This window comes from Arachis ipaensis, chromosome B4, assembly GCF_059453495.1.
Source record: "Arachis ipaensis isolate K30076 ecotype BB chromosome B4, ASM5945349v1, whole genome shotgun sequence".
Classification (NCBI taxonomy): domain Eukaryota; kingdom Viridiplantae; phylum Streptophyta; class Magnoliopsida; order Fabales; family Fabaceae; genus Arachis; species Arachis ipaensis.
Genome location: NC_142439.1, coordinates 131,339,888 through 131,400,835, shown reverse-complemented (window position 1 = coordinate 131,400,835; position 60,948 = coordinate 131,339,888). Strand labels below are relative to the sequence as shown.

General features: G+C 34.4%; 3 protein-coding genes across 4 annotated transcripts; 2 read left to right on the top strand and 1 right to left on the bottom strand.

Moving 5' to 3' along the window:
• The first annotated feature begins 17,716 nt into the window (after window positions 1-17,716).
• LOC148569250 (uncharacterized) lies at window positions 17,717-18,918 on the top strand. Its single transcript, XM_088484963.1, has 3 exons — window positions 17,717-18,098; window positions 18,229-18,354; window positions 18,494-18,918. Exons 1-3 carry the CDS (start codon window positions 17,717-17,719, stop codon window positions 18,916-18,918), a joined length of 933 nt encoding a protein of 310 aa, XP_088341089.1.
• Window positions 18,919-19,004: 86 nt separating this feature from the next.
• On the top strand, window positions 19,005-19,585 carry LOC148569249 (uncharacterized). Its single transcript, XM_088484962.1, has 2 exons — window positions 19,005-19,189; window positions 19,309-19,585. Exons 1-2 carry the CDS (start codon window positions 19,005-19,007, stop codon window positions 19,583-19,585), a joined length of 462 nt encoding a protein of 153 aa, XP_088341088.1.
• A 788-nt stretch (window positions 19,586-20,373) lies between these two features.
• Window positions 20,374-25,185, bottom strand: LOC107634957 (SPX domain-containing membrane protein At4g22990). 2 transcript variants are annotated; one of them, XM_088485592.1, is made up of 12 exons: window positions 24,980-25,184; window positions 24,637-24,739; window positions 24,447-24,523; window positions 24,162-24,282; window positions 23,402-23,713; window positions 23,181-23,294; window positions 22,633-23,093; window positions 22,075-22,382; window positions 21,637-21,812; window positions 21,358-21,548; window positions 21,121-21,254; window positions 20,374-20,776 (listed from the first exon to the last, which is right to left on the bottom strand). In XM_088485592.1, exons 3-12 carry the CDS (start codon window positions 24,497-24,499, stop codon window positions 20,538-20,540), a joined length of 2,109 nt encoding a protein of 702 aa, XP_088341718.1. In that variant the 5' UTR covers window positions 24,500-24,523; window positions 24,637-24,739; window positions 24,980-25,184; the 3' UTR covers window positions 20,374-20,537. The 2 variants fall into 2 exon arrangements, with proteins under 2 accessions (XP_088341718.1, XP_016193781.1); XM_016338295.3 differs by having other exon boundaries at window positions 21,637-21,806; window positions 24,637-25,185.
• Window positions 25,186-60,948: the final 35,763 nt, after the last annotated feature.

Genomic DNA, 60,948 nt, shown 5'->3' with positions numbered 1-60,948 from the left:
TGAATGCTTATCATCGGTTTGATAAACTGCTTGAGAAATGTTTGAATTATTTTGTAATCCAGAAATATTGATTTCAGAATGTACAGGTTTTGAGAATTTTGAAAACTGAGATTGAGAAGTTACTGAAAAAGACCTTCTTGCTGAAGCAAAATCATTAGATGTCCCTGCTTCAGACCTAGAGGAAAAAGAATTTCGTCTGTCGAAGAAAATTTCTACTTTCCCTGAATCATCCTGTTTTATTTCTCGCAAGAGAGGTACTTGTCTAGGTTGTGTAGGGATAGCTCTGTCAATAGACCATGACTGGGGGAGATCAATCTCATCCCACCTTATGAGCCTTGGAATCATGACATTTGCCTTTGTCATGTCAGTGACAAACAAAGTAGTTTCACGATCTTAGGATTTAAGAAGGACCCTAGAATTACAAGTATTCATAACCTTGTATTGAATCCTATAGATTAAAGCGGCCGGAATGGATCCTTCCTTCATGTTAAGACCATGAATTCGGATGTTCAGGAAGAGGGAGTCAAGGATGTTAGTGTCTAACAAGCTGACCGTTTTGTTAGGAAAACAGTTGAAATAAACTGGACCATGTCCAAGACTTGTTTCAACTGTTCCAATGAGGGAGTCTTGGAAATCATTGTGTCTAATATCTCGAAGACACATGAGGATGGAAGCATTCAAGCCTTCTCTGATGAGAGGTTTGACGGCAACTTGGACACACCCTATGTGAAGATATCTGTAGTGACGGGCATGTTCTCTGACAGATGTTTTGGTTAAGAGATGGAATTCCTCACCGGAATCTGGTCCCAGAGGAATATTATTTTCAGTGGTTTTGATGATATAGTCTGATTTTCTTTTGTTGTCGTCAGGGACATAAAGCTCATCTTGGGGGATTTTGGGTATCTCCCAGTTATCGATGGCTTGATTGATATCTTCGAAGCAAACTTCTTCTTCAAAGATATTGTGTTTGGGAGAAAGTTCATCAGGCCTAGCCACTTTCTCAGTAAGGGGATTGGAGGAAGAATGGATTGGAGAGGTGGAGGAGGAAGACGGAGAAGAAAAAGAAAGTCGTCTAGAAAGAGAACGGAAGAGTTTAGACATATTTTCATAAAATCTGATATCATTGCCCTCCTTTGGTTCAGAAAGAACATAAACATTATCACTAAACTATCACTCAAATTTTTGGATCTGGGGTCTTAACTCTTTTTTTTTTTTTTTTGCAATCTCTAAATCCATAGCCACCAGGAGTTCTTACATTTGGATCTTATCACTTTCGAGAACATCATCAAATTAGCCTTACTGCCCATCAACAAGGGTCTTACTGCTACAGTTCCTTTAAGTGATAAAATTAAACAGCCTGTACTTCCAGATTTAAAGAGTGGTTGTTTTGACATATACAAGAAATATAAGAACATGAACAGTAAGAATAAGAACAGCAAAAAATGGTTTCCAGATCCAAGAACCTCAGAGATAGTTTAATGATAATATTAATATTCCTACTTCCCCATCAGGCTCTGATACCAGATGTCCCGGAGTGGATCAAGGAGGGAAAAGGGGAAGAAGGAGTGAACAAGGTTAAAACACGCTCATCCAAAGTGGTTAATGCCCTTTGTCATGAGTCCAATGACTCCTCCTCCGATCACAGTGATGATTCCCACAAATCATCCCTCAAGATCAGCCCTATTCTGACAAACTCCCTAACCAAGTGGAAGGGTTTAACCAAACCCTCTGCGTATGGTTATAATCGTATTTCTGCTCCTGACCTGGCTCTCGAAGAAAGAGAACTAGGTTTTGTCAGCTTCAATGCCAATAATGTCTATGAATGGAACATAGATGGAAAAACTGAATATAACATCATGAGTATGCTTCAGCATATGACTATGGTAGGCACAGCCTATCAAGCTGCCCATGAGACTTCGGAGGAAGCAATAGCCAATGTTATTGTCTCCAGTTTCAGTGGCCAACTCAAAGGATGGTGGGATAACTACCTTTCGGATAACCAAAAACACTCAATCTTCTCTGCCATAAAAGTCAATGATCAGAACGAACCTATCATTGGTGATGACGGGGAACCCATCCCCGATGCAGTTAATACCCTGATCTTTACCATAGCAAGCCATTTCATTGGTGATCCATCTCTTTGGAAAGATCATTCAGCTGAACTACTTTCCAATCTCAGATGCAAAACTCTGTCTGATTTCCGGTGGTATAAAGACATCTTTCTTACCAGGGTTTACACCAGAGAAGACAGTCAACAACCTTTTTGGAAAGAAAAGTTCCTTGCTGGACTCCCAAAATCTCTAGGAGATAAAGTAAGGGACAAAATACGTAGCTTAACCCCGGACGGGATAATACCCTATGACGAGTTAAGTTATGGTCAACTGGTTTCTTTTATCCAGAAGGTTGCTCTAAAGATTTTTCAAGATGACAAAATCCAAAGGCAACTTGCTCGAGAAAAAACCCAAAATCGTATTGATCTGGGAACTTTCTGTGAACAATTCGGTCTTCCTGCATGTCATCCAAGCAAATCCAAACGACCATCCAATCGAAAAGTTTTTATTAAACCTAATCCTGAAAAGAATTTCAGAAGGTCTAGAAAAGGTTTTCAAAACCCTAAAAATGAAAAGAATTTCCAAAAAAATTTCCAAAATTACCCACAAAAGAACCCCATTATTTGCTATACATGTAAGAAACCTGGACATATTAGCAAATACTGCCGGTTAAAAAGAAAGATTAATAATATAAACCTTGATCCTCTGATTGAGGAACAGATTAATAATCTGATGTTAGAAAGTTCAGAAAATGATTCTGACCGAGAATCTTCGGATGATATCAATAACATCGAAATCGATGACATTGAATCATCCTCAGATTCAGATGTCAAGCAAATTGGTGTTTTATCTAAAGATCAAGATCTCTTATTCGATGCTATTGAGGCTATTGACAATCCTGAACAAAAGAAAGACTTCCTTTTGAAACTAAAGAAATCTTTACAAAAGGAGAAAAAACCCAAAAATTTGGTCCTCAGCAATAAATATGATGTTAAACCTATTTTCAAAAAATTAGAAAAACAAGTTATTCGTCCCATAACTATTCAAGACCTCCAGTCTGAAGTCAACAACCTCAAAAGAAAAATCAAGGAAATCAAGAGAAACCAAGATAATCACCAACTTATTCTCTCTCAATTAATGCAAGAGGGAGAATCTGGCGATGATTCAATTGATCTCCTTGATCAAACAGAGTGTTCTAAGGAACAAGAAAATAAAATTTCTGATGACAATGAGGGAAAAGAAATTTTGAGAATAATCAATGTATTTTCCTTTATGAAACATCGTGTCCATGTCCGAATTGTCGTCAAAGATTTTGTTTTCGACACCATTGCACTCTTTGACTCAGGAGCAGATTCAAACTGTATTAAGGAAGGTTTGGTCCCCACAAAATATTTCGAAAAATCTACTGAACGCCTTAGCTCAATAACAGGCGAAAGGCTAAGTGTCAATTTCAAACTAACAGATGTTTTTATTGAAAAGGGTAATATCAGAATTCCCATCGAATTTATTATTGCAAAAGATATCAAAAATGATGTAGTCTTGGGGACACCTTTCATAATCCTTTTGTTTCCTTATCTAGCAGACTTTCCGGGACTTACCTCTTTTGTGGGAGGACAAGTAACCTTCTTTGAGTTCCTGGATTCACCAAAACAAAAATCTTTAAATCTAATTGAATCCAAGACTAGACAGATTTGTTTCTTAAAAGAAGAGATCTCTTTTAAAACCCTTGAATCCCAACTCTCCCAACCAAAGATTCAGGACAAAATTAAAAATCTTTTGAATCAAATTGAGAAGTCTATTTGTTCAGATTTGCCTCATGCTTTCTGGAATAGGAAAGAACACGTTGTTGATCTTCCCTATGAAAAGAATTTTAAAGAATCAAAAATCCCTACAAAAGCCCGCCCCATTCAAATGAATGAGCAGCTTTTGCAGCATTGTCAAAAAGAAATACAAGATCTTTTGGATAAAGGCTTAATTCGCCCTAGCAAGAGTCCTTGGTCTTGCTCTGCTTTTTATGTTAATAAGCAAGCAGAGATAGAACGAGGAACGCCTAGGCTTGTCATTAACTACAAACCTTTGAATGAAGCCTTACAATGGATTCGTTATCCTATTCCAAACAAAAAAGATTTACTTAATAGATTAAACTCTGCAAACATTTTTTCAAAATTTGATATGAAATCGGGTTTTTGGCAGATCCAAATCACCGAATCAGACCGATACAAAACAACATTTACAGTTCTATTTGGACAATACGAATGGAATGTAATGCCCTTTGGCCTGAAAAATGCCCCATCCGAATTTCAAAAAATTATTAACGATATTTTCAATCCATATTCAAACTTTGCAATCGTTTACATTGATGATGTTTTAATCTTTTCCCAATCTTTACATGAACATTTCAAGCATGTTAAAACTTTTATGTACATCATCCAAAAAAACGGTCTTGCTGTCTCTAAGTCAAAAATTGTCCTCTTCCAAACAAAAATCTGTTTCCTTAGTCATATAATCTTCCAAGGTACTATAACTCCAATAGAAAGATCAATTTTGTTTGCAGAAAAGTTTCCAGATTATATCCTTGATAAACCTCAGCTGCAGAGGTTCTTTGGATGTCTCAATTATGTTTCGGAATTCATCCCAAATCTTAACAACCTCATTAAGCCTCTTCATGATAGGCTTAAGAAAAATCCTCCACCTTGGACAGAAAAACATTCTGATATTATCAGGTTCCTTAAAACCAAAGTCCACAATCTTCCTTGTCTTTACTTACCTGTTCCTCATGCATTCAAAGTAGTGGAAACAGATGCATCAGATTTAGGATATGGCGATATCCTAAAACAAAAATTGCATGATAAAGAATGTATCATTGCATTTACATCCAAACATTGGAATAGTACTCAACAAAAATATTCCACTATCAAAAAAGAAATTTTAGCCATTGTTTTATGCATCACAAAATTTCAATCTGACTTACTCAATCAAAAATTTTTAGTCCGAGTTGATTGTAAATCGGCTAAAGATGTTTTACAAAATGATGTTAAAAATCTTGCATCAAAACAAGTTTTTGCCAGGTGGCAAGCTATTTTAAGCGTCTTTGATTTTGATATTGAGCACATCAAGGGCAACTCAAACTCTCTCCCTGACTTTCTCACACGTGAATATTTGCAGGGAGATAAGCAGAAAGACGATGCCTAAAAAGGCAACCTTAGCCTCAGCAAGAGGCAGAGGCATTCGCCTAGCCCTACCAGGGCCAACCAGAAGATCTGGGTCTAGCACCCCAACAGAGTCATCTACCCAACAACCTACTCAACAATCTGGGTCATCTACCCAACAACTCACCCAACAAGCTGGGTCATCTACCCAACAACCCACCCAAAAATCTTTTGAACCAAAAAACAGTCAAGCCAAACAATCCAAAGCAGACTATACCATCCCCATCGAAACCCTCCTGGCCTTACAGGACCAGGGTCTCACTAAACTCAACAAAAAATCTTGGGCTGACCTTTGCAGTGAGTCCGATGAAGAAATTGACCTATCCCAATTGATATCTCAAGTAGCCAATCGTAAAACAGTCATCCATATAGGAAAACAAAAGTCTATCGTCTCGACACCCCAAACATCCTCAACCACTACCAAAACTCAAAAAACCCAAACCAATTACTTGTCTACAAACAAAACCGCAAATATTATCCACATAGAGCCTGAATTCTGGGATAGCTCTCCAAACAAAGTCATCCCAAAGATTTTCCCTACTGAATTCCACTTCAGGCCTTTAGCACATAACAAAACTCGCCAATTTTACGAATTCATCTTAATAGATACTGACTCAGTATCTATTAAACATTACAAGGATAAAACCAATCCTGAATTCATAACCCATTCAACATCCAAATTCTGAAAATTTTGTCCCCAAAGCAATTTGGGAACAACTTAAACAAAATTCAAAATTTTTTTCAAAATTATGACCCAATAGGTTTTAATTATTGGGACTACATGGAAGCCTGGACTAAAGTATTTTGGTTTCAAAATACTCAGTTCAGACATTCATGGTTAATTTATTTTAAAAGAAAAACAAATTATGTCTTTCCAAACTGGTTCTACCAATGGTGGGACTTCTTTGGACCAATCCAAGAAATTTTACCCTCACCAACAGATGAAGGGTATAAACTTTTTCAATTAAACTTTAACAGTTAGGAGACATGTGTTCCTGTAATGTTAAAATTTTTCTCAACATTTTCATTGGCATGGGTATTCTCATGGCAATACAAATATGCAAAACCAAACCACCCCAAATCATTTCCAATCCTACAAAGGCATGGCTATGTCAAATAGTGGTCTCAATTTGATGCCTCAATGGCCTACCCAGAGAAGGTCAGAGAATGGTTCAAATCCAATCCTGAAAGTCAAAAGATTTCAGATCCAGAAACTGCCCTGTTCCTCAATCAAAAAGCCCAAATTGCTGCAGCCCTCGCAGGAGCTCAATCGAAAGAAACTCTAGCAAAACATCTTCAGCAAATCATGCAGATGATTGAAAAAGACAAAGAACACAAAGATGATCACACCTCCTCAGCAGAATCCTCAAGCAGTTATAACCAGAATGAAGACGACTGCTTTGGAATCGACCTAGGAGAAGATTAGTCTTTAATCTTCAAAAATCCATGTAATCAAAAAATCCATAGTTAACTTGTACTGTAGAAATAGTATCGGTAATATGCACCTGTACTGTAGAAACAGTAGAATCTCCAATTATAAAAGGAAGCCTTGCATTCATTGAGAGGTACCCTTCAGTTTACATATGATAGAGAGAAGTTAGAGAGAGAGGCTCTGAGAGTTCCCTTGTAAGCTCTCCAGCTCTTCTTCTTCCCTCTTCTTTTATTTCAATCATTCAATAAAACTTTCAATCATTTCTTTATTTTCGAGTCTTCATATTTATTATTAGAATACTAATAAAATAAAAGAAGAAAAAGAATTGTAGTAGAAATATAAAGAGAAGAGTATTTGATTGCAACATAAAGAGAGAATTGATTTTATTATTACTTGCTTGTGTATTATATCCCTCAGATGGCTTCTCTATTTATAAGCCAACGAGGTTTGCTTTTTCAACTTAATTCTTATTAGAAAAGGAATTTAACCGCCTATATTAATGGGCATCTAATGTGATCTTATCACAACAAAAAGTGCGCGAGTGTAAATGACTTATTGAACGTGTTTAATTAATTTACTCGTATGTAGAAATTTATTCATAATAAAAATAGATAGATATCGGTTGGTTGGATTTTCCGTGCATTTAAAACAATATTACATAATTATTCGTTAATCTTGTTACCAAAAATTTTAAATTTTGTAAATCAGAATATTAGTCACCATCACACGTTTATTCTTTTCGGTTTTTTAGCTATTTTTCAATATTCAGCATATCATTCTTCATTTTGAAGAAATTAGATCCATACTTGCACTCAACGTATTTTAAATAAACTATGGATTCTAATTGGCTATTATATAGATAATTTACTTAAATAAATTATTTAAAAAATAATTTTATTAATGAATTACTGTGTACACGAAATAAAATTCAAAATTTTGATACTTATTTAAATAGACAAGTGAATTAACTATTCGACTAATCTAAATTGATTACAATATTTCATAATTTAGTATATATCTAATGCAATACCACGATTCAGTATTACTTTTGAATTTAAAAAGTTAAATAAAAATATTTTTAAGATAAAAATACACTACTAAATATTTTTAAGATTACCATATCGGGGGCAAAGTCCTAGTAAGGAAGCTCATCCGAGCTGGATATTACTGGCCGACAATGATGAATAACTCCAGAGAATTCGTGAAAAAATGCGCCAAGTGTCAGCAGAACGCCAAATTCCACAGGGCGCCAGCTTCCGAGCTGAGCCTACTGACGTCTTCCCGACCTTTTGCACAATGGGGAGTCGACCTCTTGGGGCCCTTCCCGGTTGGCCTGGGACAAGTCAAGTACCTCATAGTTGCCGTCGACTACTACACCAAATGGATAGAGGCTGAACTGCTGGCCAGCATATCCTCATCCAATTGTAGAAAGTTCATGTGGAGGCAGATGATAACCCGGTTCGGCATTCCGGAAGTCGTCATTTCGGATAATGGGACGCAATTCACCGACAAGAAGTTTGCAGAGTTTCTCACCGGCCTGGGGATAAAACAGAAGTTCTCCTCGGTTGAACACCCCCAGACAAATGGACAAGTGGAATCCACAAATAAAGTCATCCTGCTAGGCCTCAAGAAGCGCTTAGATAGCAAAAAAGGCGCATGGGCCGATGATCTCGCCTCGGTCTTATGGTCCTACCGAACAACCGAGCAAAGCTCCATAGGGGAAACCCCCTTTTGCCTAACATACGGGGTCGACGCGGTGATACCTGTGGAGATTGGCGAACCGAGCCCACGACTACTTCTGACGGGAGTAGAAGAAGCAGTGGAGAAAGACCTGGTGGACGAGGCCAGAGAGATGGCCCACTTGTCGGAGGTGGCACTGAAACAAAGAATAGCCCTACGTTACAATACCAAGGTCCTCAGAAGGGAGTTTGAGGAAAGAGACCTCGTCCTGCGACGAAACTTCGTCGGGCTACCAACCCCAGGAGAAGGAAAGCTGGCGGCAAACTGGGAAGGTCCCTACAGAGTCAGAGAAATGCTTGGCAAAGGCGCCTACAAACTGGAGAGACTCGACGGTAAAGAAATCCCGAGAACATGGAATGCAGGTAACCTGAGGAGATTCTACTCATAGCTTGGGGTACAGCGGTTCGACGGCCTGACGAGCTAGATAATCTTTTAATTTCTAGTGATTTACTTTTATTAAATGCCTACCATGTTCATAAACTTGTTTAGCTGACGATTAATGTTTACTTGTCCGTATTCCCCTATCTACTATTTCCCAATATGTATCCCACACCATCGCGACCTTCAACGGCAACCCGGGACTGATCACCCCGGGAGCCAATCGAATCATAGCCATAACAAATGGCCGCGATAATAAGACCAAGACGGTTTCAACCAAGTTACCAACACAAACGGCGAAACGGACACAAGCAATAAGTCCACACCGAAAAAACGGTAACAAAGCAAAAAATGCTACTAAACAGCAAGATAAAGGCGATAATTATAAGCCGACCAAGCGACCACTAAAGTATAACAAAAGTTAACGGTTTCAACAAGTGTTCTACAAATCCACATAAAAAGCGCAAGTTACATGAATTCACTTTCGAGGCATGTCAACAATCTTGCCGTCTTGAATTATTTTGAAGACTCCGATGGCCGACGTGTCGAAGTCTGGGATCACGATCTTCACCTGGGCCTTGAGAGCCTCCTCGGTCATAAAGATCGCGTTCTTTCCCTGCTCCCTGACCGCCCTAAGTTTCCTTTTCAGCTCTTCGACCTCTGCTCGCGCAGCCTCAGCCGACGAGACGGCCGCGTCACGTTCATTTTCCATAGCGACCACCCGACCTTGCTCGGCGTTAAGCTGGCTCTCTAGAGTCATCTCCCGCTCAATTAAACGGGAGACGGTGGCATCGGAGACCTTCATTTTTTCCTCAAAGGACGCAGCTTTCTCCTCGGCATCCTTGCGCCCCTTCTCTGCCGCGGCCTGTTGTTCCTGAAGCTTTTCGACCTGGACCTTGAATTCGTTGTTGGCCTGGGTAGCAATATCAAGCTTTCTTCGCAGAGCCTGCATGCCCGACAACTTGAACTCGGCCTTCCAAGCTATCACCGCTCCGCGGAGAAGGGTGCGGTACATCCACCTCGCCTGCCCCGCGAGTTCGGTACTAAGAAAGTGATCCTCCATACCGGGAATCAGCTGATTATCAATAAAGGTCCTAGCGTCGAAGTTCCTCTCCATCACGGTGAGAGTACCTTCCGGGCTGGAGGATGCCCTCTGCCTCTTGGGAGTAAGGACAAGCTTCAGATCATCATACTCCCGATGGGTAGAAGACGACTGCCCAACACCGGCCGTCTCCTCGGGAATAGGGGAAGCTTGCATCCCGGCAGAGTTCTTGTCGGACATCTCGGTGTCCCGAGGTGAAGGTACAGCTTGATCCTCCTTCTCCTCGGTAGGGCCTTCCAGCTTCCCGGCAACCTTCTCGTCAGCCTTCTCCTCGTCGCTATCCTCCAAGAAGGTCTTAACTAAACTTTCGAGCCCGGTTACCGAAGCAGACATCTCCACTGCAACAGACAAACAAATACGTCAGTCGTGAAGTCGACGATAACAAATTAAAAGATAAACAACACAAAAGTAAGACAAAACATCTCACAAATATAATTCCTGGCGACCTCTCGTTCACTCATAAGGAGGTGGGGGTTCACGGGGTTCTTTCCAAAGACCGCCCACAACACGTCGGCAGTTCTCTTATTTACGGCGGACATCCCCTTATAAGTTACCTTAATGAAGGTATTGGACCCCGCTCCGAAGCTCCAATACGTCGGGATGAGGCGTTCCCCCTCCAACGACAACCAAAAGGGATGGCGACCTTTGACGGGATGAACCTTGAAATACTTGTCCTTGAACCCATGATAAGAGTCCTCGAACAAGCCAAATATCCTCCGACCCTGAGCAGATCGGAAAGATAAGAACCCTTTCCTCGCTTTCCCCTCCTTGGAAGGGTTGGTAAGGTTGAAGAAAAAGAGAAAGACGTCCACAGACACCGGCAGCTCGAGATATTCACACACCATCTCGAAACAGTGAATAGAAGCCAAACTGTTCGGATGAAGCTGCGACAGCGACACGGATATCCGACTAAGAAGCGCCATCTGGAAGTCGGAGAACGGTATGTGAACGCCCACCTGGGTGAACATGGCTTTTTAAAACCAAATCCAGTCGGCAACCCGGGGGGAGTGGAAATTAATCTCATACAGCCGTTCGTTGGGGGGCAGGAACGAAGACGTCATAATTGGCCTCCTCGTCTGTCCCCCTACATAGATACTCGGCTTGCCGAAACTCCGTCAACTCCTCCTCGTCCATCTGATTTGGCGAGTCCTTCACATCCTTAGTCACCCAGGCGTAGGGATCGTAATTCGCAGCAGAAGGAGAAGCCCAGGAAACGATGCGAGGCATACCTACAGTGGGGGTACCACTCCGTTAGTCTATGAGGTCGGGAGTCCAGAAAAAGTCCAGAAACTATGTTCGTCCTATCCAACAGTTAAGATCAAGCATGGCTAAAAGTCATCTAACACGCAAGCTACCTAAAAACCTACCCTGGAATGGTACCCCTCCCCTAATGCATCTACTTTACACTAATGGGCCATCTACCAACAAGAATCAAGCAAAACAGCAAGAATACGGACCAAATACAAGAAACAAACATACAACAATGAAGCAGAAAAGAGAAAAGATCAAAGATTACCTGAATTAGTTGCGAAAACTAAGAAGGAAGAAGGAAAGATGCATGAGGATGCTAGAACGACGCTCTGAGATTTGTTGAGTAAAAAAGAGGGAGATAGCAGGGAGATAGTAGGAGCAAGAGTGAAAAGGGAAAAATCAAAGCAAAAAGGGAAAAATCAAAGCAAAACTGTTTAAAACTGCCACCCAGGAAGCGCGAAAGACCTGGGGGCAAAATAGTCTTTGCACACAGGATTTTCCAGCCCATTATGAGCATTAAATACCCCGTGCAAAGAACGAGGCGACAAACGGTCGTTCCAACAACAAACAGACACGCGCGCAAGAGGCACGTCCCCCCACGGACGGCCGACCTGGCGACAACGCACGAAAAGAGAGATGACACGCCATCAACGACCCTCACGGTCGTTACCGGCGCGTCGGGGGCACTGTTACGGCCTGACCCAAACTACTAGCGAGCCGGACCGACCCGAGCACCATCCGATCCGGACGGTCGGGTAGGAGACGCTCTGTCGCTGACCCGGACACGCGTCCCTCACTGTTACGGCCTGGCCCAAACTGCTAGCAGGCCGGACCGACCCGAGCACCATCCGACCTGGACGGTCGGGTAGGAGACGCTCTGTCGCCGACCCGGACACGCGTCCCTGACAGCTACGCTACAACTGTGAGGAGAAAGCATCAGGGAAGGTGGGCCTGTCCTTGATGGGCCCACCTCTGACATGGTATATATGGGGAAGGTCCTGCCCTTCCCCCAAGGTACGTCACATACCACTCAATTTCTACTCGCCTGCACACTTCACTGACTTGAGCGTCGGAGTGTTTTTGCAGGTGACACCCCCCACTACATTCGAAGAACTCGGGACCTCGCCTACCCTCGGCCCGAAAATGTGCGACCAGACAACTTTCCCTTCTTCGATCAGGATATCAACCCAACCCGTCTGGTGTCCGACCTATATATATTTAGTATTACTTTTTAATTTGAAAAGTTAAATAAGAAAATTAAAAAAATATATTATTAAAATTTCAGTTTTCGTTTTTAAAAATTTCAATCTCTTATATTCTTACTTTTGGAAAGTGAAATTAAAATTTTATATTCCAAAATTAAAATTTTAGTTCTAACCTCTAATAACTAAACATAATAAATCTCAATAATACTCGGTCTCAGTTCTCTAACCTCAGTCCCAATCTTAAAAAATAAACGCGGCCTCAAACTCTGCTAAAAGTCTAAAATCCATGATTTACTAATTAAATGGAAGCTCAAAACTTAGTTCCAACCCGCGATTTAGCAGTGTAGGCACTAGGCACTAAAGTGAAGCAACGATTTATTCGAAGAGACAGATTTCTATAGTGGCAATTTAGTAGGTTTTATAAATAAAAATAAATATAAAAAACAAATAAAACTTGGCTAATATCAACTCAAATGCAAAATAAATATAAAGAAAAATATTGCTTATTTCATAGTATTTTTATAATAATACAAATGAGGAGCTCATATGCTGACGTAATATTCATACGTTGAGTCTGAGAGTTTATTTGTTTAGGTGTCGTCACTAGAAATTTTTAGATTTATATTTATAAATTATAAATTATTATTTGCTTAGGTTGTTATTTTCAAATTTTAAATTATTTGTTTGAGTTGTTATACTTAGGTTGTTATTTTTTAAATTTTAAATTATTTTACTTAGGTTGTTATTTTTTAAATTTTAACACTATTTTTTAAAAATTGATTCTTTTTAACACTATTTTTTAAATTTTTTTTCAAAAATTGCAGCTACATATGTAAATTTAAATATATTTACGTTAATTTAGAATTTTAAAAATTGTTAATATATTTATTTCTTTATCTACAAATTTAATTCAAATTTAAATTAAAGTCAATCAAATTTAAAAAATTTTAGTTATGAGTCAACTATAAAAGTATAAGTTATGAGATATGTGTAACACCACAATTCAAAGTACATCAAACCTTTTCTTTACATACATCCAAAATCTAAAATTTCTCTACTTATTCCAATGGCTGGTATTCACAAAATCGCAGAAATCAATCCTACAATCGACAATTTGTATATACGTATACGAGTGATACGGTTATGGACACTACCAAATTACAGAAATTCTTCATTGTCATACTCAATTGAGATAGTTTGGCTCGATGAAGACGTTTCTACTAATATTTATTTTATTTTATTTTAAATTTATATTATTTATATTTTAAATTTGTTTGTTTATCCCCATCTAATTGTTCTTTGATTTTTGTTTATCAATTTTAGGGAGGAAAAATACACGCCTCGGTTAAGAGGGCTTTTGTGTCTCGATTCGTAAATTTGCTAAAGAAAAGAATATCTTACCAAATAAGATAAGTTGGTATTGGACTCAATGAGGGTAACTTCAAGACTACACATCATGAGTATGTTGTTAATTTAAACCAACATACTGATGTGCACAAACTTTCAGAATCATCAAGTATCCCACGATATGGATTTAATTTTGTGAGTTTTGACACTCTCAGTACTCCTGGATATGATTACACCTACTTAATTGAAAAGTTTATTATTTTAGAAAAAGTATAATTTATTTATAAATTTATTTATTTTATTGATAATTTCGGCTGTGTTTTTTTTAACAAACTTATTGACAATATTTTTTTTTATTTTAAAATATTTCAGATGTTGTTGGATATCTTGCTAGAATTGAGAGTGAGAGGATTCTTGAAAAGGATGGTAAATCTACCAAATACACTGTTATTGAATTAGAAATTGATGACGGATAATTATATATTTATTTTTATAAATAAAAGTTTTTTGATATTTTCATTTTTTTAAATTGTTATTTTAATTTATTTTGTTATGAATATTTTTATTAATATTATTAATAGGAAACAAACGTTTTTATTCAAAGGCAACGTTTTTTGAAAAAAGGCAACGTTTTTTGATTAATAATATTTAAATTTTTTGAAATAGGTAACAAACGTTTTTATTTAAAGGCAACGTTTTTGAAAAAAAAGGCAATTTTCGGATTGATTTTGAAAAAAAGCATTTAAATCTTTTTTTAAATAGAATTTTAATAGAAAGTATTCTTTCCGTAGTTAATTTTTTTATGAGTTTAAAATAATTAATAAACTAATTATTAAATTTTTTAAATTGTGTTTGACGTTTTAATTTTATTGTTAATTTTTAAATTTTAAAATATAAAATATATATATAATTTGATATTATTTTATTGGTAGTTACTTTTTTAGTTGTAATTATTTTTTGTTTATTTTGTTATAAAAAATATATTTAACATTAAATATTCTATTTAGCATAGAAAAATAATGAGGTGTGCACTTTTTGGCAACCATGCACATGAATTAAATACTTTTTTGAAATCTGACAATAAAGATGGAGCTGTTGTCGTCTTACAATTTGTTAGAGTAAAGTTATATAACGGTAATATTTATCCATAATTATGTGAATTTTTATATGTGAGCTTTTACGCATTTTTTATGTGAGTTTTTACTCATTTTTGTATTAAATTAAATTTTTTAGAAAAAATTATTTTACAAAATTTCATGTATGACACAAAGATGTTCTTCAATCTTGAAGAAGCAAATGTCATCCAATTTAAAAATAGGTGGGTATATATTTTTTTCAATTCTTTTGTTTAATATTATGTGTGTTATCTAACGTCGTTTTTTTCGCTTTATTTATCTAGCTTTGTAAAATTTGAAGAACCTAGGGGTAATATCGGCGGAATTTCAAATGAGACTGCATTCTTAAAAATTTATCAAGGCAAAACCATTGAGCAGTTAAAAGAATTAGATACGGTAATTTTTTTTTCTGTAAAAAAGTTGAGGAAAAAAGTAATTTAAATCTGTTGTACATTGATTATTTTTTTTAATTTGAAGTCTAATTACAATGGATTAGATATTGAATAAGTCTATGTTTAACCTTTTTTTATGATTTTTTTTTATTATTAAGCAGGTACCGAATAAAGCTTGGTGTCATTGACAACTCTGACTGTGCATGTTTTGTAGTCTTTGACAAGGAGGCAAAATAAATTTTGGGAAAGAGCTGTGTAGAGATACTTGATCCACTTCTATTGGTAAGATCTAACCAATATTTATTTCTAAAAACATTAGTAAAGATATTTTTTATGGTAATTTTTATGTTATTTATTATTAATATATTATGTAATACCCTGTAGAAAGGAGATCAATCGGATACACCTACATTTTTTCTCAACCTAATTGAAAAGACCTTCCTCTTCATCGTTGAAGTTCAAATATCTGATAATCCACATTTTTCACCTTTTTATAAAGTTAAGAATATCAATGATAATGTAGACCTCATAAATAAATTCAAAAAGGCTCACTCTATTCAAATTATGAGTACAATTATAACTGTACCTTTTATTAAAAATCAGTTTATTTTTCTCTTTCTTGGTCATTAGTAGTATCTAATTTATAAATAATAATTAATAACTAATTATAATTTTAGGATGTTGACTACATTGGTGGTTTGCTTCCAACTTCAAAGGCATCTTCAATCATTAAAGGGGAGAAAATCGAAGGTGCTAAGGTATTTGTTCAAAAAATGAATTTTTTGTTTGTTTGTTTTCTCAAAGTTAGATCTTTATTTTATTCAAAAAATATTATTGAGATGAAATCAAAGGTGAGAAGGAAGTCTTTAATTTAACATAGTATTTTGTACAGAATTTGTTGCTTGAATTCTCTAATGAAGTTGCGGACAATGATAAATTCGAGTGTTAAAAAATGCTATTACACCAACCAAACGACTATCTTCGGAGTCGAAAGATTCAAAAGTGAAAGGAGATACCTCAACTTGCAAGAAGATCAAGATTGAGAATGAAACTTGAGAGTTTAGATGCACATATTTTGGAATCCCTTTTAGAGTCTATCTAATAGAATAACCAAGCATATGTTTGTTTTGGTAGAAATATTGTCTTTTCTTGAGTTGTTATTTTTCTTTTGGTTCTTTTTTATTTTTATGTTTGGAATTTAGAATTTTTTTAAAATATAAATTGAAGTTATTTGGTTATTACTTGTGGTTTTATTTTTAATTCGATTCAAACCGTTGATATTCTGTTAATTTCTAATTTAGTATTTAATGTCATAAAGTTATAAATTTCTCATATGAATTATCGTTAATACAATTAAGTTAGTTATTAATTTTTAATGTGTACTTATTTTAAAAAAAATCTAATTATAATTTTTAATTAAAGTATTATGTTTAAAATTTTAAATTTAATTTCAAATAAACTTTTTTTTTTTGAATTTTTAAATAAGCAATTGGGTTTGAGAATATTTTTTTAAACTTTATATAATTTATAAGCTACTATGCTAATTACAAAAGATTATATTAAAGTAAATAGAATTATCAGTCTTATTAAAATGTGAGGTTATTTATACTATTTAAAAGAAAATTTTAATTTGACATTCTTCTATACTTAATTCTGTTTCTAATGTTATTTCGACAAAATTGAGTTAATTTAAAAAATTTTATTTATAAGTTTAAATTTTGTACTAGCTAATTAGAAACTCTATTTAAAAATTTAAAATTTGAAATTCTAATACTAATTCCTAATTAAGTGATTTCTTAACCATTTTAATTTTTAAATTTAAATTTTTTTACTTGTCACATTTATAAATTTTCTCTTTACTCAATTTACATTATTATCTTTTAGATTGTTTCTGCACAATAGAAGTACTTTCATTTTTTCTCTTTTTAAATATTTTTTCTAAATTTATGTAATTTATAAGGTTATTAATTTTTAGATTGTATTTAATTTTATTTATTTTTATCGATAAATAATAGGATTGATACTATTTATGACAAAACTAATAAAAATAATTTTTATGCTTATCAAGCGCATGTTAATGTAGTGTACTACAACAAATCAAATGCTATCAAATATTTGTTCAAGTACGTGAATAAAGGTCCAGACAGGGTAGCAGTTGGAGTTACAAAGGAAGCTTCTAGTGGAGAGTATGCTATGAGATCAAACAATTTTATGATTGTAGATATTTGTCTGCATGTGAGGCTGTGTGGAGAACTTTAGCTTATGATATTCATCAGAGGTGGCTTTCATTGATGAGATTAACCTTCATTTGTCTGGAGAGTAAAATATAATCTTTAAAGATGATGACGATCTTGAGGAAATCGTGGAAGAAGAGTAAGAAAAATGTACGATATTCTTAGCATGGATTGAGGCTAATAAAAAAATTGAATCAGGTCAAATTTTGACATATGCTGAGTTTCCAAATCAATTTGTTTTATGATAAAGAAGTAAGGGAATGACATCTACGCAAAGAGGGTATTCTATCGGGAAGTTAAACTATGTTCCACCAGGTACAAGTGATATTTATTATATGAGAATTTTGTTAGCTGTTCAGAGAGGTTGCACAACATATGAGTCTATTAGAACAGTTAATGAAATTACATATTATAGCTTCCAAGATGCTTGCTATTCTATAGGACTACTGTGCGATGATAGGGAATTCATTACAGCTATTAATGAGGTAGCTGAACTTGCATCTGGTCATCAATTGAGAAAATTATTTGCGATGCTATTGATATCTAATAGCATTAGCAACCCAGAGCATGTTTGGAATGCAACTTGGACATTATTAGCTGATGGAATACTATATGAGAGGAGAAAAACTTTGAAAAACCAAGGTATTTTACTATATTTTTTTACATCAAGATTGTATTCTCTTATTATTTTTATTTTTATTAATAATATTAATAGTTTTATTTTGGAATTACTTACTAAATATTTCATAAAACCACCATGTGCTTTTGCTAGGACTAAACATGACTCATGACGAATTGAAAAACCTCTGCCTTATTGAGATTGAGAAGATACTTAACAGCAATGCGAGATCTTTAAGAGACTATCAATCAATGCCATATCCTGAGATGTCTGATGCTTGTCTTTTTCAGAATAAGCTAATAGAGGAGGAGTTAGCATATGACACAAATGAGTTGACTCATACAAACTTATATACGAAACAAAAGATGACTCATGAGTAAAGGTTAGTATTCGATGAGATACTCATGCTGTATTACAGACTTTGGTGGTTTTTACTTCGCTTATGAGCATGGTGGGTGTGATAAGATATTTATTTGGAATGGACTTTCTTCTGCTATTCGGTCTAGAGGAAAGATTGTTTTAAATGTCGCATCCAGTGAAATTGCGTCTTTACTCCTACCTGGTGGCAGAACGGCTCATTCTAGATTTTTATTACCCATTACAATTACGGATGAATCTATTTGCAACATCAAGCATGGCAGTTTGAAGGCTAAGCTGCTCATCCAAAGTAGTTTAATAATTTGGGATGAAACTTCAATACTCAATAAAATGTACTTTGAAGCACTTGATCGGGCGCTCAGGGATCTTATGTCAGTTACTGATCAACATAAAATACATCAACCATTTGGTGGTAAGGTTGTTGTTCTAGGAGGAGATTTTAGACAGATACTTCCGGTGTTCTGAAAGGGAGTAGACACGATATATTGACATCAGCTATTAACTCATCCCATCTGTGGTCGTTTTGTAAGGTTCTGAAACTGCACACGAACATGAGGCTTCTAATGTCTTCTTTAGATCAAGATGAAGGTGAAATGAAGAGATTTGCTAATTGGATACTTGATGTTGGAAATGGAAATATTGGTTCTGTTGTTGGTGATGAATCAGAAATTGAAATTCCAGATGATCTATTGATTACAACTACTGATGATCCTCTCTCTCATTTGGTAGATTTTGCGTATCCAAATTTGTTGCAAAACATATCAGATTACAGATACTTTTAGAGTAGGACAATTCTTGCACCCATGCTTGAGAGTGTCGAGAAGGTAAACTATTTTGTCTTGACAATCTTTCCAGAGATGAAAAGGAGTATTTGAGTTTTGACACAACATATCAAGTTGATGAGAATGAAGATGTACAACAAGAGTGGTTCACACCAGAGTTCCTAAATGACATCAAATGTTCGGGACTACCCAATCACAAGTTGACTTTGAAGTCAGGAGTCGCTGTAATGCTACTGCGAAACATAGACCAGACTTCAGGTTTATACAACGGGACAAGATTAATAGTTAACGAACTTGGCAGCAATGTAATTGGAGCGACGGTAGTGACCGGTAGAAATATTAGAGATTAAGTGTACATTCCAAGAATGAACTTGATCCCTTCAGATTCAGAATGGCCATTTAAGTTCCAACGGAGACAATTCCATTAACAGTATGCTTTGCAATGACCATTAACAAAAGTCAGGGTCAATCATTATCACATGTAAGACTTTACTTGCCAAAATCAGTGTTCATCCATAGACAACTTTATGTTGCTTTGTCAAGAGTTAAGAGTCGCAGTGGCCTCAAGGTTTTAATTATAGATGAAGACGGCAATCCAAAGTCATCAACGACAAATGTCGTGTTCAAAGAAGTTTTTAATAATATTTAGGTAAGAATAATATTATTTTTATTTTAATAGCATGTTATGATTTACACTTTTGTATAAATATTTACTGTAGATATAACTAATTTATCTATAACTCTATTTTCATATTTGAGATGAAATGTGTAACAAGGAGCACAACATCATATGCCAATTACTTTTCTAATGAAGTTAGTAAGATACTAGGTTGTCGATAAATTTTTATTAGCCTTTTGATATAAAATTTAGTGTAAAATTGACATGTTATTATTACGGTTATATATGTTCTTATTTTGTTCATGTCTCCCTCCTTATGATTCAAGAATATTATAGACTTCAAACTCTTCTATTTGCTTTTTTACTTTGAATAAAGATAAAACAGCATATTTAATACGTTTATTATATAATGACGATAATCGTGTTATACTAAACTCAAAAAATTTATGATTATAAAATATTATTTTTAATTTAACATGTCCAATTTAAATATAAACCAATGCACGGGTTTAACACTAGTTTGTCTACAAACCAAAAGTTGTTTAATTTATTGGTGAAAGTTTAAACAACAAGCATGAGATTTTATGAGGTTAAAATCTCATGGCGTTAATATGCTAAAAAAGAAGGTGAATATATACAAATTGAAGTTCTAATTAAAAAGAGGAGGATAATTAATTAACTAACTAATAAAGAGAGTTGTAAGTGTAGCAAGTAGCAAGAATGGAAGAGATGCAGAAGAAGAGTGCAGGGAGTAAAGTGGTATTGAGGAGTTGACTTTGACCAAAATAGCCAGCGATAGTTATGGTTCCATCTGCAATTACTCTTGCTAGTGTTCCAGCTTCTGTTGACAACAATCCTCCATTGAAGGTTCCACGTGAAAGCCTTGATGACATCACTCTTGATAGTAGTGAAAGGTTTACTCCTGAGTGATTTTCATGCATCAGACTCCATGTTAGATGATCCACTACTATATTACTTTGTTTAATTAGAATGTTCCAAAAAAAAATGCAGAATGAACAAGTTTTTTTGTACTTAAGTTTTAATTGAGTCTCTAAAATGTTGAAAATGTTGAAACTTACATGCAATTGTTTTCATGTGAAGTTGATAGTTAAAAACTGTTAGATGACAATTTAGTCAAATAAGTCAGATTATCTGATAGTCTTCAATTATCAACTTTACATGAAGACAACTGCATGTGAGTCTCTTACAAGTGGCCGAACCATAATTTGAAAGTTAGGGCTCATAGAAGGGACAAATCTGAACTACCTTCAAGAACCTCAGCAGATACAAATGTGATAAGGGCTGATCCAACATATTGAGGCACTGAATAAGGGATCACTGCTTGGAAGCTTAGGACTAGTCCTATGCATACCATGATTTCTGAACCCAACAGAACTTGTCTGCAAACAAAACCCATTTAAATAGCAGAATGAAACTACATTATTTTTCTAAAATATTAATATTATTGATAATAATATTTATTAAGAAAAACAGAAGATTTACCTTTCCTCAAAAATGTTGCTGATGTAGTTTCCAACAACTATATTAACAGGAAGCACAGTTAGGCCAAGGCATGCAAGAAAAATTGCTACATTGCTTGTTGACCATATAAAATAGTACTCAGTCACAAGGCTTGATTCAGCAAGCACAATTTCCATTGCATACTTGAGCATGAAATATACATACAATTGAACCTGACAATATACAATTGAATCAGAATTAATGCATATATACAAGTTGTTTGAACTTTTTTTCTATTTTGTTGTTAATTAGGCTTGTCACCTTTACTGATGGGGTAAGTAACTTGTATGCTGCTACAATGGAAGTTATAGGCTTTTGAGTTTCTTTATCAGGGTTTTCTTCTTCATCATCTTCATTCTCTTGTTGCTTTGATTCTGCTGTATTCATCAGCAATGGTTGTGTTTGTTCATCTTCTACTGCAACATGTATTTCTGGTCCTAACCATTAAAGGAACAAATATGAATACTATAATAAATAAATGAGTTTAATTTCGATGCCCTCACAGTGTGAAACATTTTACACAATTGTGTAATCATATCTATTTTTTTGGATGACTATTCACATGGTCAAGCAGTTATATCATTAGATACACGTGTAAAACTACTTTACAGTGCACCAAAATTAAATTCTAAATGAATAATACTGATAAGTTTCATATATGTTAAAAAATAAATGTATCTAAAGATAATTTTGCATTACCGGCATTATTCGATTGATATGATACGAGAATTCCTTCATTCTTGTTGTTTGTAGGGTCCTTGAAACAAATCCACAACCATAAAAGATATATAAGCCATGCAAGAGCCATAACCCAACCAGGTAAAGTGTCCTGGTTCATGGTGAGATTGAAAATCCTAAAATCTTTCTGCAACAACCAAGCAAGTGCAGGACCGCATGCCATTCCTAGAGCGCTCGCGCTAACAAAGCCTGCCGAAGCCTGCATCCGAAGTTTCGACGGTACACAGTCGCTGATGTAACGCCTATTAACTGCTCTTGCAGAGCCTAACCTGAAATTTCAATGTAAGAATGATATGAAACATAAACATTCATTTGCTTGTGACGCAAGCAACATAGATTAAACATTAAGAATTATACTCTCTCCATTCCATATCAATAAATCGCTATGCCTCGTCTTCATACATTCATAAATCAATGCAAGAATGGTGTGTAAGGTGTAACATCATAAACACTCATTTGCTTGTGTTGCAAGCAACATAACGAAACAGAGTTTAAAACAGAGTTTGAACCAGAGCTCACCCACAAAAAAGGCGTCCAATCAAAAGAACTGGTAATGAATTCAGGTCATAAGCCAATGCATACAAGGTGTTACCAATTAGAAGAACAATGCTACTGAATATCAGTGGTCTCAGATACGATCTATTAGACCACGCGCTGAAATAAACTGACGAAAACACTTGCGCGACGGCCATAGATCCAATGACCACGCCACATACAGAGGCTGCAGCTCCAAGGTTCAAGGAGTAGTTATCTGCTGTAGGCACAATGATGTATGTATTGACCATGTACAAGAATGTGTTTGCCAAGTTCAATAGAAGTGACATGAAATGAAATTGATCATCCATGATGATTTGATCTTTAGGTGAAGATGGTAGCTGCTCGTTTTGCACGATAAAAGCGCGCCTTCCCAAGAACTGAAGGAAGCTTGTTGAGTTTGATAATCTGTCCACTGCCAATTTGATGGACTCAAGAATTGGATCCTGTAATCATAGAATAATTTTTCATGAAGAATTTTCAAATCTGAGTCAAGATTATTGCATATAATTTTGCTGAATTTGAGGACTAACTTGATGAGTATAGGAAGGTTGATCATATATAGAAATGTAGCTTCCTTGACATAGTTTTAAATCATGAAGATCTGCAAAGCTATGAGATAAGACTCCGACAACAGCCCCAATACCCTGCGAAACAAGCAATTATTTTCTTGAAACTGCTTCAATTTTACAAACACATGACAATGACAACAAAGGTTTAAAAGGGGTTGGAAGTTGGAACTTAGAAATATTACCACATGCCTGAAAACCTGCCTTAACTGCGAATAAGGATGATTTGCGCGCGTCTTCACGTAATAGTCTGTGAATTTATAGCCAAGCCGTTTGTCAAACTTCTTCAAGATCTTTCTCAGACCAATTGCATTCATTTCTAGAAAATGAAGAAGTCGCAGAAGATCTCGGCCGACTTCTCTGTATGCTTCTTGGAGTTCAGAGATGTTTGAATTATTCGGCTGCTGTAAGAGACTGTGGTGCTCTTGTGCAAGATCACACAGCCTGTGTGCTAAAACTCCTTGTTGTTCAAGCAGAAATAGAACAATCTTTTCTATCTGAAATTCAAAATTTTAGGCTGAAAATTGTTTCTATAGTATGATCATGCTTGCAACACAAGTAACCCTAAAGTAAAAGTTCTATACATGACAAATTGAAGGGGAAAAGAAAGGGTTACAATATTTTTTAAAATGATAAAAAAAAAAAAATACAAAAAGCATCTTAAGTACTATTCCTTCTGTTTGTAAGGCGAAGGACGAAAAAAAAGAACAAAAGAAGTATTAGATACGAGTTGGATAACGACACAAAGAAGTCAAAGAGAAATGATATTTGTACTCATTTTATCAGGTCAATTTACACTCGTACTATTAGATTTGGTGTGGTTGCACCTTAAATAGTGCCATGATGAAGATGTGAATACTAGCATGTGAATTGAGTCCCTTAAATATGTTTCAAGGAAATGGCATATTTAAAAAATTAAAAGTATATATGTGCATGCATAGGAACCTGAGTGTCTAGCAGCACTGAGAAGTCTCTGAGAACATTGTGGCGGTTTTGTGCTCCAACCTCCATTTGTTCTAAGTATCTCTTTACTTTCTTCTTCATCAATTTGTAGTTGAAGTAATACCTGTAAAATTCATGATAAGCATTTATTTCCTGAATTATTCCAACAATCACTAAAAGGGTACCAATAAAAAAGGGGAAAAAAAAAAGCCTGATGCAGAACAGAACAAAGTATATGAAATTTCAGAAGTGAATGAATCAAGATAAATAATCCTTCAAGAATTTTACCCTTTCCATTCTTGAATTTGTGATTCTCTCAACTTCTTGCCAAAGCCAACCATTTTCCAGAAAGAAAGATCAGTGCACTATATCAAATAATTAAAAAGATAAAGATATTGTCAAAAACTCATAACAAAAGCTTCAAGCTATTATTATTGAAAGCTTTTATGAAAGGTTCTTGAAGAGTAGAAGTAGAAACCTGATAATGAAAACTTCAATTGTTGGAAGATCAAAAGAGAAGAAGCAGAAGAAGAAGAAAACAAGAATTTAAGGCAAAAAGATCATCATCATGGCTTTGCTATCTGAAATATATAGTTTAGCTCAATTAGGAAACATAGCCTTTACATATTTTCTATATTATAAGAAATGGAAAGAACAAAATCTAATTAAAACTTCTGATTTTCTCCATGACAATTGTTTCTTTAATAAATTTGATAACGGATTTTTTTTTTCTCCATTTAATCTTCCACATTATTTACTTTCATGGATAACATTATCGGTGTAAGGAAGAAAAATGAACACATAACAACCACAAAAGTTACATATATATTAAGATGCTTCACACAAGAAGAAGAGTGGAATTAAAGAGGAACAAGAACATCAACACACTACATAAATACTTCAGAAACTAAAGTTTCCATGACAAACTGATGAGAAAACACGGTAAAAAGACTAAATTTGCATGTTATTCATAAAAAAAAAAGGAAGAAGAAGAAAGAAGAAAAACATATAAAAGAGAGAAGTCTTTTTTTATTGATATGCCACTCTTTTATAAATTTATTACTACTTGCTATTATTTCAACTTATTTATTTATATGTTATTATTCTTGACATGAAAACATTTTTTACCTTTACGTAAAGTTTTAACTCAAGAAAATATGGGACGAGAATGTGGATTTTCAAAATTTTCATCATATATTAAATTTAAACATAAATATAATATCATGCCATATATTAAATCACTGAATGACTACTTAACGCAAATGAGATTAGAAAATTGTTTCCAAGAAGATAGTGGTGATGAAATTGAAGAAATTAAAGAAATTTTGAAAGTAATTGAGAAGAGAGAAGAGATAATATAAGCACACGTGATTTTGTGAACTTTAAGTTTGAAGGGTTGACGTTGCATAGGGACTGTCTCACAAACTGACACGTGTACACCACCACATTTTAGACAAATCTTACCGTTAATTTACGTCATACATCAATTTCCAATGCCACACATACAGAATCTACATTATTCATAACAAATTATATATCCGTAGAATTATTCAGATTTTATTATCAAGAATTTAATAAATTGGACTTTGGGCTGAAAACATTTATTGGACAAGTATTTCTACTTATATAAATTAATATTTTGTATTTAATATGGAAAGTACAAGCATTTTGCAATATGTAAGATTCGAATAAGAAAAGGTTACACTTAAAAGAAAATGATACAAATGGGTTTACCTTCATAAATATAGTAATGCTTGATTTTATAAGTTATTTTGTATTTAATAAATAAAAAATTATGTATTTATATTTTTTGTTTTAAAAATTGAAGATGTTTTTAAAGTACATATGAAGACGTTTTAAGACTAGTTTTTTTAATTAAGAAAATTAATATAAGCTTATTACATGTTAATGAATTGGAAAGATAAAAAAATTCTCTTACTATATCTATTACTGAAAATAACTTTTATTTTTTGTTTTGTAAAAAAATAACTGTTATATTTTTAAATATAATATTTATTAAATATAACTAACTTCCTTAAAGCAACAATACTAAACTGCGAAAACAATTTTTTTTAATTTTTTCTTTTTAATTATTGTTATAAAATATAATTTTTCACTATACACTCCTTTACTCATCCAAAAGATAGTAAGATCCATTTATTAATTACATCAATAATCATATCTCATTGCATACAATGTGGGTCCAATTACAGAATTACTCTAGCAGTAATGATAAATTAAAGTAAATTAGAAATGATAATCTAGATGAAGGAAATTACTCGTGCATCGGATATAATATTATGTGTTTGGAAATCAACTTTCTGTCTATTAAAGTCATGTCACTTAATGTACCCCAAAAAAGGTCATGATATCTTATAGATAAGAACGAATTAAAGGAATATTAGAAAACCACATAAGGTGACAATTCACCATTATAAAATTAATAGTTAAAAATTATTATATAATTTAATTTACATAAAGATAATTATATAAATTTTTATTGAATTATGCTTTATATACACTAAAATTAATTATTAAAGTCAGTTATATTAGTATAAAATATATGTTGAAATATAAATATATAAATAAATTAAATTACATATATTTATATATAAATATATTGATAGCTAATTTTAGTGTATAAATAATATTTTTTATTTTTATTATTATATATTAATAAGGAGTGTTAGAGGACCAACAATTTTTATGATTTATAGATATTACTTAATAATTATTAATATTTTTAATGATGTAAGATTATATCTAATAATATAAAATTATTATTTTTTTTAATAATTAATTATTCACTAAATTTTAATAAAAATGCTAGGCTCCTAAACTTTCTCTATATTAGATATGGGAGAGACTAAATATACGTAGATACATATACATGTGTTTCACACTACAACAGTCATGCTGAGTTAAAGGGTAAATGAAATTACATTAAAATTATTCATATGATCAGGTGATATTATACACCTCTTATATATAATAACTTGGTGTAAGTTTAATTTTAGCTCATATATATAGAGAAGGATAGCAGGACTATTCTTAAAAAAAAAAAAATCACTCAAATATGTATGTATGTAATGTAATGCAATTAATAATATGATTCGGTACTTGGAGTTGGACTTACAAGGATAGATGAACATTGAAGTAGTTAGCATAATTCCATAATCCATGAAAGTGTACATACACTACAAAATGCATGCATTTATAATGCTGGCAAACATGGTAGAAGCTCCTCGAATATAGCAAGTTAGAGAGAGAGAGAGAGAGAGAGAGAGAGAGAGAGAGAGAGAGAGAGAGAGAGAGGGTCACATCTACATGCTATACAAAACCTCCATCGCTTTTATAGAGAATGGTTAGAAGTTAGAACAATTAAATAACAATTATGATATGTTTGATGATTTTTGATTTTTGTATAGAATAGATTACTAAACTAACCTTCCTTTTTCTTTTTCCTGCTTTTTTTTTCTTTTTGTTTTTTCGATTTCAAAATCAGTAGTGGCCAAGTTTTGTCCCAAGTTCAAAAGTAACTTTAAAAAGATTAGGACATGCAGTTTATTAGTTGCTTTAATTATAAAATTGTTGAAAATTAACAACGGTGTCCTTTCCCTCTATGAGTTTCATTATGATTGTATTATTAGCTAGCATAGTATACTATAGCCTATAGGAATTTAATTTATATGTATTTTGCATGGATATAATTAAATAGTTTAATCGAAACATTAGGGTAATTAATTTACTCAAATAAAATAATTGGGAAAAGATGCTACGATTTAGTGTGATTAGAAGACATTAAAATAAATATTTTATATTTATTATAGTATTTTATGGTGTAGAAAAGTAAACCCTAAAATGTACACTTTTTATTGTATGAAAAAATAAACTCATAATATAGTTATATTATTTTAATTTGAATAATATAAGCACAATGTATATGAAAAATGTTTATAAAAAGCTGGAAAGAAAAAGAAATAATAATTAAAAAAAATCCCCAAATTAACTTGTAGACAACCTAAAGCTAAAGAAAGTGTCAGGTGTCAACATCTACAATATATATTGTAATGGAATATAATGCCCTAAAATTGAATAAAATCTAGGTGAATGCTATAGTGGTACTTAATAATATTGTGCTTAATTTATTAAAAAAATAAATAAACAATATTTAATAAATTTTAAATATTTTTTATTTTTATTTTATATATTTTATTTTTTATTTATAAAAATAAATTAGACAACGTAAATATCTCAATAAAAACACTAGAATTCACCTAAACTCTAATATAAGGACACAACAAAATCTAAGCATTGTAGGTCAATTAGTGACAGAACACCAATGTGTCCTATCTACTGTACCTATTTCACATGCTAGTGCTGTTTTTCTATCTATAATTTGTATGGTCCACAAATAGAATATTCAACTTTATTCATATCACGGTATTGAATAATATACATGGTCTCCCTTTTTCGCCACAATTTCTTTGTTTTAGCATTCTTTAACTATAAATGTGGGTCACTAAGGGATATGTGAAGGGTGATGTGTTGCATTGATTTGATTCCTCAATGAAAATAATGTTGCCACATGGAAGTGCCCAACTCCAAGTGTGGTAGTAAAGAAAGTATTATTATAAGCCATGCAAATTAAATTGTCTCATTTCACATAGTGTTCACATTTTTTTTTATGAGCACATAATGATGGTTTTTTTCTTTTCTTCGAAGTAACTGTGGCCTAACGGGAGGATCAACATTTTTAAGGGTTTTTATCTATTATTTAATATTATTAAAATTTGAATTTGAATACATCATATTAAAAGGTATGTTAATATATCATTTCAATAAAGCCACCACTCACATAAACATCACAAAAACAACTTTTTCTAAAGACACCTACGTGGCAAAATCTAAGCCATACATTCTAAAAACCACACTTTTCACTACAACACACTTAAAACCGTAGCCTTTTAATAAGAAAAAACGTTACCTAATGGAAAAAAGTAAATTAAAAGATTTAAGAGAAGAAATTATTAAACTATCAAAATTAATAGATCAAAAGTTAATGATTTTAACTAATGTTAATTGTAATGACACCGAATTCCTAAAATCAATACAAAATGATTTTTCTCAAAATCTTTATTTTACTATAAATTTTATTGAAGGACTTCAAAAACCTGAAAAAACCTATATTTCACATGAAATTTCTAAAAAATGCTACCATGGAAATAATTCCCCACATCTTTATCATACTTTTAACCCACAATTAAATTCTATAGTAGATATGCTTGAAGAAATTTTAGTATCCATAAAATTTCAAAGAAATAAGGAAAAAGAGGAACCTAATATAAACGAAATCAAACAGATATTAAATAAATACTTTCAGAAAGAGAATCCCAAAGAAGAAAATTTTCAAAATATAATCAACATAGCAGAATTAAAAGTAAAACCACCATTGAAATTATGAATATTGAAGAAAAATTAGAAGAAGTTACAATGCTTTTTAAACAATTAAAAATGGCTCAAAAAAATAATATTATGGAACAGGGATTTCAAATAGAAGAAAAATTAGTAAATTCTGAAAATATAGAAAATGAAGAACACATCCTAGATTATTCAAGTGACGAAGAACCAGCAATTCCAATACAAGTAAAAAACGAAGTTGGAACATCTAAGGATAGTCAATCTCAATTTAAATGGGAAACAGGTTTTGATAATTATGCTTTTAAAAAAGGGTTTATAAATAAAGATTCAAAATATACAAAAATACCATCAAAATACGTTCCTAAAATCCAGAAAATGGAAGGAGAAAGAATGCTCGATTTAGACTGTAAAAAGAATGAAAAAGAAATTTTCGAAAATTGGTTGAATTCCTTCTTATTAGAAGCCTTTACTAATCCAAAACTTAGTGAATTATCTGGAAGAGATATTTGGAATTACATAGGGTTTCATACTAAACGAACTATAAGAGATTATATGACATCAATAGAAAACCAAATAATAGAAGAATTAGCAACAAAAATAACAGCTTATGATAAGATATTACATATAATGATGATTCTATATAAAGAATTTTTTGGAAAAAATATTATAGATCATAGACAAGAAGTCTATAATAAAGAATATCAAGAAGCAAAAAACCATTTAGCTAATATTCAGATATATGATTTATGTAATGTGGAGTCTTATATATGTGAATATAGAATACATTATTACAAGTTAAAAGAAGAAGATAAAAATCATTATCTTAGTATGTATATAACAAAACTTCCATATCCTGCTAATGAATTTATAATGGGAAGGTTTATAAGAGAGATAAATAGAGGGACAATTGAAAATAATTTTGGTGGAGCAACCTCTGCAATAAGAGAGGAAATAAAAGAGCGTTGTATGCAAGAAGCGACTCAAAAGAGATTTGCAAATATAATTAGAATTTGCTGTCAGGATAATGAAGAGATACCCTAAAAATATGGTCTTAATAAAAATTTTCAAAGAAAAAGAAAATATCAATTTAGAAAAAGAAATAACAATAAAAACAAAAGACAAAAAAGTGACTATTGCCCAAATAAAAAAGAAAATTGTAAGTGTTGGTACTGCCAAGAAGAAGGACACTATGCAAGTGAATGTCCAAAAAAGAAGGATAAAAAGGATCTTACCAAACAAATAGAAATTGCTAAGTCTTGTTTCATGGAACCATTAGAAGAATCTGATGATAACTTAGACTATATTTTTGAATATGTCTCAGAAACAGATTCAGAGACTGAGTAATAATACCACATTTATTACTATAAAAATAACAGAAAAATTTATAAATGCTTTCATAGATTTTGGAGCAACACAATGTTTTGCTAGTACAAATATAAAACTTGATTGGAAAAAATTAAAGAAACCATTAAGAGTTAGAATAGCTGACAAATCAATACATAAAATTGATCAAAAAGCAGAGATGGCCGAAATTTTTGTTCAAAATTATAGGTTCATTGTTCCATCTATATATATGTTAGATTCTGGAATGGATTTTATCATAGGAAATAACTTTTTAAAGCTATATCATCCATTCATTCAAGAATTAACATATATAGTTTTAAAAGCTCCACACGATTCTTCAATAAATCAAAAATCAAAACATATAAAAATACCAACTACTACTATAGATAAGATCTTAAAATTTAAAATATTTTCTATATTAGAGACATGTTATTTAAATTTATACTTTCAGATAAATATTCCAAAAAATAATCTTGAAATAAAGATAGAAGAACTTTTGGATAAAATTTGTTCTGAAAATCCTTTGGATATTAAAAATACAAATAACAAATTAGTAAGCATTAAATTAAAAGATCCTACAAAAGAGATAAATATTCCAAATAAAATTCCTTATTCCGCAAGAGATAGAGAAGAGTTCTCATTAGAATGTAGAGATCTTTTGGAAAAAGGAATTATAAGATTAAGTAAAAGTCCTCATGCGGCTCCAGCCTTTTATGTTGAAAACAATAATGAAATTAAAAGGGGAAAACGAAGAATGGTTATTAACTATAAGAAGATGAATGAAGCAACTATTGGTGATGCTCATAAACTTCCAAGAAAAGATTCTATTTTAGAAAAAATCAAAGGAGCAACTTGGTTTTCATCTCTTGATGCAAAATCAGGATATTGGCAACTTCGTTTAGACGAAGAAACAAAGAAATTAACTGCTTTTACTTGCCCAACAAAAGAATCAACAAGTATGTTGCTCTATGAATGGAATGTATTACCATTCGGATTAAAACAAGCCCCAGGTATTTATCAAAGATTCATGGAAGAAAATCTAAAAGACTTAAATGAATTTGTTTTAGTGTACATTGATGATATACTAATTTTTACAAAACAGGATAAAGAAGATCATCTTCAAAAATTATTAATAGTTTTAGAAAGATGTAAAGAAAAATGATTAGTTCTTAGCAAAAAGAAAGCAAGAATAGCAAAACAAGAAATAGAGTTTCTTGGATTAATTCTATCCACTCAAGGAAAGCTAAAACTTCAACCAAATGTTCTAGAAAAGGTAAATTTATTTCCTAATAAAATAGAAGATAGAAAACAATTACAAAGATTTTTAGGGTGTATAAATTATATTTCTAATCAAGGATTTTTAAAGAATATAACAGAATACACTAAAAACTTATTTCCAAAAATAAGTACTAAAAAGGAATGGAAATGGGATGAAAAAGATAGTATGCAAATTCAAAGAATTAAAGAATTATGTGAAAAACTTCCAGAACTTTATATTCCAGAAGAAAACGACTACTTAATAGTAGAAACAGATGCTTCAGACATAACCTGGTCAGGAAGTCTAAAAGCTAAGAAAGCTATAAAAAGTTTGGAACAAGAAAAAGAATCACTAGATTCTAAATATTCTCCAAAGGAATTACTTTGCAGGTATATTTCAGGGACTTTTACTCCAACAGAACAGAGATATACCACTCATGAAAAGGAAACTCTAGCTGCAATTAAATCTCTTAAGAAATGGAAAATTGATTTACTACCCAGAGAATTTACATTAAGGACAGATTCAAGTTACCTAACAGGTTTCATACGATATAATTTAAAAGTTGATTATAATCATGGACGATTGGTAAGATGGCAATTATTTTTGTTACAATATCCAATAAAAATTGAATATATTAAGGGTGACAAAAATGTTATTGCAGATACATTAACAAGAGAATGGAGTTCGTCTACAACGCATTAGATCAAGAAATTCAAAAATATGAGCAAGAACTCGAAAAATGCAAGCATTGTCAGCAAATAAGGACACAGATCCAATCCCTCAAGAAGGCCATTAAAGCAATAAAATCAACACAACAAGCAAAATCATCAGAGTTCAGCCAGCTAAGCATAGTGGACAAATCAGGTGAAGAAAAAATTTCAGAAAATAAAACAATTGCTGAAATTATTAAAAAATCCACCCAAGATAAAAAAATATTATGTAATTTATAATGGCTCTATGAAAGGAGTATATGATGCCTGGGAAAAAGCGGCACCATTCACACATCAATCAAGGATAATTCATAAAGGAGGGTTTTTGACACTGGAAGAGGCAAATGAATCCTTCAGGGAATATGAAGCTCTCCATCCAGAGCAAATCCTAAAAAGAGCAGATAAAGCTCCAATTCAAACCCAGAGAACAGGAATAATTAGAAACATTCCTACAAGGGCTGAAATGAAGGAAAAGAAAAGGGTCTGTAGATCAAATCTCAGAGAAACCCTTAACATAGTCCTGAATTGGACTGAAGAAAAAAGGGCAGTTTTGGGATATTATCCTAGGCCAAAGAACAGCTAACAAAGCTGGTTATATTTCCAGATGCTTCCCCATCTGACACCTATCAGTTTTTCCAGTATGGATTAATTGATACAATTTTAATTTTTAATGATCTAAAAATTATTAGTGAGTTTCCTACAGGATTCATTGATGCAGTAAAGAGATTTAAAAATATGATTGACAATGTAAATCCAAGGGATATATCCCTAAAATTTACAAACAATCAACCTATTTTTAATGAAGAAGGAGAATGCTTGGTTCCAGCACACCAAGTAATATTCATGTCCGTCTTCCCAGGAAATTTTCAACCAATTGATCAGATTCAAGATTTAACAATTTACAGTCATGAAGGAAGGCTAGCCAGCACATTAGCAAGGGTCTTTGAGAAACTCAAAAAATAACGAAGGAATCTCACACAAGGATTAATTATAAAAGTAGAAATACTCTGCTTGTGTCCAGTAAAAGAAATGAAATTGAAGAAAGAGAGATGAGACTCTTGGTGGAATTTGAATCAGCATTCTACAACTTATCTGGACTTTTAGAAAAGCTCCCTGAAGGGATAAAGAGGAATCTCTGCTATTTGATAAAAGACAGAGAAGACCACAAGTGCCAGCTATGTGCCTCAGAGATATCTGAAGAAAGCAATAATAAAACGGAATCAACCCACATGATAAAGGAAGAAGACAATGCATCTGAAGGTCACATGATAAAAGAGGAGGACAGTGCATCTGAAGCATCTCTCAACATTATTGCATAGTGACGTAAGCACTTAGGTCATAAAGCACCAACAATGTAGCTGGTGCAAGATAACAAACAATGACGTAAGCAATGACGTCATAAGAAGGGTAAGGATGGGAATTGTCCATCAAACCCAACTATTATAAATAGGTTGCTTAGGCAATTGTAGAAGGCATCAGACAATAGAAAGCAGAAGGCTAAGAGTACTCATATGCTAGGAGAGCAAGGAGGAAGCTGCCGAGGCGATTCTATAGTCTGGGGAAGAATTCCCTTAGGGAAAAATAATTCTAAACTCCCCTCTGGAGTTAGTATCTACAATCTCCCCTCTGGAGATAAAAACACCCTATGTAAAATATACTAAATAAAGGAAGTTTTTTTCTAGAAAGGTACATCTTCATCCTAGTCTTTAAATTATGAATTATTTAGAGAAGTTTAGAATTAACAGAAGAATCTGATTATTATAGATTAACTGCTTTATTAGATAATGAAAAACAGGCTGTTTTAAAAACAGAATTAAATCTCAAATCTAATGAAAACTTTAATAAACAAAATCTTTTAAAAAAAGTTTTTAATAGAAAAAATATAATATACTATGGAAAAATTCAACTTGAAGCCCCTATAAAGATAAAATCCGCCAATGGAGAACTTGAAATAGCCTTGATAAATGATGAAGAATTGAGTAAACAGATTGAGAAAATTAAGGATCAACAAAAAAGATCTAAAATTGGATGGATTCATATTAGTACTATATAAGTCTTAATCAAATCTACATATATGAAAGGAATTAATTCACCAATAAGCTTAGCAATCTGTGACAAAAGAATTACTGATGACCCAATAGATCAAATAATCGGAATTGTTCATGGAAACTTGGCAAACGTAAATATTAAATTCAATGCCCATTTTGGATATGCTATACCTTTATCAACTGAAAATCTTGGAAGATCTATAAGTTTGGCTTATAAATTTCACAGAAAGAATCTAATGGAACAAGATGATGAACCATTTTCAATTACATATGCAATAAATTATGCTTTAACAAATAGCCATCATAGTATAATATTTAAAAACAGAGAAAGAATTTATGTCGATGAATTATTTCAGAAAATTGTAAAAACAGAAATACCAAAATATAAAGCTATTGAAAACCCCGGTTCTATTATTAAGAGAACCATCAGGAAAATTAGTTTCATCAAATTTTCAAATAAGAGAATCTAAAATTAATAGCCCTTTAAATTTATCTAAGTTAAAGATTAAAGAAGAAAATTCTGAAATAAAAGAATTAACAAAAAAGGTTGAAAAATTAAATGAAACCCTAAACACTAAATTATGACAATAAATAAAGAAGAAATATATGTAACTTATCAAGACAAGAAACAAGAGCTCTTTGAAAGAGAAAATCGTTTGAATTATTTACAGTTCTCCGAAATAAATCAAAGAGCATTTGAAGCTCTAAAGATAATCTATGACAAGTTGAAAAGGGAAGTTGAAGAGTTAGAAAAATTAATAGAATCTCTAGAAAATAGTGATGAATCGATGATAGAGTTCGCGGAAATTCTAAAATAAATAATGAAGTATAAAAAGATTGAAAAACCAGAAAATAAAATAAAAAGAAAAAGGGCGGAAAAATTAAAAAGTAAAATAAAGGAGTATAAAAGGGAATTAAATAATCTTCAGATCGAAATTGATGACCTTTTAATAAAAAGGATAGAAATAAGAATAAATATAAATAAGTTAGAATTAAACTTAAAAAATTTATAAATGCCTGGAAAACCATATTATGACTTAAAAGAATTAAAGCTGTTGAAAGAAAAAATGGAGAATGAAGTCGAAAAATTAAAAAGATATTTAGAAACAACAGAAAGTGTAGAAATAAAAGAAGGTTTTGAGGATTTGAGAAATTATATTAAAGAAAAAGACAAACAGATAAAAGATTTTATATACAATAATCCATGCAAAAAAGAATATTATAAACTAAAACAAGATTGAAAAATTATAAAAATGAAATCAGAATTATAAATATACATCAAGGACTAGTAATAAATGATCATATAACAAATACAAAAAAAATAGAAGAAATGGTCAATACTTTAGATTATGAATTTGCAAATTATTGTCAAAATCCTTTAAATAAAGCACCACCAATTAAATCTATACAAATTATAAATTTATTTGAAGTAAAATATGAAAAGTCAATAGAAATTTTGAAAAAGAAATTAAAAAAAAAGTCGACTATAAAAAATTGGTATCAGAGCCAAGTTAACGATTGAGGGTAACACTTTCTCTTTAAGCAACACTTTTAGTGACACGCTTTTAAATCAATATCAACCACAAAATGAAAAACATCTTTAGAAAAAGTTAAAATTGGCAACTTTATCAGAGTGGCCCCTTTCAATAATTAGGCATCTGCAAATAAAGCCGAACTACTTGTGTGGAAATTGGACCTAAATTGATGGAGGTCCACATTCTTAAAATGCTCTTCTATGCGTGTTCGAACGATAGTTAAAAATATTTTTTAAGAAATTCCAATATCAAAGTGAGTATGTATTTTTATAATGCGTCATTATCGACTTAAAATTATCTGAAGTGAGTATATATTTATAAAAGTATGAATATAGCATATTAATGTAGAGCAAAAAATTTACAACAGTTACACCCCTCATCGTCAAGATGGTTTTGTTGTGTGGGAAGTTACTTCCTACATGCGTGGATACGAGAGAATGGAGAGCTCATAACTTCCTCTCCAAGTCAGGTCGAATGTCAGTCTAGGACAACCTACTTTGCCCTTTGATCCAGATGGATTAGTGAGGTACAAATCATGTTATTGGACTAAGCGAGTGTATTGGATCTTGCTATACAAGTCGATTTAATTCTCCAAATAAGTACATATATCATCCGATCTACAGATTGATTGAATTGCAAATATTTGATCTACACCCGCGTACTAAATCCGCAGATCTGTGAATCCGCACATTAGTAATTGAAAAAAAAAATAATAAGTATATATATGTGTGCCGCTGTTCATCCTCTTTCGCTTCTTTCTCGTTGCTGCTTTTTCAGTGACAGTGGTCTGTAGTTTGAGGTTCAGAGTTTAGACATTCTTGCTGCCTCGCGTTCTTGTCGCCTCGCCGTCAGTGGTACTCAGGAAGCCACATCGCCATCCTCCTTTCAGTTCCACCGTCAGTCTGTGGTCCTCTTTTCTCGCCACCTTAAAGTCCTCCGTGCTCGCCGTCTTGTCGTACTCAATTCCTACCACATCGCCGCCCTCCGTTCCCGCCAGTTCTCCATCCTCCTTTTAGCGATTCACCATCCTTTCCTATCAGAGAATTTTTTATGAACATCATTTGAATTTTGTGAATAATCTTCTGTTATTGTTACTTTTTTTTAAGAATTATGTTATTGTTATTATTTATATGAAATGTTGTTCTGACTTCTGAGGTTTTGAGGTGTTGGTATGGCTTGTTTGCTTGTAGGAATAAATAGATCTAAAAGTGTGAACGGAGCATTTTTATTGAATTTTTTATATAGAAATATGTTTTAAAAGAAAGTTTCGGTTATGCAGATATACCTGATATCCGATCCGATCCAATAGAAATTTTACAAATCGAATCAAGATTTTGGACATATTCGATCTGATCTGCGTACACTCCTACAAAATAAGAAGAAGAAAATACCAATATGGGCCTTTCTGTTATTGGGTCGGATAGGAATAATTAATTTTAGCCGTACGTTGAATCCTTAATTCCAATTTTTTAGATATTTAATTTTAAAAAACAATTGTTTTCATTTAATTGTAAGCTTTAGATTATTTATATAATGTTTTTTTGTATCTCTAATATAGGCACCCATAGTTTCTAATGAGAGAGAATTTATCATATTAGATTTTTTACAATTAATTAAGAGAGAAAAATAGATAAAAGTTTAGTTATTGTAAGATCCAAGTTTATAAAAGATAATATTCTTACAATATTATAAATGTGAAATATTTTTCATATCTTGAATTGAATTTTAGGTGACCTCATGGCTAACTGTGGCCAAGTATTGACCATTTAATTCGAGTTGATACTTGGCATAAATGTTTGAAAGAGAATATTTTAATTAGTCAACAAAGACAATTTCCTCCTTCTCTACGCCAAAAACTAACTACTTCCATCTTTCTTCCTACTCTTCAACTAGAACTCTTGCAATCCTACCCCATGCAATTTAACAGAACCCTAGAAGGTTTACTATGCGAGTTAGAAAGCAGAAAAAATTTAAGAGAGACTTTAAGAAATGAATGGTAAAACAGAATTGTATATTATTACTATAAGCTTTTTGGTAACTATACAAGCTAAGGTACAACTGATATATATAATTAAAGTTCACTCAGCATAGCTAGCAAGAAACATTCTTGAATGCCAACTAACAGATTCTAAATAATCCTAACAGCCTAACTGATTCTGTCCCTTAACACCCCCTTAAACTGAGGTATGGGTTATCACATACCCTCAGTTTGACTTTGTATTTATCAAAGAGGGTAGGAGATAAATGTTTAGTTAAGGTATCTGCAATTTGATCAATAGAGGGGATGTGAACAACATAGAGAGCCTTTTGATTGACAAGATCTTGAAGAAAATAAAGGTCCAATTCGAGATGCTTGCAGCGTGTGTGAAGAACGGGATTGGTTGCCATTAAACACGCACTCTGCTTATCACAGTAGATTGTTGGGGCTACACATTCTGAGATCTGTAATTTGCCAAGTAATTGTTGAAGTGCCATGATTTCTAATTGCGCAACTACCATAACTCTATGTTCTACCTCAGTCGAGCTCCTACTCACCTTAGTTTGTTTATTGCTTTTCCATAAAACAAGATTGTTGCCTAAGTAAATACAAAACCTAGAAATGGACTTGCGATCATCAAGATCACCACCCTAATCTGCATCTGCAAAGGCAATAAAAAATTAGCACACTTAGTAAATAAAGGACCTTGAGTAATTGTACCTTTCAGATATCGAAGAATTCTCTTCACACACTTCCAATGGTATAAGGTTGATTGATGCATAAACTGAGATGCACGATTTACAACAAAAGATAAGTTAGGATGAGTTAGAGTGAGGTATTGGAGGGTTCTCACAATAGACCTATATTGCTTCGTGTCGAAAATTTCAGAATCTACTGCAGAGAGCTTAGCACTAGACATCATGGGAGTTGACATTGGATGAGAATTTTCCATTCTTGCACACTTTAACAAATCATTAGCATATGTTAATTGAAAAACTAGAAGTTCTCCTTGTGATAAGTATGTGGCTTCAAGGCCAAGGAAGTAACTAAAGTTACCAAAGTCCTTTAAAGAAAAAATAGTATTTAATTGTTGAATTAAGTTATTAATTTCTGTGGCATCATTACCAGTGACAATAATGTCATCCACATAAACTAAGAGATATATAACAGATTTAGGCATTGTTTTTACAAAAAGAGAAATATCAGATTTGGTATTATGAAAGCCAAAGTTAAATAATGTTGTTGTCAAGGTCTTAGACCATGCTCTAGGAGCTTATTTAAGACCATAGATAGCTTTGTTCAACTTATATACGTGTTACTGTGAGTATATCCTTGTGGTTAAACCATGTAGACATCTTCTTCAGGCTTACTATTTAGGAAAACATTATCGAAATCAAACTACCTTAGAGGCCAATTTAAAGATACTGCTATATGGTAAGAATGATACAAACTGTTGTTGGTCGAACCACAGGACTATAAATTTGTTCATAGTCTACACCTTCAACTTGATGAAAACCTTTTTCAACCAATCGAGCTTTGTAGAGAAGAAACTCTCCTTGAGGATTTTTCTTAATGGCAAAGACCCATCTACTTCCAATAATTCTTGCATTTTGTGGTGGTTCAACTAACTTCCATGTATTACACTTCAGTAATGCCTTGTATTCATTTTCCATGGCCTCTTTCCAGTGAGAGCATGTCAATGCTTGATCAACATTCTTAGGTATATTGCTAAGTACTGAGTTCAAGGGATGATGGAATTTTATAAGAGGGAGCCCTTCCACAGGAGATGATGTAGACTTCAAATAAAGTCAATACAGTCTTTCAGGCGGGCGCTCTCTATGAATTCCTATGGTCATGTATTTATCCTCCTAAGGGTCTTACAACGAGTCCGACCCGATCCAACAAGGTCTAGAGTTTGTGATACAAGAGCTTTAGGCCTTGAATTTTCAGATTTGGCTCGTGTGATCATTGGATGTTGATTCTGAGTTGATAATGTGGGTAAAAATTTCAGTTTAGTAATAGGAATTATTGGGGAAGGTGGAGAATTGCTTGGAGAAGTTTGAGGCATATATCTCAAGTCAGTAGAAAATGAAGGGTAAGAAGTAGTAGAGAGATGTTTGATGTGTCTTGTGTAGGGAGAAAAACTGGACAAGTGTATGATTCGGGATTTGAAATTGGTGATTATGGAGGTGGTAATGAAATAGTTGGAATCTAAAAAATTGAAGATCCACAAGGTGAAATAGTAGCAGAAGAATGAATATCAGTAACTGATAAAAGGTTGCGTTTAGGAGCTTGCAAAGAGAGAAATCATGCATAGAGAATAAGCAGAGAGCTATGAACGCAGAGAGAAATTGCTCTCTTGTATTCACATTTCTATAATGATGAATCTCACTCCTCTAACTAGTTACATGTAGGTTTATATATATAGTGTCTTGTGACTACAAATATCCAAAAGGCTTAAATTAATCTCTAACTAACTAGTGCCATGCTGGCATTCTCCTAACGAACTCCAAAACTATCTAACTAACATGTACATCATGCCGTTCCTAACTAACTGTGTATCAGAAACCATCATGAGCTCGACTCCCTTCTATCAGCCTCCATCAAGCATGGAACATGAATGTCATGCTTTCCAAGCTTGCAATGAATCTTTGCAAATGGCCCTGGTGCCAAGCTCTTGGTGAGAATATCGGCAACCTGTTCAGAGGAAGGGACCGGTAACAGCTTCAAAGAACCATCCTGCACTCGATCTCGAACAGTGTGACAGTCGATTTCGATATGCTTGGTACGCTCGTGAAAAACTGGGTTCGAAGCAATATGAATCACTGATTGATTATCACAGAACAGGGTAATCGGCCTACGTAAAGGGACTTGCAAATCTCTGAGAATGTACGTGAGCCATCTCCCTTTGCATGTCGCCAACGCCAATGCGCGATATTCTGCCTCTGCAGAAGAACGTGCCATCGTAAGATGTTTTCGACTCTTCCATGAGACAATAGAGGAACCCAAGAAAAAACAGAACCCGGACACCGAACGCCTTGTATCTGGGAATGTTGCCCAATCAGAATCAGAATAGCCAATGAGGCATAAGTCGGAGGCGGTGGAAAACAAAATTCCTCTTGCTGGAGCGCCTTTGATATACTTCAAAATGTGCAGCCCAGCCTTGAAATGTACGTCCGTGGCACAGTCCAGATATTGGCTGAGCTTGTTGACAGCGAAGCTAATATCTGGACGAGTATTCGTCGAGTAAAGCAGCCTCCCTATGAGCCTACGATAGGGAGTCAAGTCAGACAAAGGTGAACCGGCATCCTTTGACAGGGGAGCAGTGTAATTCATCGGGGTGGAGGAGGGCTTGGCATTCAGAAGGCCAAACTCATCTAAGAGATCAATTGCATACTTACGTTGGTAGAGAAGGATGCCTTGGCTACTCCTTGCAACTTCAAACCCAAGGAAGTATTTGAGAACCCCCAGGTCCTTGATTTTAAACTTGGCATCCAAGAGGGCTTTCACTCTTTCAATTTCTTTCATGCCATTTCCAGCTAGAACAAGATTGTCAACATACACTAAAAGGGCAGTGAAGGCAGTTGAGCTGCCTTTGGTAAATAGAGAATGATCAGCTCGTAATTGGATGTAGCCTGACGCCTTCAAAACAGAGCACAATTTATGATTCCACTGCCGACTTGCCTGCTTAAGACCATAGAGAGAACGTTCAAGTTTGCACACACTGTTGGGAGGTGCGGAGAGACCAGGGGGAAGCTTCATGTACACAGTCTCAGGAAGATCCCGTGGAGGAATGCCGTGTTCACGTCGAGTTGGTGAAGGAACCAACCTTTCTGAGCTGCGAGAGCCAGCAGAACCTGAAATGTGGACATTTTCACCACAGGAGAAAATGTATCAAAGTAGTCAAATCCAGCTAATTGAGTGTAGCCCTTTCCCACCAACCTGGCATTGTGGCGTTCTACCAATCCGTCTGGCTTGAGTTTGGTCTTGAAGACCCACTTGCACCCAACGACGCGCTTTCCCTTTGGAAGAGTGGTGATTACCTAGGTTTTGTTGGTTTCGAGGGCCAGAAGTTCATCCCTAATTGCCTTGCGCCAACAATCATGCTGAATAGCTTGCTCAAAACTTTGAGGTTCGGTGAGATTGTCGATGGCGACGGAAAGGGCTTTGTGAGACGGGGAGAGATGTTCATATGAAATGAATTGAGAGATAGGATGCCGTGAAAATGAGGATGAGGCACCAGAGGAAGAATCTGATTCACATAGAACCTGTATACATTGAAAATCTGCTAAACGTGCAAGTGGCTTTCTAATCCTATTTGAGCGCCTAAGACGCTGGTCTACATGAGGTTGTTCTAAAGCTGCATGATCATGTGATGGTGAGTTAGATGGGGAGGGGCTTGAAGCAAATGTTGGCATGTTGTGATCAGCATGCAAGTGTGGAGAATGCAAGGGTGACACCTGCTGATCTAAGGATGCATGAGTAGGGTGATGTGTTTGTGTGCTTGAAGGTATGTGTGAATGAACAGGCAACATTTGAGGCACAATAGAGGAGGATTATGCAGAAGCATGATGTGCTAAATCATTATGATAGAATGGAAAGGTATCCAAAATAGATGCACCATGTGAATCATTAAAGGCATTGTATTGGTGAAAGGGAAAAATGTCCTCATAGAAGATGACATCTCTTGAGAGAAAAACCTCTTTTGAGTATAGATCCATTAATAAAAAACCTTTAGTATTCGTTTTGCACCCCAAGAAAATAGCCTTTCTTGCTCTCTTTTCCAATTTCTTTCTGTGAGCACTTAGGGTGGAAGCAAAATCCAAACACCCAAAAGTTCGAAAATAAGAGATGTCAGGTAAAGAGTGGAACAATTCTTGAAAGGGGCTTGATGCATTTATAGAGCTAGAGGGAACTCGGTTCAAGATATGTATGGCATGAGCTATAGCAAAAGTCCAAAGATGATGAGGCAAATGACTTTGGAAAATAAGCGCTCTAGCCATATTTAACATATCTTGATGCTTGCGCTCCACGACTCCATTTTGTTGTGGAGTTTCGACACAAGTAGTTTGATGAATAATTCCTTTTGATTCATAAAAAGAGTGCAGTAGGAACTCTTTGCCATTATCACTTCTTATGCATTTTATTCGTTTTTGAAATTGTGTATCAATTAATTGTACAAAAATGGGAACTAAATGTGCTACTTCAGCTTTGCTCTTCATGAAATATGCCCAGGTGAACCTGCTCTTGTCATCTACAATGGACAAGAAATATTTATGGCCTTGACTAGAAGCAACAGCTAATGGCCCCCAAATGTCCATGTGGATGATATCAAAACAAGAAGTAGATTTTGTTTTGCTAAGAGGGAAAGGAAGGCGCTTTTGCTTAGCAAATGGCAGGGTTCACAAGGGACATGTTTCATTTGGCTTTGAAGAAAATTATAGTGCTTTTGCATAGCCTTTATTTTATTATTAGCAATATGTCCTAGTCTACTATGCCATAGGGCTGCCAAATTGGACTTATTTACAACATTATTGACACAACCTTCCTTATTGAATAATTGAGAGTGTTGTGAGAGTGAGTGCATTGTATGCATGTGGGCAGAGTCCAAGATATACAGGCCTGCAGTTAGTTCACCAGTGCCAATCATCGTCAAGCTCATATTGTCTTGGATCTCACAATTCAAATCATTGAACGTAAATTGGCATAAAAGGGATGCAGTAGATTTTGAAATTGAGATAAGGTTGAAAGTAAAAGATGGAACATATAGAACATTTTGAAGTTGAAATTCGGTTGAACAATTAATTGTCCCGCTGATGGCAGTGACAATTCTTGAACCATCTGGCAATTGAAGTGTGATTGGATTTACTCTTCGAAAACTAGTGAACAATTTTAAAGAACAAGCCACATGTGCCGTGGCACTTGTGTCGAGAATCCAATCTGTGCACTTCAATTTATGTTTGGAGATAGATAGAATTTTGTATATACCTTTGGATGGAGCATAGACTTCAGTAGACAGATTGATGTTTTGAGCAGGCTTGCCACCATGGTTGTGGAACAACTCAATTAAAGCATGTTTTTGTTCCTTCGAAAACAGGTAGTCCAAGCTCTCACTATCTTCCAAATGGGGCTCACTGATCTTTTGCAAATCTTCATCAGTGTTCACATTGTTGATGGTTTTTAGGTCAGAACTATGCTTGTAGTGAGGAGGGAAACCATGCTTATGGTAGCATGTGTCAACTAAATGTCCATTCCTCCCACAGTGCGAGCACTTCCTCAATTGACCACGTCCATTAGTGCCTCTCCCTCAGTTGGAGCGCCCCCTGCCCCTGCCATGTGAGTCATCTTGCCTACTTCCACAAAAACGATTGTTGGAGGGGTTATTGAAGTTCATGGTAGCATTTATTAACAGCTTCCCATCGCCGTGGCTTGAGCATGGTAGCTGGCGCTCTTGCTGTAACAGTAATGAATAAACCTCATTTACATCAAGGAGTGGCTTAATGAGCATGATATGAGATCTGGCCGTTGAGTAATCGTCATTCAGTCCTCTCAATAATCGAACAATATGAGTCTGAGACCAATACTTCTTCATAAGCTCAATGCCGCATGAGCATGAATCATCACATTCACATTTTATAATTGGTTGGAATTTGATAAATCACTATTTTATGGTTTATCTTGTGCTCAATAGAGTGGTTTTTATCAAGTCTTTGCACACTTATTCATGTAAATTGCATGGTTTTACAATTTCCTTCCTGATTTTGTGCTATGATTGGAAACATACTTCTTTGGCCTTAAATTTGCTATGTTTAATTCGCTCTTATTACCATTCGATGCCATGATATATGTGTTAAGTGATTTTAGAGTTTATAGGGCAGGAATGGCTTAGAGGATGGAAAGGAAGCATGCAAAAGTGGAAGGAATACAAGAAATTGAAGGAACTGCTAAGCTATCCAGCCTGACCTCTTCGCACTCAAACGGTCATAACTTGAGCTACAGTGATCCAAATGAGATGGTTCCAGTTGTGTTAGAAAGATAACATCTGGAGATTCAAAATAATATATAATTTGCTATAGTGGCCGTACATCAAAATGACGCGCACGCGTGCATCACGCGCACGCATCATTCTGCAGAAAAATCAGCGACCTGTACGGATCAGAATTCGCCCCCGGCGATTTCTGGGCTGTTTTTGACCCAGTTTTTGTCCCAGAAAACACAGATTAGATGCTATAAAGTGGGAAAATCCATTCATTCATGGACACAACATTCCATTATTTACAATTTTAGGTTTTAGATGTAGTTTTAGAGAGAGAGAGAGAGGCTCTGTCCTCTCTCTTAGATTTTAGGATTAGGATTTCTTCTTCTTCTCAATTCCAGGTTCAATGTTCGTTTAAATTTACTAATGCAAAGAGTACTTTTTCATTTAATTTTATTTATTTAATTTTTTTCAATTTTATTTCAATTATCATGTCTCTTTTCTACTCCCTTCTCCCAACAATGAAGATGGTATGCAAAATGGCAGAATAGACTCCCAACTTGACATGGGGGTTGATTAAGAGGAGACACTTGAGTTAGAATGCTCAAGTGGATAGTTAAATTGGAAGTTGTTGGCTAATTCTCTATTTACTAACGTTAGACCTTTCTAAGGGAGAGGACTAGGATTTGCGAATAAGAGTTAGCTCAATCACTTGACTTTCCTTTATTTAGTAAGGGTTAACTAAGTGAAAACAACAACCTCTTTATACTACACTTGAGAGAATTCCAACAAGGATAGAACTTCCAATTAATCATTCTTCCAGTCAAGGCTTTTTATTTTTATTACATAAAACCTCTTGTTAATTTTCATTGCTTTAATTTATAATTATTTATTTTCCCATTCCTCATTCCAAAAATTCTCAGAAAATTCATAACCAATAATAACTACACCTCTCTGCAATTCCTTGAGAGACGACCCGAGGTTTAAATACTTCGGTTATAAATTTTATTGGGTTTGCTTAAGTGACAACCAAAACTTTTTGTACAAAAGGATTCTTTGTTGGTTTAGAAACTATACCTACAACGTGATTATTTTTATGAAATTCTTTACTAGCAAAAGTCCCCTCGTCAGAATTCATCTAGTTCCTCCCATAAAACTTTGAGTCTTGTAAAATAAGATATGATGGAGGAATCACCTTGTTTAATCGCAAATATTTCCTCTTCCAATTCTGCAATTCTAAACAAATCTCCCTGATAAAATCAGTGCCTAAGATCTTCCCAGAGATCACACGCTACATTGCATGATAGAACACTGTGCAAAATTTCACTACTAATAGATGCGTGCAGCCAAGACAAGACTAGAGTATTGCACCTATCCCAGGCCTGAAATGAATCGTCAGATCTGTTCGGTTTTGGGAGGGAACCGTCGATGAAACTTAGCTTGTTCTTTGATTTCAAGGACAACAAAACTGACTTCGACCAAGAGTGATAGTTTAGAATTGTTAATGGATTCGTTGTGAGAGGTATACCTGGATTGTCGCCAGGCTGGAGATAAAATGGACTCGAAACATCTTGTAGCAGGTTCCAGCTCGTCTTCCCTGCTTGAGGCATTTGATTATGCATCAGTGCCAGCTGAAGATTCATCAATTTCGCTAGTTTTTGAAGATCTGAAGCCGAGAATTGTTGATCTTCCTTGTTCGAGTTGCCTTCTGAGTCGGCCATTACACAGTCTCAAGAAAACTGACCGGAATTTGAAAATTTATATATATTTCAAGACTTTTTGCTTTTCTAAAATATTCAAAAGCAAACCATTAAAACTAAGTAGTATCTTGTATATTACTTTAATTTTCGAGGACAAAAATTTTTATAAGGTGGGTAGGATGTAAGATCCAAAACTTTTGGAAGATCTTGTTATGAGTTAATTTCAGTTTATTTATTTATTAAATATTTTAATTTTAGAAATTATTTTATTAAAGCTAACTAAATCAAGTTTTGATAATTAATTTTATCTAATTTTATAATTATTGGATAATTTTTATATTTAAATTATAAAATTTAGGAATTGTAGAATAATAAGAATTTACATGGTTTGATTTAAATAATTGTGATTTGAAGACTTAATACTTTAATTTTTATGAATAAAGGAAATTAATTATATTATCTCTAATTATCGAATTAGAATATTTATTTAAAAATAATTTGTAAATTGATAATTAAATAGTACTTTTTTTAATAAATACTAGTGTTGGGTTAAAATAGGTTTTTAATTATCCTATTACTCTTAATTTTATAAAATTGTTATATTACTCATATGAATTTTATCCTAACTCTAATTTCCCAAAATAAAACCCTAATTGAAACAAAAATCCCTAATTCCTTCTAAGCTACTCCTAGCCGCCCTTGTTTCCCCTTTCTAATCAAACATACGGCAGCAACAGTAGAAAGCAAGAAAGAAAAAGAAAGAAAGAAATGGTGAGGGCAGAGAGGAAGAGATCTGGGGGAAAAAGGGAGACCGGGAAGGAGGGGGCCGCGTGCAGTCGTCGCCGCCGTGCCGCCACTCCGTTGTCGTCGCGCCGCACCACCATCGCAGGAGAGAATCAAGGGGAGAGAGAGCGACACGTTTGAGAGAGAGAGGGAGCTGCTGCCGTTTGCACCGCCGCACCCTATCTGCGTTGCCGTCGCTGATTGGTGGAAGGGAGGAGCAGAGCGCGCACAGAGAAGGAGAAGCCGTTCACCACTGCCAAACCTCCGTCGCCAGCGATTCACCGCCGCTGAAGCTCGTCACTGCTGCCGTGCCACCGCCGCGGAGAGAGGAAGTGACGCGATTAAAGAGAGGAGGAGGAAGGAGACCCGTGCGCCGTCGGAGGCAGTTTCGCCCAGTCGCCGGCGTCGTCTTCGTCTGAACCACCACCAGATCCGCCGCTACCGAAGCTTCTGGCTGCGCCTTTGCCGTCGGTGGAGCTTGCCGTCACGAGAGGTGAGCCGGCGTCGCGTTCTTGCTGCTTTGGGCCACCAGTGCCGCTGCTGCTACTCCAAAATTCCACTTCTGTTTCTTAGGGTTTGCTATCTCAGCCCGTTGAAGTTATCGTTGATTCTGTTCTTGCCGGTGAGGGTCGTCGGAGTTGCCGCAATTCCAGTCTCTTGTTCCTCTAATAAGGTTATTCTGTCGTGTCTTGTCTCGCTATAATGTTTCATTAACTAACTTTGTCATACTTTACATAAATATTCCTTTGTATCCTTACTCAGTCTTAAACCACAGTAGATTATTAGATTCATTGCTATTGTCGTTTTGTAGCTGCCTCGCGGTGTTGTTCCATCGTCACTGTTGCTAGAAGAAGCAGTCGAAGTGGCTGCCATGAATTAAAAGGAAAGGGAGTTGTTACAATAGGTTTATGCGAACTTGGCTAATTGAGGTAGGGGATTGTTTTAAAGTTAAAATATTTTGAGATTGAGTACCTGATGAGTTTAGTGGATTAATGCAAGTGAATTAATTTCTGTGTTTAAAATGATTTTCTGCTGTGATTAGAGTTGTTATGGTTGTTGCATAAGCGGTTTGGAGCTGAGGCTGTAGCTGCCACTGATTACGGGCCGAAAAGAAAGGGTCTCTTGATGCGTTTGGTTTATGAGTTTCGATTATTCGAGGTAGGGGTTTTTCTTAAAATATATTTATATTACAGAGTTGTGATAAATAGATATTAATGTGAGAGAACATATGCCTGTGATTATAATTGTCTTCTAAATGTGGTTGTTTGCTGGACTGAATGACTGATTGCCTGATTGCTTGAGTAGTTTGTGATTGCTGAAAAGAAATTAGTTTGGAAGGTTATTTAGTTGATTATTATAAAAGATGGCTTTTCTTGGTTTTGAAGCTATTTTTGATGATGTAAAGGAATTGGCTTTGGAAATGGTTTAATTTTGAGTTAGTGACTTTATAAATGACTTTATAAATGATTTAGTATTTGAGCTGGTTTGATTTTAAAAAGAGATTTATTATGGGCACTGATTCGCTTTGAAAATAATTTGATATTGGAACTAGCTGAATCTTGGAAAATGATTGAGGTTTGGAAAAGGTTTGAGAAATGTTTGGATGGGACCCGAAAAGGGTGGCAGAATCCGAGTTTTAGAGGAGATGCTGCCGAAATTTTATAAAATTAGAAGTTTCATTTGAAGTAGTTATTTTAAAAGGTTTAATTTTAAGTATTATATGATTTAAGATTACTTCACTTATCAAAGAAAAAGTTATGTTTTGGATTGAGAATTGTTAGTGAACGAAACGGAAAGAAGGATGATGAGGATTGATTTGAAATATGATTTTTGAATGAATTTGGAAATGAGATATGGATTGACGAATGATGATGATATTGAGAATGTCTTAGATATTGATGAATGATGAATGAATTATTTATATGGCTTATGAATTTGAAATATCTGAGATACGAGGTTCCCTGGATTAAGTGCCGTGGCTTGCCACCACGTGTACCAGGTTGAAAACTCGATACTCTGTTGACCCTACGACATAAGTGTGACCGGGCACTATATAAATTCCCGAAAATGTTACCCCATTGAGCAATATTGATTATTTGAGAAAAAACTATGCATAGACTCTTGGGGATGCACGTCGGGGGACAGTCTAAGGACAATTCAGACTTGTCAGGTTGGCTGGATAACCGACAGATGAGCCTCATCAGCCATAGGACAGGCATGCATCATATGCATTTGTATGTTTTGCTTGGGTTTGAACTTGTTTTGGTTTGCCTAATTGCTAAACTGTTCTTAACTGCTACTTGAACTATTTGCTGTAACTGCTACCTACTTGTGCTTTCCTTGTTTGTCTTGCTTGTGTTTGTCCTGGCGTGCTACATTTGAGAATGAACTTTGGTGCTGAAATGATGACTGTGTTGTTTGATTGTGTAGTTGGTTTCTGATTGAGGTTTTCTTATAAGAAAGGAAATGTTTTGAATTTCTAAAAGATTAAACATTGTTTCTTTGAAAAAGTTTTAGAACGATTTCCTATGGATTTTAAAAGATTCATAAAGCAATGATAATCATTGAGCTTGAGAACAGTTTTCTTATTAAATATCTTCTTATGAAAACTTTGAAATTCCATGGTGAGACCGTGTGGTTAGGTTCTCACCCCCTATAGCTTTACCTTTTCAGGAACGGATGAAGAAGCATTAAGAAGAGTTATATTGCGTTTGTTACAAGATAGGCTCAAAACAAATAGGTTACATGGTGACAACATTAAGGGCTTAACATAGCTCACCATCGCGACTCCCAACGGTACTTTATCGCACAATTCATTTGAGAGTTCTCAACTTCAATTATTTCTCAAACCCACACTCGGTTACAAGCATAACATCGACAAAACTCTTTCGCATAGAACACAGCTCCATAATATTTTGTGGCATCGCACATTTATAAGTTTTACCGTTCGCATTCACAAATCGTGTCCTAAGAATTAACGTATTACTTGCCGTATCTAAGATCGCATGTGACATTGAGACAAATTTTGAGTTTACTCATAAGGATACAAGACTTCAGAAAGGAAGGATAAGTGACAAGGACAACACTCACAAGGATTTGAAAAACTACTGAGATCACAAGTACACAAGGACATACAAGCAATGAAGAATGTTGGGACGAAAATCAAATTACAAGTTTAAGAAAAGATCTCAAATCAAAGAAATTTAACAGAAACATTAAGGAGAAAACAGTGCAGCAGTTTGAAACAAAACTAAACCGAGTCAAAGAAGTATGAGATCGTAGGAGAAAAATAACTAAATCCAATGATAATGCTCACAAAATTTTAAAAGTATGGTTAGAAACGTCTTCGAATACATTGTTCATAAAGAATGAAAAACTTAAGGAAAAATCATTTCATGTTCTGAAAGAGAAAATGAGTAACAAACATCCTTCAAAAGATTAATAAAAACGTAAATGTGGTATTATTTCAATATAAATTCAAGTGGAAATAGATTACACAAAGTTTGTAAATGGAAGGATTAATTTGGGTAAAAGAAAAATTGTATATTCTCTTCTTTTTCAAGCATGCATGAGAACTATGATCTTGTTGGAAGAAAACCTAAGATAAAATTTTGCTTATAAGAAAAAAAGAAGATGCATTATAATGAAACAGATTTAAATCACATACAAAAATTTTTAAAGTAAGGGAGTGTAAACTAAGTTAAAAGCGATTTTATTGAAACTTCAAGAGATGGTTGTGTCACTCCAAAACAAATTCAAGTTACAGCAAAGAGAGGCACTGCCCAAGTAAAGGAATGCAAAGTCAAGAACAACCTTGCATAAAAATAAATCAAACCTTGTTTAAAAAGGTTTAAAAAAAAGTTTAAAACAATCCAAGAATATACTAGAAATAACATCTTATAAGGATATTCAATAATATTAAGGTGCATTAAGTATGTTCAAAGAGATACAAATCGCAGGAAGAGAAGAATAAGCGGCAAGCATAAGATTCATATGAATTTGGAAGGAGGTGTAGGATTACAACTAAGCAACAATGTATAGACATAAGAAAATGTTGCAGAAAGAGTTATTTTGCATCTTAACAGGAAATATTGAATCTAGGAACTCCAAAGGAAACAAGAAAAGGGTAGTGGTAAATTGGATCAAAACAAACTGAAACCAAATTAGAGAAGCACAAAGTTTACAAAAATATGAAGGAATGGTTCTAGTCACCAACAAACTAGGATGGTTAAAAGTCATGAAGTATGTCAGAAGAAAGAATTGAAATACAAATAGGAAAGAATTTTGATTTTAAAGAACTTCAACAGAAATCCTAAAAGAGAACAGGGTTGTTATTTTCAAAATTCAAGAGAATTAGTAAAAACATGAATATTGTATCATATTAAAACAATTTCAAGTCGAACTTGAGCATAATGTATGATTTGTGTAATGAAAGTATATAAATACAATATTTTTCAAAAAAACTAAACAAAGGTAAATATTATGTTATACTAGATCAAATTCAACTTAAAATGATTTGTGTAAAGTTTATTAAATGAAAATTAACTGAAATGAAAATAGAAATCTTGCTTTAGAAAGTTTAAAGAGTTCGTAGATACATAATTAAGTAAATATATATATATATATGTGCATAAAAATTCGAATAATGTTGCAAAATGATCAAATTATGTTCAAATGAGAAAATCTAAAGTAAAGTATTCTTGTAAGGATAAATAAAGACTAAGTAGTACTTTTAAATAAAAGCATGTTTTAATTATTTAAAGAATTTTTTTCATTTTTTGTAAAAAAGTATTTTATAAAATCAAAGGTTGTCGTATATAGAATTCAAATAATGGTTACAACTAGAGTCAAACAGAAAAAGAACCAAAATAGAACTATTTTCAAAAGAAATTCCAAGATAAGAGTTGTAGAAGAAAACTACTAGAATTGTTACATTTTATCAAAACAAGGTCAGTTTTTATCATTTTTACGAAGAAATACAAAACCAAATATTGTAATCCGAGCAGGACACACAATAGTTACAGAACACGAAACAGGAGAACTAAATCGCATAATCAGTTTACTACGAATCGCGACTCTTAAGATTTCAAATAACTTAGGAATCAAGGATTATGGATTGCACTAAAACTAATTCGAAATCAAATCAACAAATACCAAATTTATGAACAGTGTTAAGGTTGAATGTTCCTTAAAGATTCAAGCAACAATTAGGAACATAATCAAACAATGATATATATGAATGACAAGATATTGTAGAAAAATATCCAAAACACATTCCAAGAAGAAATCAAGAACTAGAGATTCCAATACTATTGATAAAGGAAAAGATAACGTCAAGCACGAATAAAGATTATACGTTGAAACAGAGCTAATCTCTGGAATTTAGTCTCTAACGTTCCCAAAACCCGCGACTTGCGTTATCTATGACTCACATATCATCTATGATAACCCATTAATGCTTGCATATACATAATTCACTAGTGTTAAGCTGGCCAAACTTAATACCAGAAATTATGCAATGCAAGACTAATGGCATTAATCAATAGATTGTCATGTACATAAAGCTCTAATTCTCGTTATTCGAACAAGACCTACTACATGATAGACTCTCAGAGTATTCAATTGAAGCATAACCGGTCCATTCCTCAGGCTCTACAGGAAAGACCGCTCTGATACTATAATGTAACACCCTCACTATCAGAAGTCACGCTTCCGGCTGCGCTACTCTGATAGCAATAAGTATTACGACTACTTTACATATTAAATACTAAAATAGGAGCCTGTGACTCGATAATGTATCGCTGATTTCTTTGAACATCGGAAGTAAATACTTTATCTTAAAAAAAACAAACAAGCAGGAATAGATTCATATACAAGACTCCTTACATAACAACTCAATATATTATACATATAAAACATACAATTCCTATCCCTCTTACAAACTTGTAATAACAGACGAGGGAAGAAAATAATTTAAATAATACAACAGCATATAAACCAAACGCAGTATAACTCTTCTTAATGCTTCTTCATCCGTTCCTGAAAAGGTAAAGCTGTAGGGGGGTGAGAACCTAACCACACGGTCTCACCATGGAATTTCAAAGTTGTCATAAGACGATATTTAATAAGAAAACTGTTCTCAAGCTCAGTGATTATCATTGCTTTATGAATCTTTTAAAACCCATAGGAAATCGATACAAGGGTTGCGGGTGTTAGACTTGTAACGGGTTATGAGATTGTGAAGTGACTAATGGAGTTGGGAAGTTGAAATTTTGAAATTGATACAAGGTCTATGCATAGACATTATTCCATTTGTTTACATCAACATGTTTTTAAACTTTTGCCTCCTAGATACCCTTTGTTTATGCAAACGCTTAACTAGAATACTTGCACCTTCTTGTGCTTCAAGTTTTGGTAAAATGGTAGTCCCATGTAACATCTTTGTTTTGAACCATCTTGTAATTTTTGCTTTAGAGTACACTTTTTCCTTACAGCTAAGTTTTACGAGTCATATGGTATTTGGAAAATTATATACATATATATATATATGCCAAGACCTCTGGTTTTCTAAAGTATACAAAAGTAAAGTATTTAAAACTATTTTAGTATTTTGTGTATTAAGTTAATTTTCGAGGACGAAAGTTTTTATAAGATGGGTAGGATGTAAGACCCAGAATTTTCAAAAAGAAATATTATTATGAGTTAATTTCAATTTATTTATTCATTAAAGACTTTATTTTTAGAAATTATTTTATTAAAAGTAATTAAATCAAGTTTTGACAATTAAATTAGAAATTTTATTTAATTTTATGATTATTGAATAATTTTTTATATTTAAATTATACAGCTTAACAGTTGTAAAAGAATAAGAATTTTATACAATTTAGTTACATAGTTGAAATTCTAAAATTTAATACTTTAATTTTATAAACAAAGAAAATTAATTATATTATCTTTAATTTTAAATTAAAATATTTGATTAAAAGTTAATTAGTAAATTAATAATCAAATAATATTTTTAACATAATTTTAATAGATTAAATTAAGTTTTTAATTAATACTCTATACCCCTAATTTTATTAAAATTACCTAAACTACCCTAATCCTAACCTTCTACCCCCACCGTCTTTTCCTTCCCCAAACCTAATACCTAATTGCTTCAGGAAACAAAGAACAGAAGAAAGAAACAAATGAAAGAAAGAAAAATAGAAAGGGGAAACGGGAAAAGAAAGAAAGAAGGAAAGAAAGAAAGGGAGAGAGCGATCTAAGAAAGAGAGCAGAGGGAATCCAAAAGGAAGGAAGGGAGGGGGAGGCTCGCCGCCGTTGGGGTTAGGTGCCACCGCTCCTGGCGCCGTCGCTATCGCGGAAAGGAGGGACAGAGACCTCGCCACGCTGCCCAGTTCACTGTTCTGCTACCACCGATCTGCCTTGAAGCCGTCTCTGCCGAGCTGCCATCGATGCAAGGAACCGCGCGCGAGAGAGAGAGGAATCATCGAGGGAGAAGAGGTTGCACAGAGGAAGGAAGCATTGCTGCCTACGCTGCCGCTGTGGGTTCGCCGTAGCCGTGGAGGACGCTGGAGGGAGGGTGAGTCAGAGGAGAAAGAGAGCAAACGAAATCTGATTAGAGAGAGTGAGAGACGTGATGGAGGGATGAGGGAGGAGTTGCTGTTGCTACTGAATCGCCGTGGAGCCCCATCACCGTCAGATCCATCTCCGTTCCTGCTGCCGTGGTGATGGCCGTGCCTTTGGTCACTGGAAAACCACCACTACTCCTTCTGCCCCGCCCCTGTTTCGTTAGGGTTTGCTGCTTTTCATGGTGAGACTGAACTTGTTTTGCCTCCTTCACCATGTCAGTTGGTTTTAGTTTCACCTAATATCCACTTTGATGAGTTTGGAAAACTCTAATTTAAATTGATGATGATCAAACATTATTAACAGCAAAATTATTAAATTATTTTTTATTAAAGTATGTTAATTATAATAATTTTTGCTGTGCAGATTCCTTTATGGGCCGAACAAAATAATATTTAAGCAAGTCCATTGGAATAATTCCCATTCAGCCTTGATGTTAGATTATTGTGATTATAATGGCTGAAACTATGTTTCGTTTTATTGGGCCAGCTTTACTCATTATTGATACAAGCCCAAAATTGTTCCCCAATGCATGATCCGAAAATAACCCATCAGGAAAGCAAATGTTGTAATTTGCCTGAAGCCTTCAATGGATCTCTTCTCTAAGCATGTGATGGAACTCAAAGTTTTATTTAGAAGAGTTAATACATGCATTGGAAACATAAATGAGAGAGAGAGTGTGAGTGACATGATTGATTTGTTGATGCAGCACGCCATTCAAGCAAGGGAAGTAAAAGCAACTTTCTCCACTCAATTTGACTAATACATTTAATTGCTTCTCTTTTATTTGTTTCTTCTCTCTCATCACTTTCCTTCTCTTCTTCCGTCCTTACACAGCAAATCATGGAGACTTTGAGCTATCAAAAAGAAGGGAAGGCAAGCTACAAGACCATCACAATGATGGCAAGAAAACATAAAAAATATAGTGGCTAAGATCTGCAACCATGAAAGGAAAGATATGGTAATGAGATCTTGGCTTCTCCATACCAAAAATGGAGAAGGAGATTCGGCCAGCAGCAAAGAGAAGATCTTGGAGGAGATGGCTTGTCACCACTTTTGAGTTCACTCATCACAGAAGGTAGCTAGGGTGGCTGCGTGAGGAAGAAAGCAAAAGTGGAGCAGAAGAAGTCATCATCATCATGAAGCATCAAGGGCCAGAAATCCATCTTGGAGAGCAAGCTAAGGATGGAGAGCTCGGATTGATGAAGAGTGATGACCAAGAAGGGACTAGAGGTAATTGCATGTTGGTTATTGCATGGATTATCTCTTCTCTCTCTCTGGCCGAACCGGTTTTGTTATTCGGAGAAGAAGAAGTTGGCTTGGTTTTTTGGCTTCAAATGTGGAGGCTTCCCTCTTCTATAAAAAGGGAGAACAGCCACTGTTTGGAGCAAGGAGAAAGTTTGAGAGTGCAAGGCACAGAATTCTCAGAGCTACTTGAGCTAACGGTTTTTTCTTCTCCTTCAATGTATTCTGTTTTGTAATTTTCTGTTTAATTTTGTCATGTCTTGAGTCTCATGGAAAAAGGCAAACAGTGAGGTTTGTATGAAAAAGCCATAGAGCGGAAAAAGGCAGAGAGTGCAAAATTAAAAGAAAAAGCCATAGATGTCCTTAGAGTTCCTTTGTTCATCTATGTTGTTTTTCATGATTTTGTGGGAATTTCCTTGTAAGTTGGATTAGCACTTTGCAGATTGTAATAAGGAAGATTATAGTGAAATTCCATCATGTTTGTGATGGAGACTGGATGTAGGCTGCACTGCACTTAGCAGCTGAACCAGGATATATCTGGGTGTAATTTTCTATCTTCTCTACTCCATTTCTGTTTCAATTGCACAGGAGCTAAAACCGAAAATATCTCGTGTCAAGTGACGAGACAAAAAGAAAAGTCTCGTGGCTGGGGACGAGACAAAAGAAAAAGTCTCGTGGCTAGTCACGAGATAAAAAGACAAAAAGTCTCCAAAGTTGGTTTCAAAGGTCAGCAAGTATTATCAAGCAAAAAGGGGGCTAAGATTCAACCTCCCCTTCTCTTAGCCACTGATAACCATCAATTGGTATAAGAGCTTGGTCTCAAAGAGATCAAGCTTTGCAACTTGGAGTAAAGATCCTCATGGCAGAAAACAGTGGCTCAAATATGGTGTCCTACAATCTGACCGAAGGACAATCAAGCAACAAACCTCCTCTTTTCAATGGGAAAAATTATACCTATTGGAAGGAGAGGATGAAGACATTTGTACAAGCAGTGGATTACAGACTTTGGAAGATCATCCTGGAAGGGCCTCAATATCCAACTGTTACAAGTGCCGAAGGAGTTGTCTCTCTTAAACCTGAAGCAAGTTGGACGGATGAAGATTGAAAAAAGGTGGAGCTCAACGCTAAGGCCATCAATCTGCTCAACTGTGCTATCAGGTTTGAGGAGTACCGACGGGTATCACGTTGCACAAAAGCAAAGGAAATCTGGGATAAACTCCTAGTTAATCATGAAGGAACAACCATTGTGAAAAAGACCAGAATTGATATGTTAAACAGAGAGTACGAAATGTTTGCAATGAAGGAAGGAGAATCCATTGATGAGATGTTTGAACGCTTCAACACCATTATTGTTGGCTTGGATGCTATGGGAATCAAGTATCCTGAATCTGTGCTAGTGAGAAGAGTGTTAAGATGTCTCACAAAAGGAGTGGAAAACAAAAGCTTTAATTATCTCTGAGAGTAATGGTCTTGATTCTATGACTTATGATGATTTGAGAGGAAATTTACTTGCTTTTGAAAACACCTGCTTGAAAAAAGATTCAAAAAAGAAAGGAATAGATTTTTCTTCTGTCACTAACCCTCTGGATGATGAATCCAGTGATAACTCATCTGAAAATGAATTTGTGTTGTTTGCAAAAAAATTCAGGAAAATGGTGAAGCTCAAAGGCAAAGGCAGCAGCTCAAGGAAAATGAAGAAAGACCTTAGCAAAGTAACTTGTTACAATTGCAAGGAAATGTGGCATTTCAAATCTGATTGTCCTAAGTTAAAGAAGGAAGAGAAGCTAAAAAGAGAAAAGAAGAAGGGACTGATGGCTTCATGGGAAGATTTGGAAAATGACTCGGATGATGATGATGAGGAATCCGAGACCAAGTCACAACCTTGTCTCATGGTAGATCACATAGATCAGGTAGTCTTTCATAACCCTAACACTGAAGATCTTCATCTTATGATAGACCACCTTTCTGAAAAAATAAGATGTTTTCTGCTGGAAAATCAAGAACTTGAACAACAAATCACCATTCTTAAAGCTGAAAACAGTTTTCTTAAAGAAAAAGTAAGGGAGGCCGAAACTGCTTGTGATCTTGTTAAAGAAAATAAGCAGTTAAAAGCCCAAATTAAGAGCTGTGAAAGTGATCATTCCGTTCTTGCATATGTAGATTGTTTTAAAAGAAATGAAGAGTTGCTTAAAGAGGTTAAAAGACTTAAGGAAGACTTAGCCAAGTTCACCTAAAGTTCTGAAAATCTGAATCAAATCTTGGCTAGTCAAAAATCTCTTTATGATAAGGCTGGGTTGGGGTTTTATAAATCTGCTGAGAAATCTCATTTTGAAAACTTTGCTTCATCCTCTAATGATACAAGATTTCAAGATCCCACCTACTTTAACAAAACAACAACTCCAAGATTTTGTAGACTATGCAATCGAAATGGACACTTTCCTATTCAATATTTTTTTGGTGAAAGAATGATTGGTGATAAAGTTTGTAAAGTTATTTTTTATTACAATGGCTTAGGACATAAGAGATGGTTTAACGTGAAAGGATCTAAGAAAGTTTGGATACCTAAGGTCACTTAAGCTTGTATTGTAGGTATGCCTAGCATCCAAACAGAAAGAAAATATGTGGTATATGGATAGCGAATGCTCTAGGCATATGACCAGAAAGACAACCTTTTTCATAAAGCTTGATGAATATGATGGAGGACTTGTCACTTTCGGTGATGATGCAAAAGGAAAAATAGTGGCTGTTGGGAAAGTTGGTAAAAATTTTTCATCTTGTATAAATGATGTTCTTCTTGTACATGGTTTGAAACATAATTTACTTAGTGTTAGTCAATTGTGTGATTTAGGCTTTGAGGTTATTTTTAGGAAGTTTGTTTGTTTGTTTAGTTGTTTGTGAGAAAACTGGGGATATTTACTTGAAGCTAAAAAATGTAATAATGTGTATGGATTGATGATGAGCGGATAATTTATACGCTTTTTGGCATTGTTTTTAGTATATTTTTAGTAGAATCTAGTTACTTTTAGGGATGTTTTCATTATTTTTTATGTTAAATTCATATTTCTGGACTTTACTATGAGTTTGTGTGTTTTTCTGTGATTTCAGGTATTTTCTGGCTGAAATTGAGGGACTTGAGCAAAAATCAGATTCAGAGGTTGAAGAAGGACTGCTGATGTTGTTGGATTCTGACCTCCCTGCACTCAAAGTGGCTTTTCTGGAGCTACAGAACTTAAAATGGCATACTTCCAATTGCGTTGGAAAGTAGACATCCAGGGCTTTCCATAAATGTATAATAGTCCATACTTTGACCGAGTTTAGATGACGTAAAAGGGTGTTGAACACCAGTTCTACGCTGCTGTCTGGAGTTAAACGCCAGAAACACGTCACAAACCAGAGTTGAACGCCAGAAATACGTTACAACCTGGTGTTCAACTCCAGAAAGAGCCTCTGCACGTGTAACATTCAAGCTCAGCCCAAGCACACACCAAGTGGACCCCGGAAGTGGATTTATGCATCAATTACTTACTTCTGTAAACCCTAGTAACTAGTTTAGTATGAATAGGACTGTTTACTATTGTATTAGATATCTTTGAACATCTTTTGATCATTTTTAGATCTAGAGACCTCCATGGGGGGCTGGCCACTCGGCCATGCTTACCCTATTATCACTTATGTATTTTCAATGGTAGGGTTTCTACACTCCATAGATTAAGGTGTGGAGCTCTGCTGTTCCTCATGAATTAATGCAAAGTACTATTGTTTTTCTATTCAATTCAACTTATTCCGCTTCTAAGATATTCATTCGCACTTCAACATGAATGTGATGAATGTGACAATCATCATCATTCTCTATGAATGCGTGCCTGACAACCACTTCCGTTCTACCTTCGATTGAATGATTATCTCTTGGATCTCTTAATCAGAATCTTCGTGGTATAAGCTAGATTGATGGCGGCATTCATGAGAATCCGGAAAGTCTAAACCTTGTCTGTGGTATTCCGAGTAGGATTCTGGGATTGAATGACTGTGACGAACTTCAAACTCGCGAGTGCTGGGCGTAGTGACAGACGCAAAAGGAGGGTGAATCCTATTCCAGTATGATCAAGAACCTCAAGATGATTAGCCGTGCTGTGACAGAGCATTTGGACCATTTTCACAAG

Coding starts and splice junctions, on each gene's coding strand:
- LOC107634957 (XM_088485592.1), bottom strand. CDS start 24,499: ATGGTTGGCTTTGGCAAGAAGTTGAGAGAATCACAAATTCAAGAATGG. Junction 23,295..23,401: donor GGCAGGTTTTCAGGCATGTG/GTAATATTTCTA, acceptor CTTGTTTCGCAG/GGTATTGGGGCTGTTGTCGG. Junction 21,813..22,074: donor ATATCAATCGAATAATGCCG/GTAATGCAAAAT, acceptor TTTAATGGTTAG/GACCAGAAATACATGTTGCA.
- LOC148569250 (XM_088484963.1), top strand. CDS start 17,717: ATGACATCTACGCAAAGAGGGTATTCTATCGGGAAGTTAAACTATGTT. Junction 18,099..18,228: donor AAAAACTTTGAAAAACCAAG/GTATTTTACTAT, acceptor TGCTTTTGCTAG/GACTAAACATGACTCATGAC. Junction 18,355..18,493: donor TCCTGAGATGTCTGATGCTT/GTCTTTTTCAGA, acceptor GCTGTATTACAG/ACTTTGGTGGTTTTTACTTC.
- LOC148569249 (XM_088484962.1), top strand. CDS start 19,005: ATGAGGCTTCTAATGTCTTCTTTAGATCAAGATGAAGGTGAAATGAAG. Junction 19,190..19,308: donor TCTCATTTGGTAGATTTTGC/GTATCCAAATTT, acceptor CAATCTTTCCAG/AGATGAAAAGGAGTATTTGA.